This window comes from Paramormyrops kingsleyae, chromosome 22 (genome assembly GCF_048594095.1).
Source record: "Paramormyrops kingsleyae isolate MSU_618 chromosome 22, PKINGS_0.4, whole genome shotgun sequence".
Lineage (NCBI taxonomy): Eukaryota > Metazoa > Chordata > Actinopteri > Osteoglossiformes > Mormyridae > Paramormyrops > Paramormyrops kingsleyae.
In genome coordinates, this window is record NC_132818.1 from 157,852 (window position 1) to 211,009 (window position 53,158).

General features: G+C 41.5%; 1 protein-coding gene, 2 long non-coding RNA genes and 1 other non-coding gene across 4 annotated transcripts; 3 read left to right on the forward strand and 1 right to left on the reverse strand.

Annotated features, from left to right (window-relative positions):
- The first annotated feature begins 14,696 nt into the window (after nucleotides 1-14,696).
- trnak-uuu (transfer RNA lysine (anticodon UUU)) lies at nucleotides 14,697-14,769 on the forward strand. Its single transcript has one exon. It is a non-coding gene; the product is annotated as a tRNA-Lys (tRNA).
- A 5,817-nt stretch (nucleotides 14,770-20,586) lies between these two features.
- Nucleotides 20,587-21,732, forward strand: LOC140581647 (uncharacterized). Its single transcript, XR_011984766.1, has 2 exons — nucleotides 20,587-21,130; nucleotides 21,624-21,732. It is a non-coding gene; the product is annotated as an uncharacterized lncRNA (long non-coding RNA).
- An 832-nt stretch (nucleotides 21,733-22,564) lies between these two features.
- On the reverse strand, nucleotides 22,565-27,422 carry LOC140581648 (uncharacterized). The gene is made up of 3 exons (XR_011984767.1): nucleotides 27,106-27,422; nucleotides 23,854-23,912; nucleotides 22,565-23,770 (listed from the first exon to the last, which is right to left on the reverse strand). It is a non-coding gene; the product is annotated as an uncharacterized lncRNA (long non-coding RNA).
- A 20,223-nt stretch (nucleotides 27,423-47,645) lies between these two features.
- Nucleotides 47,646-51,184, forward strand: LOC140581627 (uncharacterized). The gene is made up of 2 exons (XM_072704927.1): nucleotides 47,646-48,016; nucleotides 49,730-51,184. Exons 1-2 carry the CDS (start codon nucleotides 47,905-47,907, stop codon nucleotides 50,623-50,625), a joined length of 1,008 nt encoding a protein of 335 aa, XP_072561028.1. The 5' UTR covers nucleotides 47,646-47,904; the 3' UTR covers nucleotides 50,626-51,184.
- The last annotated feature ends 1,974 nt before the right edge of the window (nucleotides 51,185-53,158 follow it).

Here is a 53,158-nt window from a genome sequence, read left to right on the forward strand (position 1 = left end):
TGTTTCCATACAAGGAATTTGCCTTGGTGGGGCTTTTAAAAGACATAAAAACATACAAGAATTAGCAAAGGTATATAGAGAAAAGTAAAAAACACTAGATTGGCAATTGGGTAATGTAATAATTATATGGTAATTAATTTTAACAGTAGCAGTAATGATGATAATGATACAATTAAACATGTAATTATTTATGTGTATGTATGTACATAGTAATAATTGTACTATAAATATAAAACTATATGAATATAAACTATACATATGATATAATAAATTAAACAGCTCTTAAATAGTGCAATTATTAAGTAGCAGCCAAGTCAACTCTATATGTGTGAGAAAGCAATATGTATACAGAGTTAGCAGTATCTGTGCATAATGTGCAAGAGTGCAGAATATAATTGTAGAGGAAGTTTATCAGTAGTTCACCAGTAATTCCGGTCGATATTACACTGCAGGTAATGGTTAATTGAACGTCCATTCAGAGACTGGTTTGGTTAATGAGAGAGACTGTCTGAGGGAAGAAGCTCTTGGCGTGTCTTGTGGTCCTGGTTCTGATTGCCCTGAGTTTTCTCCTGGAGGGTAAGGTTTGAAAGATGTGGTGAGCTGGGTGAGATGGGTCCTCAATGATTTTGTATGCTCGTTTCCTGGTTCTGGTGATGTACAGTGTCTGGAGGGTAGGCAGGTTACAGCCAATGATTCGCTCTGCTGAGTGGATGATGCGTTGCAGTCTGGCCTTGTCTCGTTCAGTGACTGATCCAAACCAGACTGTGATGGAGGACGTGAGGATGGACTCAATGATTGCAGCGTAATACTGGACCATCGTAGACTGAGAGAGATGGTGCATTTTTAACTGCTTCAGAAAGTAAATCCTCTGCTGGGCTCTCTTTGTGATGGAGGTGATGTTGAGCTGCCATTTCAGGTCGTGGGAAATTGTAGGCCCTAGGAATTTAAAAGATTCAACAGTGCTGACAGTTGAGCCTTGTATGGTTATGGGTGGGACACTAAGTGGGGGATTTCAAAAGATTTTCGTCTAGTAGCTGGGTGGCATTTTTCTTTTTGTAGTTGGTTAATGTCTGCATTCCTTTCCAGACTGTAGATGGCTTCTTTGTTGAAAACTGGTTTTCCAGCTTTTTAACATACTCCACCTTGGCAGCTTTGATTGCCTTTTCAATTCAATTAAATTTTATTTATATAGCGCTTTTAGCAATAGTCATTGTCACAAAGCACTTTACATATAACCAGCCCGAACCCCACCAAGCAAGCCTGAGGCGACAGTGGCAAGGAAAAACTCCCTCTAGCAGGAAGAAACCTTGAGAGGAACCTAGACTCGGAAGGGGACCCCATCCTCCTCTGGGTGTCTGGGGAGCATGAAACTGTATTTACATTGACATTAATTTCAGTCATTATAGTTTTAAAAGTCCCAGTTGGTTCCATGTAATTATCTCCAAGGAGTCCAGGTGAGGGTTCAAGCGGTGTAGTGTCGGCTTGGGATCAGCTCGGAATAGAGAAGATGGAGAAGAGTTATTGCCCTATACCTAACCTAACCTCCGGCAGTACTAAAGTAAGTATAGCAGCCTGGCTAAAAGAGCGACCTGGAAGGAAGCACAGACATGAGGGTTTCCAGGGGTTTTGGCGTCAAGCCAAACTACCGTCAACAGCTTAAGTCATCGGCGAGAGTGGCAGGACGACAGCACCAATCCCCCCTTTCACCTTTAATCTCAAATGACCATGAACCTCCAGATTTCCCATTCACCTTAGCAAAGGGGATTTTACTATCCAAAAGACTGACAAAAGAGGTATGTCTTAAGCCTTGACTTAAAAGCAGAGATTGTGTCTGAGTTCCGAACACTAATAGGAAGTTTATTCCATAACTGTGGTGCTTTATCAGCAAATGCTCTTCCCCCAAAAGTAACGTTCTTTATTCGGGTATGAATAGAAGACCTGCTTCTTGCGATTGAAGCGTACGATTCGGAATGTAGTTGCAAATGAGGTCACTCACATACTGCAGCGCAAGACCATTTACAGCTTTATAAGTTGAGTAGTATTTTGTAGTCAACACGAAATCTAACTGGCAGCTAGTGTAGTGAAGATAAAATTGGGATAATATGATCATATTTTTAAGTTTTGGTGAGGACTCTGGCTGCTGCATTCTGGACTAGCTGGAGTTTATTTAATGACCTATTTGGACAGCCAGAGAATAAGACATTACATTAATCAAGCCTGGAGGTAATAAACGCATGAAGCACTTTCTCTGCATCTTGAAAGCATAGCGTGTTTCTTAATTTGGCAATATTACGCAGTTTGCGCTTAGCAATTTTGAACAGGTTTTTGTCACCACTCCTGTAGGCTTCATCTTTTGTCTTAAGAAGCTGCCTGAGTTCAGCTGTAAATCATGGTTTGTCATTGTTATACCTGACAACAGACTTTTTGGGAATGCAAGAGTCCTTGCAGAAGCTTATATATGATGTTACAGTGTCTGTGTATTCATTCAAGCTGCTAGTAGCAGTTTGGAAAACATTCCAGTCTGTCGAGTCAAAGCATGATTTTAATTGCTCTACAGTTCCACATGTCCATTGTTTTCAGATTTTGTCTGTATGCTGGAATTAGATTAATCGTTGCATGGTCAGAGTTTCCTAGTGCAGCACGAGGGATGGAGCAATATGCATTTTTGGTTGTGGTGTAGCGATGGTCGAGAGTTCTTTTTTCCCTTGTGGCACATGTGATGTGTTTGTATTTGGGAAGTTCTAGGCTCAGATTTGCTTTGTTGAAGTCACCCATAATAATCAGTGTAGAGTTTGGGTTCCTCTGTTCAATACTGATTATTTGTTCAGCAAGCTTTTTCTGAGCATCACACAGACAGGCATGAGGTGGAATATAAACACATACCAGAATAAAATATGTAAATTCACGGAGGAAGTAGAATGGCTTGCAGTTAATGAATAAAGTTTCCAGGTCCGGGGAGCATAATTTCAGCAGAACTGTAACATTTTGCCAGTTTCATGCCACCACATTACTCAGGGAGCGAGATGACATTGTGCTGTTTCCCAACAAAAACAGTATCATAAATGGTATTTAAGTGATGCGTTTTAGAAATGTACGGCTGCACGACGCTCGTTACAGACACAGGTATGCACTTTAAGTGCACTAATGCTAATTAGCTATTTTATTTCTTTTACTGTATATTCATTTTATACATATAACTGGTCCTCTTTCACATAATCATAGTGATCAATGAAACACCTACACACACACACAGTCGGGTAAACATATCCTTATGGGGACCGCTCATTCATTTCTATGGGAAAAATGCTAATGCTAACTTAAGCCCTACCCAGCCCTAACCATAAGCATAAGTAGCCAAACAAAATACAAGAGTTTTTGCATTTTTAGTTTTTTCATTGCAGTCACGGATTTTTATAAAATAGAGTTTTCCCTTATGGGGACCAGGACCAGCTACACCTGTACTATTACACAGGCTACATGTGAAGAATGCGAGACAAAAAAGAAGAGCATTTAGACAGCCAGAGAATTTTAACTGCCAGTTTAATTATGATTATTACAGAACTTATTACATTGTACAGTGAAATAAATCCATCCATCCATCATCCATCCATCTAGCAAACAGGCTGGTAGCCTCTCCCCAGCAGCATATGGCACAAGGTTGGTGCTCACCCTGGACGGGAGGCCAACTCAAATGTAATAATACTGAAAATAGGACAGTGGTGTAAACAGGAGAGATGATTATTTATTAATTTGTTTGTAATTTGATTAATGAATCACTTAATTCACGTTCCACAGCCACTTGTCCCATGTAGGATACAGGTCTCCGGAACATAAACCTAAAAATAATGGGCGCAATGCAAGGAGGAACCAAGGAGGGGGTGGCAAACCCATCGTATGGCAGGGAATAACCCAGATGGGGGCACCAGCCCTTTCGGAGTGCAGGGAATAAACAGGGGGCGGTGCCAACCCATCACAGGGCAGGGAAAAAGCCAGGAGGGGGTGCCAACCTATCACAGGGCAGGGAAAAAGCCAGGAGGGGGGTGCCAACCTATCACAGGGCAGAGAATCTCCCAGGAGGGGCGGCAGTCCATCACAAGGCATGGCAGTTCATTAGATCACAAAAACCTGCTTTGTCAGTCAGACTGAAAAAGGCATTCCTTAAACTCATTTAAAAATAATGAAAAATATTAGAGTAGCTGGTTGGATATAGAACAACAAATTAGGGTTGTGACCATCTCTCAGGGATCCACCCATCTATTTTCTAACCTCTCATCCTGGTGAGGGCTGTGGGGCCTGGAGCCTATCCCAAATAGGACAGGGCACAGGGATAGAGTACATCCTGGACAGGATGCCAGTCATACAGAGGACACATAGACACACACTTCTCCTAGTGACACCATTTAGCCCCCCCTGGTTGGGTTAATTCATCATTCATCTATTTGCACTGAAGCATTAATTATTCACATCCCGATTTAAATTAAATACAGTTCTAGTATTTAAACTAATATCGAAGTAGCCATTTGGCAGAATAGCATCCAGACCTGTTATAATCTTATATACCTGGATCATGTCTCCCCGTTTGTGGCAATTTCTCTTGAAATGAAATCAGTTACAGATTTTCATCCATATAACGTTTGACATTATGTGAAGTGATAATAAGTTACAACAAATACCAGTTATCATGTTCAGAAGGTCAAGCGCACTCACTCTTCCCTTTGTCGGCATTAACTGGATAACTTTTGCCAAGTGATAGATTTTATTGACTGGGGGAGGGGGGTGACGCTAGAATTAATACCATACCGGAGAACGCTCGGTATGCCATATGCCCCGTATATGTATATCCTGTAGCTGCAGTGAGTATATTAGCATTATTGTTAATAAGTGTACTGCCGCAATAAGTATGTATATATGTGACACAGTGACAGTAAAACTTTCTGGGCATCTACATTGATAATACTTAGATGATAGTACTGTTTTGTTATTAAATACAATGATTAGATTGAACCGGCTTATGCATTTGCTCTTTAAGAGGTTTTTACTGTTGTCTGGTGTGCTGTGAATAAAGAGAAATAATTTAATACTACATACAGCAGCATTTCTAAACTCATTCCTCAGCCCACCTGACAGCTCCACATTTTTGCTCTGTCCCAGATCCCTGCATGCATGAACCAAACAGTTACCTGGAACTGCTGTGCTGAGAGCTTGGACAGAGCAAGACTGTGGGCCTTTGCAGTGGGGTCCAAGGACTGGGCTGAGGAACCCTGACATAGAGGAGACTCCAGTAGGAGCCATGAAAAATCAAGAGATTACAGAGGAAGGCAAAATGCTTCCATTAACATGGCAAATAAGCTGCAAGTAACCTTTAGGGAGGGGCACTGGGACCAGTGTTGTCATCTTACTTTAAAAAAGTAATTAGTTACAGTTACAAATTACTTCTGCCAAAAAGTAATTGAGTTAGTAACTCCGTTACCACACTGTAAAAGTAATTAGTTACTCAGCAACATAACTGACATTATTTTTTATGTTCTACAGCGCTATTATGTTCTATAACATCTTTAACGTCAATGATGTTTACAATAACTGATTGAAGAATAAAAACAGTATATTAGAACGTTTGGTATTTATTTGAACTTAGCTTGCAGCCTGCCATATGATATGCCTAGAAATACAAAACATATAAAAAATAAAAATTGAAAATAAAATTCAAGTGCAAAATTAAGACACACAAATGTAAACTTGGGTAAAAAGAAACAAAGGAAAATCTAGCCTTTAAGTACTGCAGTTGTAACTTGTTGTAATATACAATAACTGTATATTAGGCCTACTGCACAATAAACGGAACACTATCCTACTCTTAAATATTCCGAAAAGTAACCAAATTAAATATTGAAAATAAATAATGTTAACACACTTTGCATTTAAGACCCGAAAAATCAAGCGATGCTTGTTTTAACGGAGTGTCTCCGTCTCCTTCGCTGGAGCTCACGCTAGCTGCATTTGGGCTTGGGGTTTGGTTAGCAGCAGCAACAAGTTTCGTGTTAGCATGTGTAGATGTAAGGTGCTTCATAAGGTTAGAGTTGCTTGAGGTAGACGTGGATAATATCTTTTTTCCTGGGCATAGCGTGCATGATACATATACATTATTGCCTTTAATTTTGACGAGGGAGAAGTAGTGCCGGTACTTCCAGTTTGGGAACGCTACCTTTGAATTTCCTTGGCTCGTCGCCATTGTCGCTGTCCAGTGTGTTCAGAGGTAGTGGAAGTCAGAGTGTCAGTGAGCGTGCAGTGAGACACCATGAACATGGCATCCACCCACCCAGCCAATCATCATCGCATTTGCAACGGCGTCATCATTATCTCTCGTCAGGCAGCTGATAAAGCCAAAGCTTGACATCTCACGCGTCATTCAACCAAATTTTAGTAACGTGCTACTTAACATTCTCAGTAACGATAACGGCATGGCAAGTATGGGAAAAATAATTAATTAGATTACTCCGTTACTGAAAAAATAACGCCGTTAGTAACGCCATTATACTTAAACACCGTTACTCCCAGCACTGACTGGGACTTAGTTAGAACTGTATTCAGTAAGAAGCTGTTCTCTAGCAGTCAGTTTCTGTAACATGACATGGTGCCTTTTGATGCCCCCTATGCAGAACAGACCCTGTGCTTCCATTACAAACAAAAAGACCGCATGACCCTCCTAAACACACAAGTCACATTAACTTAACCAGGGGAAATAAGCAAAAAACTTGACAAAGACTAGACTATGAAAAGGGAAGGTAAACATTACACTTACACAAACTTCTGCTAAAGCAAGTGGACAAACCCCTTTTAACTGAATCAAGTTACTTCAAAAATTAATAATCCAAAAATAAATCAATATAAATGAAGAAAAACAAAATCTTGCTTTGAACTAATACTGCAGCCATGACATTCTTTTCTTCACAACGCACACTCGGTACATACTGGTTAAAAACCATTTACTATCCTTCATGTACCAGTCTATGACAGAGCACCCCAACCTGGGCCGCCCATCCAACATGGCAGGTTTCTGCCCCTTGGCCCCAGAGACTAACAGACCAACCTCTGGAAACAGGGAAGCAGGGGGACTTGGGCCGCTGACTGGATGGATGGTTCCAGAATGAATTGAAGCAGAAGGTAGATTCCACAGCAGAGGACCGACGAACGTAAACTAAAACCAGGAAACCTGAAGTGGCAAGAACACAAACCAGGACACACATATAAAACCCAAGGGAACGCATCAGTGGCGCCGCCCACCAGCTTGTGAAAGATGGCTACCTGGAACCATGAATCCCTTAAAAACCTTAGGGATGACAACTTTGCCACACAGGACTGATCCCTTCTAAAGACCTCAAGTTTCGATGCAAAGTCTCCAAAATGTTTTGAAACATTAGTCATGTGACTGCTGTGGTATTGTTCCATGCAGGGAAAACAACTTGTGAAAAACCCTGGAAAATTTCAGTGCATGTTGGTTGTTTGTGGCACTGTTGGGCTGAGGGGGTAATTGAGTGATTATTAACCGTTGAAATCCAGTTGTATTATTTAAACAGGTTAGTAGTTAGACAGTGTGCTTTGCATAAGGATAAGGATGTTTTATTGTTACTCCAAAACATGTTCAACATGAAGGGAACGAAAATCCAAATAATAATACATTGAATAAAATAAGGTAAAAAAAAAAGTAAATAAAAATGAAATGGAATAATGACATTAAGATAAATATTAGGTAAATATAATGATATAAAGTGAGCAGGTGTGAGTGTAGTAGAGATTATTGAGGTCTGTGCATAATAAAGTATATGTTGCACTGGCTGAGGAAGCAGCAACATGTACAATAACGTGTAGCACAGAGGTTAACTATTGCAGCAATGCCCTGACATGTAACACTGGTGATGAATAGCAGTGTTAGATATAGATATAGTGAGGTACATATAATTATAGTAGATGTAGGATAAAGGGCTGGATTAGATTTAGTTAGAAACATTCAGGGCAAATCTAGATTACACATACACCCATAGATTACATATAAATATAAATTTGGGGGCAGTATGTGGCTCAGTGTCCCTGTGATCAGAAAATTGCCCATTTAAGCCCAGCTTGGGCACATCTGTGGGTCCTTGAGCAAGGCCCTTTACTCCCAGCTCCCTGGGTGCCACTATGACTGGCTGCCCTTCGCGGCCAGCTTGCTCTGAGCAAGTTGGGGGAGGTAAAACGAGAATTTCTTCATGGGGATCAATAATAAATATCAATTCTTATCCTGTGGTCTGAGCATTCGGTCAATTCAAGTACAGAGAGTGGTAATGTAGAAGATGCTGCTTGCATTTCCCGCCCAGCAAGGCCTGCTGCTGCTCCACAGCTATGTATGTTCAGCACTGACCTTTTTCCATTCAGTGGTTGTTAAAATGACTTTGTGTAGCCTAGTAATGGTGTAGTGCAATATTCTTTGGTTTGTAATATAAGGGATTAAATAATATCTTCCAAGTGAGACACAGGCCCTCCACATTTTCAGTGAAAGGAGACCAGAGAGCATCAAAGCTCTTCCTACATTTGCATCTGCTGTATCTCAGATTTTCTAGCTAGCAGAGAGGAGGAGGCTATGGCTCTGGCCTGTGGGACCATGTATTGTTTTTCTCTGGGAAGAGTTGTGAACGTCGGGCAAGAGACGACTCAGATACAGCCGCTTTGGGACAGACGTGGACTTTAAGGAAACACAGACTACACATGGGACAGCAGTGACTGAGCTGGGGATCACAGTGAGGGCAGACATATTTATACACAGCAGACTAATCAGCCACGAAACAGGTGTACAGGGTTAGGGTGGAGAACAATAATGGGATACAGGAGAATTAGGAGGGTTACAAAGGGCCAGCAGCGACCTCTGCTGGCTCGAGTGGGAGGAGACATGAAAAAACAAGAGATTACAGATCATGACAGGAGCAGACCAAGCACAGCAACAGTGGGGTCATACTCAATTATTACACCACATATATGAGAAAACGTTATGAAAATCTGTTCCCAAGAATTATTTAAATATCGGCATGACCGAAGCATACGACTGGTTGTATCTAGACTACACTGGCACTGACAGCACAGTGTAACAAATTACCAGCATATCTGGTGGTTCAGAATAAAGAAAAATTAAAGAAACAAGGTTGTTAATTGACTAATTTATAATAATCAAATCACTTAATAATTATGTAATACATAATATGTCACGATGGGAAGAGGGACAATCCAAGAGCAGCTTTGTGGGTTTTATTGCTGAACCAAAAGACATAAATAGAAACCAAAAGGACGAGGAGAGTGCAAACAGGAGGGAGGGAGGGAGGGAGGAATAACCAGGAGGGGTCGGGGAGAACCTACTAACAAGGGGGGCACAGAGGGGTCCTCCTCCTTTTTGGGTAAAACTAATTTAATTGCTTGTGACATGGTACGAGGCAACTTCTTTGTTGAGAGAATTTCTTTAAAGAGCAAGACAACCAAAGGTGTTAATCTAGCAGGAGAATTTGTAGATCCCTTTGTAGAATTCAATGCGAAGACCATCTGGGACAGGCGCCCTGCTGCTCTGCATTGTTTACTTTGCATGTAAAAGTTTGCAGTCAATAATTTTTATATCTCTCATTTCTCTAATTGTCTCATGTTTTATTAGATTTAAACATGGACACAAACCACAGCAAACTGCACTTACAGCCTTCATCCTGCTCTTCAGTCTCTGAGGTGCTGCATCTAAATGGGGACTCGTCAAAAAGCCAAGTGGAGCTGTCATGAATGAAGGCCTTGTTGAAGCTTTCCCCTGCCTGACAGCAGGTTAGACTCTCGTTTGACTAAAGTGTTTTTAATTTCCACAGAACTTTGCAGGCTCATCTAGGATGGAGAATTTCTGCTGTTGAGCGCATTAGAAGAGATTCTCAGAGGGAGATATGAGTTCTAGGTGCCTGCTGGGTCCAAATTCAAGACAGAGTTAGGACCGACTGCAAAAATGCTGCACTGTCTCCCAGATTGGGGGAAAAATTTGCATTTTAAAGGTAGAAGAAAATTTCATTTCTAATAGATGGAATCTGATTTACCTTAGATTTGTTTGGTCAGCAGTCGTATGGATAAATTTCAGCACTACAGACAGTCTGTGGGCTGGGGGGAGGGGCAGGTTGGCAGGTGGGGGCACATGGAATGCTCCTGGGGGTGTGGTGGGGTGTCCTTACTTGAATTACTGGAGCCGAGGCTAAGAAAGGCACTAAACTGCACAAACAGTCTAATATACTAAATTTTACATGAAAAGGGGCTTGTTGGCGCTATGTTTCTTAGCAGACTGACTAATACAGCCAACTGGACCCGTCTACGTCTTCTGAAACATCCATGCAAAGTTTCCTGCCTGTTTCTGAAAGCTTTCAGCATTTTTCTTTTGCTCCAGTTCTTTGTACTTCTCGAGAAGACAGGTTTCAGTATCTTCAACTTTGCAATCTGGAAGACTGTTACCCTCCAGCTACCTGTTTTGAGTCAAAATGGCCCCATTTGTGTTAGTTTGCATCATTAATTACAGCATAAATCGATACATTCCAGATTAATTTTTCAGGTAATTTCAACAAAAGCCTGTAATATAATTTTCGACCACCATGTGATGCCACAAGCCGAAAACCACTAAGACGTCAGTATGAGACTTAGCAGAGCTGAAAATAGGAAAATATGTTGTTTTTCTTAAATATATCACAGTGCAATTGTTTTAAAAATAAATCAATGACTTTGGGGGCCTGGGAGTTTGCCTATCCAGTCTACATGTGTTTTGTGGATTTGGAAAAGGCTTACGACCGGGTTCCCCGAGGTGCTCTGTGGGGGGTGCTTCGAGAGTATGGGGTCCGGGGTCCGCTGTTGTGGGCGATCCGGTCCCTGTACGAACGGAGCAGAAGCTTGGTCCGCATTGCCGGCAATAAGTCGGACGTGTTCCCGGTGCGTGTTGGGCTCCGCCAGGGCTGCCCTTTGTCATCGGTCCTGTTTATAATATTTATGGACAGGATTTCTAGGCACAGCCAAGGTGTCGAGGGTGTCCAGTTTGGTGACCTCAGGATTGCCTCGCTGCTTTTTGCAGACGATGTCGTCCTGTTGGCTTCATCAGCTGGGGATCTCCAGCATGCACTGGGGCGGTTCGCAGTCGAGTGCGAAGCGGCAGGGATGAGGATTAGCACCTCCAAGTCCGAGACCATGGTTCTCAGCCGGAAACGGGTGGTTTGCCCTCTTCGGGTTGGGGAAGACGTACTGCCTCAAGTGGAGGAGTTTAAGTATCTTGGGGTCTTGTTCACGAGTGAGGGTAGGCGAGATCGGGAGCTGGATAGGCGAATCGGAGCGGCGTCTGCAGTTCTGCAGGCGCTTAACCGGTCCGTCGTGGCTAAGAAAGAACTGAGCCAAAAAGCCAAGCTCTAGATCTATTGGTCCATCTTTGTTCCTACCCTCACCTATGGTCATGAGCTATGGGTAATGACCGAAAGAACGAGATCGCGAATACAAGCGGCCGAAATGAGGTTTCTCCGCAGGGTGTCTGGGCTCTCCCATAGGGATAGGGTGAGAAGTTCGGATATCCGGGAGGGCCTCAGAGTAGAACCGCTGCTTCTTCACGTCGAAAGGAGCCAGTTGAGGTGGTTTGGACATCTGGTGCGGATGCCTCCTGGGCGGCTACCCGGACAGGTTTTCCGTGCATGTCCTACAGGGAGGAGGCCCCGGGGCAGGCCCAGGACTCGCTGGAGGGATTATATCTCTCGGCTGGCCTGGGAACGCCTCGGTGTCCCCCCTGAGGAGCTGATGGAGGTAGCTGGGGAGAGGGAGGTCTGGGTGCCTCTCCTGAAGCTGCTGCCCCTGCGACCCGAACCTCGGACAAGCGGCAGATGATGGATGGATGGATGGATGGATGGACTTTGCATGAAAATTGTGTTTTGTCAAATAAAAAACCTGAAGTATTTGAACTTGAACCGATACTGAGCAAAATATTACCTCTTACTTATATGAAGGTACGCATTATCTATGATGTAGAATAAAAGACACAACTAAACAATCAATTTCTTTATTTTAACAAGATAAATGTTAAAGTAAGAAAACAAGATAATAAAAGAATTCAAATTACATAACAGCAAAATCAGATTGTAATCTGGTAAAACTACAAACATCAGTAAATCAAACCACAATCAAATAACACCAAAATCCAAATATGAATAACACTGAACAATAACCAATCAAAAACATTGTAAATGCTCTGCACAAATGTTACAGAATGCAAGAAATGTATATGTGTGTGGTTTGCTAACATAACATATACAAGTAGCACAATGCGTAGTCGTCTTGCAGTCCTTTGTCCAGCTACAGTAATGGCATCTCTGCCTTTTCTCAGGTCGGGGCTTTTGTTCCATTGCCTGCGCAGCCAAACTGCCACCAGGACTGGAGGGCCTGTACCAGGGACCTTGGGAGGCAGCAAGATAAGAGATGAGTTAACAAGAAACATCTGGTGATCCTGTACGGGGACTTCATTCGCAGAAACCATACAAAAATATATGCTGATTTGTAAGTTGGGGCTTTTCTCCTCTATATGTGGGGAACCCCTGTTGAAACAGATGCAAAAAACAAGAAACTTCTCATAACTTTAGGTGTGAACTGCTTCTTTCTGAGAAAATTAGACTTAGGAAACAGGGAGCATCAGCGACAAGTCAATGCAGCAGTAAACGTTCCACTGAGAATTAATATTTACGGCAGTAAACTGACTGACATCTCATACAGCCATATTGCAAACAAATACACACATGATGAGGATACAACATGAAACGGTCTGGGGGAGGGGGAAACATTTCCACATGTAGGGGGTTGGAGGCATTTAATTATTTACAGAAAATTCCGTGTAGCCAGTGTAGGAACCTGAGGTCAGTTTAACATAGATCACTGTCCGTGGTGCTGAAATCTCTACTTAATGGGCTGGTGCTGAACGAATAGGACGGCTGGCCAACATATCTCACTGTGTGATTCCACTGACTGGCACCTTCTAATGTATGTGATTTTTAACAATGAGGAAAATCATTTTTAAAAAGTTATTACAGGAAACCATATTTACATGCCTGTAGCTTTCATCTCACATGACAGGAAACCCAAAAACTATTACTTTTGGTGAGAAATACATTCATGTTATATCACTTCCTCATTTTAAATCACAAAACACACCTGATTTAGTCTCTGCTTATTTTTATATCACTGTATTTGTTTTAGGGGTGCACCGATCGATCGGCGCACCGATCGATCGGCCTCGATCACGTTAATTTGAGGGGATCAGAAATCGACCATATTCCCATGAGATCCACCGATCTTAGTTATATGCTTTTAACTCTTTGGGGTCGAGTATGTCGTCGACGACATCGCGTACTTTTCGCGTCTATTTCAGTTTATAAATATCTCGCTGAAATCTTAATGTATAATCATGAAAAAAACGCTGGCTAAATCCGTAATCTGTCTTCTTTTCAAAACGTCCATTGTCGGAAGTATTAAAGTTTTTTTAATTAGGTTAAATCGGCAAAAAAGTAAACCATGTCATCTTACTTTGTTTTACCTGCATCGGGGGCGTGTAGTACCGCTCTCACCCGAAGATCGCTATTCACATTCTAAATAGCCGCATTAGCGCGTATTCAAATCGCATTCGCATGGTAATTTGATTAACAGCGCAACGGTGAAACGCGATCCAGATACATCCCCTTCAGCGCCATAAAAGGGGGTTGGGGACGTGGCCAGGTGACAATGGCTCATTCATACACATGAAAGTTGCTACATATTCAATGAAAGGAGCCAGAAATAGTTACATGAGTTAGGTTTTTCTTATTTATTTATCCAAATTAATGTTGCATCTACACCATTTAGTCATCTTCATGTAGCCAAGACTTTGGTGATCAGATATCTGGGATCAAAACAAACTGCCAGCATTGCTTACTATGTACTTTTATAATGTTTCTGCAAGTGTTCCAAACTGCATTTTGCAATGTCTATACTTTGATGTCAAATTTCAAACTTAACAAAAATCTGACATATTTACAATATATATTAAAATAAAGATGAGTGTAATGGCAAAACAAATATATAAGAAATAATTTATTTGCCATGAATTAAGTGTGATGAAATGTGTGATCATGCCCCAGTCAGTGAAAGTGTGTTTCCTACCCCTAGGCCCCAGAGGGTTAAATCAGCCTTTTCTCCCATTCCCGAGAGAGGTGCAGTGCAGGCTGCCTCCCTCCCTATTTTTTGGACAAGTGTGTCATAACAGCTATATATATATATTTTTTTTTACAAAATTAGAGAAATTAAAGTCTGGAAGAAAAAATATGATTTTGTAGTTCAAACAGCAATGCTCATTTATATGTTCATTTATATTTGAGGACACTACCTCATGTTTTGTGAGTATTCATATCAATTTACTCAATAAAAATGGAAACATTGAAGTAACTGTCTTTTAGTTATGAAAGAAACAAGATCGGCAAAAAAAAATCGAGATCGGCAGGTAAGGTTGCCTAAGGATCGGTGATCGTTGATCGGCCAGAAAACTGCAATCGGTGCACCCCTAATTTGTTTTTAAGTCATTCACAGAACCTGCACCAAGTTACGCAACGTGCCCATATTAGGTGAACACAAGGACCTGATTATGGGGTTTTCATTTCTAGCCAAGAGCCCGGATAGCTCAGTCGGTAGAGCATCAGACTTTTAATCTGAGGGTCCAGGGTTCAAGTCCCTGTTCGGGCGGCAGTCCCTTTATGCACCTGTAGAGCACGGTGGCCTGTACGTCGTCACTCCGAAAGGCTGAGTGGCTGAAACATGGATTGTCTGTGGGTCCCCGAGGACTGGAGTTGGAAACAGTGGTATACAGTATAAAGTGCAGGACGATGATAGTGAGGGAGAGACCCAGCAGATTGGACCTGGCATATGCGTGGTGCACCTGTGGCATTCGGGTACCGGGTACCTGTCCAAGATGGTGATGGCCATAGAGAACGGCAAAACACCTCGGGATAAACCATCGCTTTTAAAGGTGAATGTGTACTCGTGTACCAGTTATGTCAATCCCTGAATATAATCTTCAGAATAACACTAAAAAGATGTAATCTGCAGAAGACAATGTACTGTAGAGAATGTACCACTGAGAGAGAGAAAGAGAATGCAGACCAATCACTGCTGCACGATGTGATCATACAAGCATGTATCCCCACCCTAATTAGCTCTGAAGCTCATGTCCCAATTAACTCTGCAGCTTATCACTCAGTTGTAGGCTATAAAATATAATTAGTTCAGTAGCTAAATAGTGAGTAGCCAACCAAAACAGCCAAGGCTTATTACTACAGTGTTTTTGAAGAGGACACCTGGGTTCTTAGTGTATTACCATATATAAAAAAAAATTATTGTATTCTTTTGCCACGGTTATGTTTTCCAGAGAGAGAGAATGATTGGCAGCCTCTTCACTCAGGGGCGGGGAATACCCAGAGCTGTAGACCAATGCTGAGCGATTATGTCACAGGAAGTTGCACGAGCAAAGTGGTGGGAGAAAAGCAGAAGAAACAGAGGCGAATAGACAAAGACCTCAAAATGAAGAAATAAAAGTTTGTGTTGTGCGGTTGGTTGCCAAAATATAAATTCAAAAGCAACAGCCTTCATTTTAATAGAATAAATTTAAACATTTCTTTAGCTATACTATATAAAATGAATTTCACTATAGTTCCTCATTCTACCAGCAGAGAGTAGCAGAGACCCACCCTACCTTTACACTAGACACGGTAGTTAGCATGTCGCATTAGCAGGCTACGGTGGTTTAATAACATTTTTCCATTACCCATGGCATTAAGGAGACCAGTGGGACTCCTCTTGTAGTCTTGTAGTTTCCTGCCCCCTCCTCCTCCACCGCCTCCTCCTCCACCTGCTAGTATCCAGGGCCCCAAGCAGAAGACGAGTCATCGTCAGGGAAGTGGCGCAGGACCCACCAAAGGCCCCAACATGATGGATGTCCTGGAGGAGCTGCCCCTCATTAAACTGCGCCCGGTGCTGAGGTTGCCAGGTGGGACGCCAGTGCCAAGGAGGGGAATGACGCAGGGGACGCCCAATGGCCTCGGACGACACTGCTTCCACCATAGCAGAGGCTCTGAAGAAGTTCAGACACCAATACCAGGAGGACTCTGATGAGTAGGAGAAGTGGTCCTCTGAGCCCTCCCCTTTCGGAAGCCTTGCTAATGTCGCTTATAATGAATATTACATTGTGCACTTATTATTTATATGAATATAAATAATTTTTCACTTGCTATTGTAAATACTTATATAACCTTAAACTTTTATACTCAAACTTTATATACTTATATCCTTTTTATACTTTTTTTTATACAATTTGTATACTTATATACTTTATACACTTAAACTTTTTATACTTAAACTTTATATACTTATACTTTGTGTACTGATTCTATATACTTATTAATAAACAATATATTTATATCACTATTATTTTTAAAAGAGTTGCTGATTTTGTAATACTGTGTAATTCTCCACATGCTAATCACTGCCCCACATCGAATTGGCACTTTGATCTGCCACATATCACTTCACTACCCTCTGTAGAATGTTGCATCGTATGTTGTTAGATATCTCGTAGTAGTAAGTACTTCATTATTAGAAAAGATCTATTTCTGCAATGAGTATTGCAGTATTTATTTAAATTTAAAATGCTTAAACCAATTTCTAACAAACACATCTATTCATGAGTGATTTAAACAGCAAGGATGAAAATGATTCGGATCGGGTCGGAGAGCACACGCAGAGCTCTTGCCAAAATAGGGCTTGTGAACTTTTGTGGTAGTCAGAATTAACCCAAACACCTCACTCTCACTCTATCATACTTGAATCAAACTCCAGACCTCGCAAGTAATGAACAAAGTTTTCTTCTTTATTCAGCAATCCAGCATGGTGTTCCAGCCACACTCGGGTACAATGCGCAATGCACCCCGCACCCAGAAATCAGCAGGTTGATATACTATAACACAAATTCCCCTATATGGACTTCTAAGTCCTGGTTGGTTACCAAACATCTGCAAACCAGGTTTCGAACATACAACAAACATAATACGCCATCTCTATTGGTCTACTTCAAGGATGTTCAGCTTCCAATCCTCGTTAGTCCTAGGCCTCCTATGAGTCCCACACATACGCCTGTCTATCCAGCCTAGGAAGGAGGTAAAAAAACCCTAAACATTAGGGAAATTCCACTCCCAACTCAGCAAAAAGGTGCAACCCCCCTTCGAGGTCCATGGCTGGCATGGCTCACAACGCTATCAGTAAGGGAAACCCCAACCCTACATTACCTAAATAAAGACTACAACCCTTATGGGTACATAACTTGCTCATGTGTTCAAATGCTACCATACAACAAACTGCGTCTAGCATAGTATAGCAACTATATTTCAAGGCTTCCTGCAGGCCCCCTTTCTCCCCCCGGCTAGGTTCCCTTCAGCCAAGTTCTCCAAGGTCTGTGGCCTGCAAAGCTGGCTCCGTGCAGGTGGCTGCGAGGCAAGGACACACGGCACCATCCCCAAAACAACAAAACCTGAGACACAACAACAATCCCACAATGCCTCCCAACCCTGGCCTACCAATCACTTTAAATTTCCCTTCCACACTCTGAACTAATGTTAAACATATACTACATAATCCAGAAAAGGAGCGGTCACTAAAATTAAACAGCTCGCAGATCTTCACACTGCAAGAAATGCAAAGATGGAGAAAGCGAAGAACGGTGAGAGGACACCACTGTTTATGGTGTCCTCGTAGACCCTTGTGAAATGCCAGCAAACACATGGACAAGGGATCCCGATGCGCTACCTTGGCTTTCTTATGGGGACACAGTCAACCACCTAGCTTCTGTCATTAGTGCGTACACTTTTAAAGAGTTTAAAAACTACAAATCTCTTGAAGCGAACGAACAGTTCACAGCCGGCTGGGCACATTGTCATCGTCAAGGATTTTAGGCAAGTTTATTTATATAGCACAATTCAGACACAAGGCAATTCAAAGTGCTTTACAAAGACAAGGATACATTCACATTAAAACTTCAAAATCACATTTCAAAGATAAGTGAAAAAGAAATAATAATGAAAATAAATAATTTTATTAATCAATTACAATAAACACATAGATAATAATAATAAAAAGCCAAAACAAATAAATAGGTAACTGAAAAGACGTCACATTTTAATGACAGAATATGACTAAACTGATTTAAATTTATTGAAAAGCAGCAGCAAACAGAAATGTGTTGTTCAGGGTTTCAGAGCCCAATACAAGCACTACAGTACATAAGCACTTCCCAAATACAGACAGCACATCACATGTGCCACAAGGGGAAAAATAACTCTAGACCACTGCTACACCACGATCAAAAATGCATATTGCTCCATCCCTCGTGCTGCACTAGGAAACTCTGACCATGCAACAATTCATCTAATTCCAGCATACAGACAAAATCTGAAAACTGCTAAACCTGTTGTTACTAGAGTGAAACACTGGACATGTGGAGCTGTAGAGCAATTAAAATCATGCTTTGACTCGACAGACTGGAATGTTTTCAAAACTGCTACTAACAGCTTGGATGAATACACGGACACTGTAACATGGCACATAAGGTTCTGCGAGGACTCTCGCATTCCCAAAAAGTCTGTTGTCAGCTATAATAACTACGAACCATGGTTTACAACTGAACTCAGGCAGCTTCCTAAAACAAAAGATGAAGCCTACAGGAGTGGTGACAAAAACCTGTTCAAAACTGCCAAGCACAAGCTTGAAAAGGCAATCAAAGCTGGTGGATTTTGATAAAAAAGAACTGGAAAATCAGTGGACACTGGACTCTATTTTGGCATTTCTTGCTCCGACACTTGGAGTGCCCTGAGACATATGTTAGGATTCTGTTTGTGAACTTTAGCTTTGCATTTAATACTATTCTACTAATGCGGACTGAACTCTCACAACTGTCCGTGCCTGATCCAAAATAACATGTTATAACCACGATGGCCCAGTTTTACGCTGCAATCATTGAGTCCATCCTCACCTCCTCCATCACAGCCTGGTTTGGATCAGCCACTGAACGAGACAAGGCCAGACTACAACAGATCATCCACTCAGCAGAGTGAATAATCGGCAGTAACCTGCCCACCCTCCAGACACTGTACATCACCAGAACCAGGAAACGGGCATACAAAATCTTTGAGGACCCATCTCACCCTGCTCACCACATCTTTCAAGCCTTATCCTCCAGGAGAAGACTCATGGCAATCAGAACCAAGACCATAAGACACGCCAAGAGCTTCTTCCCTCAGGCAGTCTCTCTCATTAACCAAACCAGTCTCTGAATGGACGTTCAATTAATCGTCAGCTGCAGTGAAATATCCACCAGCATAACCAGTGAACAACTGATAAACTTCCTCTATGATTATATTCTGCACTCTTACACATTATGCACACATACTGCAAACTCTGTATACATATTGCACTCTTGCACATATAGTTGACTTGGCTGCTACTTAATAACGGCACCATTTAAGAGCCCTTTAAATTATTATACCATTTATATAGTTTATATTCATACTACAATTATTACTATGTACACACATATATAAATATCATAATACCATCATTACTGCCATTAATAAAATTAATTATCATATAATTATCATATTACCCAATTGCCAATCTAATGGTTATTACCTTTCTGCATACAGTATGTCAGGTGTTTTTTATAAGGTGCGTGAAGTTGTGGCTGTTAGGGGCCCTGTAATACCCATTTTGTTAGGGCGCGCCTACTGTCGGCTAGAGAAAATTAAAACTGTTTCGCAGGCCAACCCTTGAGTGCCCGCCTGTGCCTGTGCCCGTGGCTTTGCGGCGCTTGTGGGGGTGTTAGTTTTACTCCTGTAGTTAAGGCTGAATTTTTATACCAATTTAACAAATACAGCTAAAGCTTTTTATACCTTTAAACATTAACAAAAACAGTTAATGTCTTCAGTAGCTGAACCCCATTCCCCCCCTGTGACCATTAGCTGTCTGGCATATCTAAACAAGTGAAACAATGCTAGACCCAATGTTTTTCACCCTAAAAACATAACATGCTTGAATTCTTTATGCTATAATTTCACCCTAAAAACATACTGGCTACGCTTTTACTGACATAAAATAGCGCATTTGCTATTGTTTTTACCATTTAAAAACGCAATACGCTCTTTTATCCAGTGTTGCCAACTTTAGGGAGTTTTTAGACCTCTCTGGCGACTCGTTTTCAAAAAAGCGACTAGCGACAAATCTAGTGACTTTTTCTAGTGTTATCGGAGACTTTTGGAGACTCTGACGTGGAAGCACATATCGTTCTTAGGCCCAATCCCAATTCTATTTTCTACCCCTTTGCCTACCCCTCACCCCTTCCCCTTGCCCCTTGAAATGAAGTGGAAAGGGGTAGGGTTAAAAAAATTCCCCTAAGAAATGGGACACCACTACTACACTGTTATACGTCATCATCCATTGTCACTACTTCCTAACGTTACGTCAGAGGACAGGCGCCGATGTTTATCACAAATTCCAAGATGTCGCCGTCAGCATCGTAGCATGTAAAGATTACTCACTCCCAAAGTTTTTCTGCGCCATATTTGGACTTTAAAAACAGATGTTCGTTTTCACCTCGAAAACGTATGAGCTAGGGGTGGAGCCGAACCCGAATACGGTATTCGGAAAGGCACAAATAATGTGTTTTTTACGAATACTTATTTCGAACAAATACTTTAAAAAATATTTGTATTCGGGAACAAGAAAAACTTTATATCAAAAAGCTGCGTTTCCTCTTGAGACCGCAGTGCATGCCCGGATGAGTGAGTGAGTTCAGGAGTCGGGGGTAAAAGAGGTGACTGACACAGGCTGCTCCAACAGCAACAGAGAAGGCTCGGCTGAGCGAAAAAAGACTTAACTATCACTATTTTTGTTGAATAGATTTTTGTACCTTAACTGGGTTCCGGAGGCAGTTTATAACTTTCGGGAAGCGGAGTTTGATCGGGAGATTATTCCATTACGCTGCATTATTGACGTCTGCAGTCAGGTGCTCTCATGTTCGCTCTGTTTACGTACTGTAGCTCTGTTAGCTCGGTAATTTAGACAATAGGCTGTTGACAGAGTAACGTTAACGTTTGGTTAAAACAATAGTTGTGTAGTTGTGTCGAATTGTATGCACTTGTAGGAGTTATATGGTACGTTTAAGTTACTCTGTCTACTGCATATCCATAATTATTATAATGGATATAATTAGAGAATACTTACACTATAACGTAAATTAGAAATGCAACGCAAAAAACTGAATTTTTAGGGTGAGGGTAAAATGCGGATTCCGCCGAACGTAAACAAAAGGAGGAGCTCAGCATTGCGGTGCAACTGCGCAGCCAGTACAATACGGATGTCCGAAATCGTATTGTTCTTAATGTTAACATTAATTTCATTGTTAATTTGTTAAACATGTGAAAATGTTCTATATGTTATCTGTTGAGCGTTCTCTGGTCGAGGATAATCTGCATTTTTTCCTTCTCTTTTCCCGTCAGATAGATATGTGGATGTCCATGGCTACCAACGTCACTGTTCATGGATGCCTGTTCCTGACGAATAAAATAAATCATAATAAATCAATAAATAAATATGTCTTTCACCAAACATGTCATTATTTTATTGTAATTCTGTATTTCTGTAGATCTCACATCCAAGCACTATTGAACTGTTTTGGTGTTATCTGATTAAATTTTCGCATATAAGTACAGCTATACTGTACAGCTTGAAAGCACTCCTGTGAAATATCTACCTAGAAACGTGGTTGCCACTCTACAAGCCATTTTATGAGAATTAATACACGAAATAAATAAAAGAAAAGGGATATTGCAAATCATCTCTTATATTGAAACATGGAAGTGGCACATAGAAATCCTGCGCTGGGACATGTGATATATTGCCGGAAAGCTCGCAATGTGTACTATACGGAAATGCATGAAAGTTCCCAGCGCAGGATTTCTAAATGTGCATTTCGCCCTGTACACTGTAACCATGTAGACACCACCATCCATAATCTTAAACTAAAAGTCCACGGAAGTGGCACATAGAAATCCTGCTATGGGACATGTGATATATTGCCGGAAAGCTCGCAATTTGTACTATACGAAAATGCATGGAACTTCCCGGACAGGATTTCTAAATGTGCGCTTCGCCCTGTACACTGTAACCATGTGGACACCGCCATCTATAATCTTAAACTAAAAGTCCACGGAAGTGGCACATAGAAATCCTGCGCTGGGAACTTTCATGCATTTCCGTATAGTAGAAATTGCGAGCTTTCCGGCAATATATCACATGTCCCAGCGCAGGATTTCTAAATGTGCATTTCGCCCTGTACACTGTAACCATGTAGACACCGCCATCCATAATCTTAAACTAAAAGTCCACGGAAGTGGAACATAGAAATCCTGCGATGGGACATGTGATATATTGCCGGAAAGCTCGCAATTTGTACTATACGAAAATGCATGGAACTTCCCGGACAGGATTTCTAAATGTGCGCTTCGCCCTGTACACTGTAACCATGTGGACGCTGCCATCTATAATCTTAAACTAAAAGTCCACGGAAGTGGCACATAGAAATCCTGCGCTGGGACATGTGATATATTGCCGGAAAGCCAGGCAGACACCTATGTGAGGAGGGTTCCTGGAGAGGAGTTCAAGCCTGAGTGCCTCAACCTCACTGTGAAGCATCCTTTGAAGGTCATGGTCTGGGGCTGCATGGCTGCCAGTGGCGTCGGACGTCTGCACATCGTTGACGGCATGGTCAGTGGGACCAAGTACATCACAGTACTGCAAAAGTGTATGGTGCCGTCAGTGCAGAAACTGTTTAAAGGCCGGTTCCTGTTCCAAGATGACAATGCACCGTGCCATTGCTCCAAACAGGTAATCAACTGGAAGCGTCAGAACAACATCGATCAATTGAGTGGCTTGCCCAATCTCCCGATCTGAATCCGATTGAGAACTTGTGGCACAAGGTGGCTTTGGAGATATCCAAGAGACATCCAAAATCAAAACATGAGTTGATTGAGTCACTCATTGCAGCCTGGAATCATGTTATCAGCCATGATCACCTCATCAAACTGGTTCACTCAATGCCAACACGGTGCAGGCAGGTGATGAAGAACAAAGTGTGGCCCACCAGATACTGAGCCATCACTGAGACGCAAAAAGTCCTTTTTCAAGGCCACCTACACGAACATGAAGAAAGCTTGACACATGTCTGTTCTACTATATATGAAGTATACTCATTTATTTTGCACCTTTGGCCAGAGAAGTACATTACGCATATTACTCAATAAGACAGTTGACATGGGAGCTTTAACAAACAAACTCAGAAAAGTAAATCCAAGCTAGAATAAAAACTTGATTTTCATTACTGTGTCCCCTGTAACACTGTTTTCAAATAAATATATTGGCTCAACGAAGGAGTCAAAAGTAAAAGGTCAAAAGTTGGAAAAAATTCTAAATTAACAAGCGGTTGCAGACTTTTGCGTACTACTGTAGTGTGGCTGTATTTTTATAAAGAAGACTCCTCTTCACAAACTGTGCAATACCATTTAACATTTGTTATGTGTTTGAATTGGCTCTTGGTCATGCCAGTACAGACACGGTGTTGCCACCTCTGGCATCCATCACAGAGTATCTACAGTGGGATTAAAAACATACAGTATAGGACAAGTAGCCATATTTTCACATCTATCAAATGACTACAGTAATTTTCCTCACCCAGTCACCATCTTTATTTTGAAACTGTCCACACCATTGGCAGGCCTCCTCAAGAGATACTGTAAGGAAATAAGCATAAACTTACTGGTGAGCAGGCATTCATCATTATACTTATCACCCAGTTTGCCAATCATGTTCACACACCCTTCTGACTGACTTTGCCTGAGTCACTTGCCCTTTATTGTGCTGTTGTGTTTTTTTTCCACTGTAACACAATTCAGTCTTCAAATGACTTCACAAACACTGTTTTTTGCATTATCTGAAATTAGTTGTACTCTTGGCATAGCAATCTGACTTTTCCGGCTCAGATTCTATGAAAACATAGCTATAAGGCCATTCTGTCAAAAGGGGCTGACAGACATTCGCTATAGTCATGTTAATGTAATATAATATAATATAATATAATACAAAATTCTTTAAAACCTGTTAAGTCTAAAACTGTAAGAGTAGGTGTACTTGTTTACAAAACAAAAAACAAAAGTTCTCTTACATAACTTTTGTAGTATTTGAAGGATTTTATACTCCCATTTTAAGCACAACTGTACAATTGATTAACCCTGCCCATAACAGCATTTTACCCCTAACTGTGCAGTATCTGTACAAACTGGACACATCTGGTTTGACCGCCCCAAAGAGCTTTTGTAAGTTAAAGTTTACCTTGCCTTATGTTTCTGTTACAGTTTTTCTGAATTGCTAAAAGACTAAACCTGATTCTTGGAACAAAACTTCCAATTGCCAAAACTCATTTATTGAATCAATCACTCTTTTGGTGAAACTTTAAACACAATTTGCAGATTTGAGCAAAACTCTAAACACATTCCCATTAATCAAAACACATTTTGCACTGTGGTGAACTTTGATGCAAAATTGAAAACACAGGCTGCAGAAGTTCAGCACAGCCACCATACAGTAGTCATCATTTAAACACAATGACTCAAAACTGTTCAGACATGTTTCTAAACATGAGAAGAAGTCAAAGAGTGACTAGAACATACAATATGTGCTAGATGAGAGTGCAAGTGCCACTGGTGAGTTGAAGTTTGATGTCAACGTACAGATGGGTCACACAGAGGACTCTTCCTGCATCACCCAGCAAGGTGTCCCTATTGCTCACTACCGACAGTTACCGTACTTATGACCAGAGACCCACACAACAATTACGTTTCAAACTAAATTTTCAGACAACTTCACATTATATGTGATCGTAGAGCTAAATTATTCCTTATTAGTTATGAAAGATTATTTAATTTCTTACTTACACGGTGACTATACCCTTATTAGACTGCATTTTCCACCATCGCTGATGTATTTACCCGGGACTAAGCTTCTAACTACAGCTCAAGAACTGTAGTTCGAACTACGCAACGTTACAACAGTGTTGCTCCACTATGGTCTTGGGAAATGCATCCCAGAATGGAAAGGTTAAAGAGGAGCTTTTTCCTCCAGGTCATAATGCTCCTAAATCAGGACAATACTCAATGCCACTAGGTGCTGCTTCACACTGTCCAAATCATTGGCACATACCTCAGGCCTCTTGCACATTGCACAGCAAAATACCTCTTACCTATCACTTATGTATAGATTATGTACAGCTGAACATTTCATATATTTTTTATCATATTATTTTTCTTATTTTTTTCTATATTTTGTTACTCTCTTATCATGCACAGCTGCTCAGAGTGACCAGGGTTACATTCCACTACATGTTGTGTGTGTACAACTGTGTACATGACGAATAAACCTTTTGAATCTTCAATCTTAAATTTTTGTAAAGTACAAATTCTGACCTTCCTGGCAATATATCACATGTTCTGGGGCCTCATTTCTACATGCCACTTCTGTGGACTTATAGATTATGCAGGGCAGCTTCCCTATTGTTACAGTGTATAGGACAAAATGGATAATTACAAATGCTGCCCTAAACTCTTTTAAATGTTTTCGTAAAATACAAATTTAGCCTTTTCCACTACTATATGCCAAGCCTGGGGGACTGATTTCTACATGCTACTTCCATGTTTAAATGTAACAGATCTGCTTTGCAATTTTCTTTTTCTTTCTTGCATTAATTCTGATACAATGACTTGTACAGTGCCAACCAATGTGACGTTTCTATAATTGTGTAGATATTTCACATGAGTGTTTGCAAGGTGTACAGTAGCCTTACTTATATGAGAAAATGAAACCAGACAACACGAAGATATAGTTCGATAGTGTTTCGATATGAGATCTACAAAAATACTTCAGAATACACTTTATTGGTGAAAGAAACATTTTTATTTATTGATTTATTACGATTTATTTTACTCATCCAGAACAGGCACCCACAAACTGTGACGTTCATGGTAGCTGGACGTCCAAATGCAAATTATACACGACTAGAGAACGCTCAACAAATTATATATTTTCAATTATTTTTTTTCAAAAAAACCAACAATGAAATAGTTGTTAAACATTAACAACAATAAGGATTTCGGACAATCGTATTGTACTCTGTAATATGGATGACAAAATTGCACTGGCTGAACGCGCAGCTGCTGCGCCTTCCTGAGCTCCTCGAATACCCCAGTGTTTACATCCAGCGTATACTCCACCCCTGCCGCCGACGGCAGATCACGCTCCACGTAACGTCAGCTGCAGACACACCTCGAACGCACCCCGTGATTAGGTAACGTCCTATGGGTTTCTTTCTATGCCACGTGATCTGTCTACGCGGCGTGCGTCTTTTGCGACACGTCTGTTTATAAACACGGAATCCGCTGTTTGTAAACAGTCCGCATTTTACCCTCACCCGAATTTTTACGCCTATTTTGAATTTTACTCGAATACAAATACTTTTCCCCCCTCAACAAATACAAATACAGATACAAATACCGGCTGCTTTGCACACCCCTAGTATGAGCCTTCGGGTTTCCTCAGCTGTCCCTATACAGAATATAATTTACAAAAATGTTGTCATGTTGCAATAAGTACGAATAGTGTAAGCACCGTTCATTTACATGTACACATATGGCCGTAAGCAAAACAAAACAACGCGTTACCACATGCAGTCAGTTACCGGGTAACGTTATATGACATAAAAATATATTTCCTAATATTGTGCAATCAGTGCTATCCGCAAGCAAACTTTAGCGATTTTTTTTCAAACGTTTCTTTACAGAACATCACCGTAAACACAAACACAAGATTGATGGTAATATACATGTAATGAAAAAATGTCATAAAAATCCTTATTAATGGCAAAAATTACTTAACATTTATGGGTCTGCTTGCTCCAGTGGGCAGCCATGTTGTAAATTTCTCTTAGCCCTTCGTTTGAAGTGAGGTCCCGAAAAATCTTCGTTTCGAGGGCTATCTAGCCCTTCCCCTTACCCCTCCAATCAAAAGAGAATTGAGACACCCCTGCCCCTACACGTGAACGCGCCAAACGGAGGGGTAGGAGAAAGTGTAGGGGTAAAATTGGGATTGGGCCTTACTCTCCTCACCGAGAAGCGCGTCCCGTCCCGTCCCCAGGCGGACAGTCCTCACGCAGCAGCCCCGCCCAGCTGCAGTCAGAGCAAGAAATGTTCACTTTTCCGCGTCCAGACTGCAAATGAATTGCGCATGCGCGAAAGCACCACTGGTTGTTCCTGCTCTGGCTTATTGCCAAAAACTGCGCCAAGTATGACAGTTTTTAAGAATAAGTAATTGCACCAGAGTGTCTCTTTGGGGTTACTTTTGCCGGTCCCAAGCCCGGATATAGGAAGAGGTTTGGAATTATGATATAAAAAAACAAGAATCGACAGAAGAAAGTTCATTTGTAGTTCTAAACGTATTCAGGGTGTTTTTTAAACCACTTTTTGTCTCTCCAACGACATTATTCCTCTCTCCTACAGCGTCCATTATAATTACATGCATATTATGCAAATTAGGCGATGGCGTCATTTAGCGACTTCTAGCGACATTTGGGACAACCAATAGCGACATTCCTTGCTGAGGAGTTGGCAACAGTGCTTTCATCTCTAGCTAGAAAAGATTGACGAGCCCAGAGCACGGTTAAAATTACGCTGGTAAAAGTTTTATTATCCTCAAAACGCATTTAAACCAGTACATTAATAAACACCTGTAATGTGTTTTATTCTTTTAAAGACTAATGACCCCCGTTTTGATGGCACGTACTGTACCGTACATGCTACGGCTACTGGCGGACATGTTGCTTCATCACGCGCCCCCCCAGAAAACATCGCTCACGACATAATAGAGGGCTTGCGGCCATTCGTCGCCTGACATGTCTAAACATATTGGCATATTAACATTTGGTTAAAATGACACGTTAACAACTATTTCTTATTTTTTACCATTTAAAACCGCTAGACCCTCTTTCGTCTCTAGCTAGAAAAGATCGATGCGCCCAGAGCACCGTTACAAGCACGCTGATAAAAGCTATTACCCTTAAAACGCATTTAAAATGATTCGTCAATAAACACCAGTAATGTATTTTATTCTTTATTTATTCTTTGGTGCAATATATTTTTACCTTGTAGGTCGTAGGACAGGCCATCTGCCTAGCGATTAATTCTAAATGCAGCTTACTAGTTCCTATTAAAAATAATTAAATAATAATGCCCACTTTATTTTAAATAATAAAAACAATATCCTAAATTCTTGACTGTTGGTGACCTGGGCTATAAGAAAAACACACTTCTGTTGCTATAGTCACGCGCGTGTGAGATAACATGCTTGAATTCTTTATTTATTATCATTGGTCAAATGCTTTATAACACATTTATACGTATTTTAAAATAAGAATTCCACCAACGTTTTTTAAATGCTTTTGATGTATGTTGATACATGCCGTTCACTAGCTTCTACAGCAATTAAATACAACAGTGCTTGTCTGGGCGATCCCCCACGCTACCACCGACCGACCGAGCAAGACAGTGGGGTGAGGCCTGTACACTCTGCCATAATCATGTTGCCAGAATGTTACCCTGAGTCCAATGCTTACCCTGTCTCGCCAGCTCGCGCTGTGCCCATGTCATCACAGTTAGTGCCAGCAGTTTGTTCAAAAACGTATCTAATTTCTTCTTGATAGATTTGAGAGGCAGGAGATCGGCTACCCATAGTGCATAAGAACATAAGAACATAAGTGCACTGCTTCCGCTGTCTCGCTTGCGAGCCATCCATGTTGGGTTTGGCAGAGGGGCCCATCGCTGGATCGAACGCAATTCTTGCGGTGTCTTGTCTTATGAAATCTACAAAGCTTTGTCGGTTAACTTCCATATCGAATCTTGAAGCAAAAGTTTTTACACAATGTCTCTCGTGCATGCTGGGACATATGCAAATAGGCCAGACAGCGCTTGAATCGTCGGCGCCACATTTTGTTAAAATACATTAGTTCAGCCCTAAACCTTATTGTCTATTCTATTCACATAGGTTATATCAAAGAGTGTATTAAAACAGTTCATTTATGTTAAAGAGAATGATTTCTATTTTAAAACGTTAGTTGACAGTGACTATTTTCAGTACGACAGTGTGGTACGCTGGGACATATGCAAATAAGCCAGACAGCGCTTGGCTCTTCGATGCCACATTATGTTAAAACACGTGAATTCAGCCCTAAAACTTATTGTCTAGGTTGTTCACATACATTGTATGACACATAAATATTGTACTAAAAACAGCACATTCATGTTAAAGAGAATTATTTCTAGTTTTAAACGTTAGTAGACAGTAACTATTTTCAGTACGACAGTGTGGCATGCTGGGACATATGCAAATAGGCCAGACAGCGCTTGGCTCTTCCACCCTTCATTTTGTTAAGACACATGAATTCAGCCCTTAAAATGATTGTCTAGGCTATTCACATACATTGTATTAAACATTGTATTAGAAACAGTACATTCGTGTTGAAGAGAATTATTTCTAGTTTAAAACATTGGTAGACTGCGGCTATTTTCAGTACGACAGTGCGGCATGCTGGGGCATATGCAAATAGCCAACCCGCTTCTGGGTTAATGCCATACGCTCATTTTAACAAGGATTACCCACGTTATTCCTTGATTCTTGTTGTCGAAATGCTTAGGGTGCTTTACTTTATTATTCACATTGGCAGAAAAGTGCTTCATTACTTAAAAACGTTATGGTTATAAGGGGTCTATTTGAAATAACAGACGCACCGTTACCTAATTATACCTAATTAGGTATACCTAATTATCAGTGATGGCCAAAATGACACTTCGTGAAACATCTGCTGTATTTTCTGACCCCACTAGATGGTGCTCTCTGTTCAAAGCATGTCCCAAAGCAAACCAAGACCACTGTCTAGTGGGCTCAGAAGTACCACAAGCTGGTTTACGAGCCGTCCTTTTCGGCATCACTACTAATTAACTTCATTCCATCTGTGTACTGTGTACTAATACTACAAAATAACATCAGTGATGATTTATGCTGTTTTATAATTAATTAATAATACTGATAACTGGTGCTGTTAACACATACCCATCATGCACCACTGTGATTCAGGACACACTTCCTTGCATGGCAGGTTTCATTAGCAGCAAACATTAGCACAGAGGAGCAAAAGTCTTCCACGGCACATAGCTCCCCCTGTAGGCCTGTCACAGAAATGCAAACATTACAATTACGAATTCAGCAGATCTTTTTTTCCAAAGCAATATACAAATTACAAAGCAGGGTCAGACAGTCCCTGGAGCAATTGGGAATGAAGGGCCTTGTACAAGGGCCCAACAGTGAGATCACTCTGCCAAGCAACGGATTTGAACCTGTGACCTTCCAGTCACAGGCACAGTGTCCTCACTGTCCCAATCCTTTTGTCATCATTCACATCATTCATGCCAGGGAATGTCACTTTCAGGTCAATATGAACACCTCCCTTACTGGCATTGTTAGATGTGGTAATAGCCTCATTTATCATGTATAAAGGTCTGGCAACAGAACCAAGAAGAAATATTTCATCTCATCATGAAACAGGCCTTGGAGATCCCAACAGCTTGTAGCCTCTGGATTAATGTCAGGCACATATAGAGATGATTTAGTACTAGAGATTATCTTGGTGTTCAGCCCCATCTTCACCTCATGTCTACTGTTCTGTTGAGCTGAAGAAATGTTACAGTCAAGTGGAGAAAATGAACGATGTGATCTGGAAGAAGAAGGAAGGAGGAAAGCACTTTGCTTATAGTCCCAGTCATGGTTACTCTCCCACAGTCACGATCACCGTCCCACAATCACGGGTCCTCTCCCAGCCACAGATACAGTTACAGTTTCATGGTAACAGTCCCTGTCACATTTCCAGTCACTGTTACACTCAGATTGTCACGGTTCCAAGCACAGGGTCATGAATCCATCCTCAGTTACAGATACAGCCCCTGTCACAGTTCCAGTCCCATGGTCACAGTTCCTGTCCCAGTCATAATCCCAGTCACAGATCCAGTTCCAGCCCCATGGTAACACTCCCTGTCACATTTCCAATTCCACGGTCACAGTTCTGACTTAAGTTATAGTACAACAATCTCACAGTCATAATTACAATTTCATGGTCACGGTTCCAGAACCAATTATGGTTCTACAGTTCCCCTCACGGTTCCAGTCTCCCAGCTGCCAGTGCAACTCAAAAAAGACATCAGTGGTCAGTAATGAAATATTAAATATGTATAGAGAACCTTCAAGGCTGAACACCCAAACTTCCTGCTTCAAAATGAGCACTGAACAAACATCAATGAGCTGCTATGTTTGGCAAGACTCAAGTTTAATAATGTTACTGCCCTAATTAGGTACTCTGTACCATGTGACCAGTTCACAGGGCTATGCATGGTGACGTAGGTTCCAGGTGACACGGAATCCGGAGACTCATAAAAGTTTTCCAGCTGCATTTCTTCAGTCCGTTCGAGCCGTGCAGTTGTTGGAACATGGAAAGACAAAGTCACATGCATGTCTGACCACATCTCCATCATAGGTATCTGAACAGCAAAACTGAGGCAAGCCTCTTCATCCATTTCCTTCACACTGTCCTAGACAAGTCCCCTTAAAAGTGCTAAACTACTAAATAAGTGAGTGAACTAAAAGCAGAGCAGACTCAGCCCCACCTAAGGTTACCTTTATCATAATCTGCTGTTTGGACTGGAGGCAGTGGGACGTTGTGACGCAGGTCTGAATCTACACTCAGTGAATCTCAGAGAGAAAAAATAAGACAAGAGAAGATAAAGTATGACGGATATTTGGTAACACTTGACAGGACACACATAATACTGTACTATGCTATTACTTATGTATTAATTAACCACAAACTTAGTTACATACTAAACTCATGTTAACTCATCATTAATGAATCGTGACACCTGTTTTATCTCAAGCAGTTATTGTATTTGTTACTTAAAAGTGACCAAACTTAATGAAGTATTACAATGTGTGGAGTTTAAGTCAAGGGAGGTGATGTTACACTTATATAATTCCTTGGTAAGACCCCACCTAGAATACTGTGTGCAGGTTTGGTCACCATACCTCAAGAAGGACATTGCTGCCTTAGAAAAGGTGCAACGAAGAGCTACGAGAATGATTCCTGGTCTTAGAGGAATGTCTTACGAGGAGAGGTTAGCGGAACTGAATCTGTTCAGCCTTGAGCAAAGGAGACTAAGGGGGGATATGATTCAGGTCTATAAGATTCTAACGGGTCTGGATGCCGTTCAGCCAAATGACTATTTCAATATTAGTCTAAATACTAGAACTCGTGGCCATAAGTGGAAATTAGCGGGAGAACATTTTAAAACAAATTTGAGGAAGCACTTCTTTACACAGCGTGTAGTCAGAGTATGGAATAGTCTTCCTGCTATTGTAGTGGAAGCTAAAACCATGGGTTCCTTTAAATCAGAGCTAGATAAGATTTTAACAACTCTGAGCTATTAGCTAAGTTCTCCCCAAACGAGCTTGATGGGCCGAATGGCCTCCTCTCGTTTGTAAATTTCTTATGTTCTTATGTTCTTATGTAATTTTTTCCAATCATTATAACACGTGTCTCAATACCATGTCCACTATTATGACGAGAAATTACAGAACATTTTAACCATTATAAGGCGAATTTCTGTTTCTTTACCAGTTATATCAGCCCCTGTTAATAACCTTAAAACATTTACATCAGTCTTGTTCACGTGTGGAATAATGTCTGGCTTAGCAAAGTAGGCTTATATTTACTGAAGAGTACAATTTGAAAACTGAATTCGGTGTAGAAAACATTTGACCACTAATATAAAGTACATAACATTATTTATGTTGTAATGCAAGTTATGCTAATAAATAATTATTAAATAATTTTAATTAGACACGCAAAAACATAGAAGAACTGCATCTAACTGAGTACCTGTTGAATTTTCTCTGGGAATACCTTCTTGCTTAATCGGCATCACTGTACATGCGTGGAGGTCCTGGAAGCTGTATTAGTGTAGCTGGGGATCATTGAGAAGATTTCTGTTTTTTTTTTTTCCATTTGTATATGTGAGGAGGTCCTGGAAGCTGTATTAATGTAGCTGGGGATCATTGAGAAGATTTGTCTGTTTTTTTTTCTTTTTCATTTGTACATGCGTGGAGGTCCTGGAAGCTGTATTAGTGTAGCTGGGGATCATTGAGAAGATTTCTCTGTTTTTTTTTCTATTTGTAAATGCGTGGAGGTCCTGGAAGCTGTATAATGTAGCTGAGGATCATTGAGAAGATTTCTCAGTTTTTTTTTTTTTTGTATTTGCGTGGAGGTCCTGGAAACTGTATTAGTGTAGCTGGGGATCATTGAGAAGATTTCTCTGTTTCTTTTTCATTTGTATATGCATGGAGGTCCCGGAAGCTACCTGCTGCGTTGAATTTGCTGTTTCATAATATTGTATCAGGTCGGTCTGCTAACTAGAGGGAAGGGGCAGGAAGCCATGAGGTGGACACCATTGACCCAAAAAAGACGCACCCTGTCAGGTTGGAGTCAGTCTATACCCCGGAGCCCACCCCTACCACTGCAACAACATCACAGTTGAGATCTAGTTGTGACCAGAAGGTGGATACCTAGATCGAGTTTCCCTGTCAGTAGTAGCAAGTGTTGGTCATCCATTACATAATGTTGGTGTAGTAGGTTTGATGAACAAGTTCACACTGTAGGAGAGTGTCTTGCATGAATACAGGAATTATGCACCCAACTCAAGATACCCAACCAGAGATCATTTGATATTGTCTCTCCAAAATCCATCTCCCAGAGGGTCTTAATGGTGTTTGAGGTTTGAGAGCACAGAACATGAACTTTGTTATAGATATCAGAGACTAGACCTTTCAAAGAGATAGCTGGAATCAAAAAATAATCAAGAGGTGTGTCATTCGGCAAGGTAGGGCACCTAGGAAATTGGGCATGCACAAAACTTCGGCCTTGCAGGCATCTAAAGAAACACTGTTTGGGAAGGGAATATTTATCTGAGAGTTGTTGAAAAGAAGCAAAGACACTGTCAATATAAAGATCTTGTAACTCACTGACAACTAATCTAAACCTGAAAGAAAAAGCATTGTCTGCGAGCAGGAGTGGAAAAGTGTGATTCTCCACTAGAGGCACGTGACTGGAATATGACTGCATGTCTGAAGTGGCGTTTAAACTGTGCCCAGGTCTTCAGTGAAGTGCTACATTCCCTGTGCACACAGGAGAGCCTCTAAAGAGACTGGATGGGCAGAATTTCTCTCCATGTTTAGGCATTTCGGTAAATAATCGGGGGCCTCAGCCCTAAGGTAGAGTTGTAAAATTTGAATATTACAAGCCCAATAATACAATCTAAACATGGGCAAGGGTAGTCCTCTGGGTTTTTGGCTTTTGTAAATGGTGTTTACCCATGCAGTCTTGCCGGTTTTCTTATTCCAAACAAATTCCAAGACCAAATTGTCAGCTTTACGAAAAATGGCCTGAGGAAGACACACTGGGATGTTTTGAAACAAGCAAGAGAGAAGTGGCAGAACATTCATTTTAATGGCATTAATCCGACCTGTTAGAGAAAGATTCAAAATAAACAAATGTTCACAATCGTCCTGGATCCTAGACAACAGTGGGAGGAAGTTAGCCTTGAGGTGATCATAAAATTTATTTGTAATGGTTTTGCCAAGATAAGTGAAGCTGTTATTAGCAACTGTAGGAATTATTAGCTCAGGTAATTTTTAATATTCTCCACCAATATGTTTGAAATAAATTAAAGTTTAATTAATTATTATTTAATGCTGATTATTAACCAATCGTTATGCCGAATGGTCGGCTCCTCCAAACTCAATTGCGGTATCCCTGTGAGTCTGTTAATGTGAGACTTAAATGGGATTCACTAATTACCAGTATCGCTTAGTAACCTGGGTTAGAAGGCTCGTCCAGTGAGCTGCATCACCAGGTAATGTAAACGATTGGTAGCGAAGTTCCCCTCACGGCCGATGAGAGAGAGTCTCGCGATGTTTCAGGCGAGTTTGAGGTTCAGAGCGTGTAGCAAGATCGCACAGAGGCAGGAACTTAGTGTGAGTACTCAATGACGGAGGCTGAAGTTGTGTAAAAGACATGCATTTATTCCTAGCTAACACTACAACTAACATAAGACAGACATTACACCTAACACAAACAACAAACACGAAATAACGGAATAAAACAAACGATGTAATTATGAAAATGCAATGACCGGATTTTAAATGAGTAACCTTAAATGGGAAATACTGTTCTGCAAAGCAAGCATAGTTTGTGGAAACACGACCCTAAAGTCTTATTGCAGGTTAAACAGAACAGCTTAAGTTGTTAGAATGAAAGGAAGTTGGTTTACTTGGTTGAAGAGTGGGGGGGGGGTCTTGGCAGTTGATGGCAGAGCTGCTGAGCTGATGGCACTCAGGAAGGCGCGGCGTTTGGAGCAGTGGAGTGGAGTCCCTTTAGATTCTCTCTCCTGGTGAAGCTTTGTCTTGGGTGCTGTTCTCTGTTCAGCTGGGCCTTCACCGGAGGGCTTCTTGTGGGCTTCTCTGCTCCCGGGCTGATGTTCTCCTTCGGGCTGATGGTTATTCTCTGCGCACCTTTGTTCTGAGGTGCTAGATTTTTATGGTCTAAAGTTCATGAATAGGGATGACCAGGAATTCGACTCCTGGCCCAATGGCTGGCCATCCATTTGGCGGGCTTTCGGAAGGGGGTCTGTATCAGTCCTTTTGGGATTTATGGCCCGACTGATTCTCCCTTTACTGATGATTTTCATTAAGCTGTTATAACTTTTGATACATCCACTTTTATGGTAATCACTGATTGTGGTTATTAACAATCAGTTTGACACCAAACATGCCATACCAGCTTCACAGGTACATACCTCATATCATCTGTATTAATTGATTAAACAATTAATTATTGTATCTATGTGACTGACTCACATCAGTATAGGATACAGGGGTTTTGGGTTGCACCTCAACAGATGTTACACTTTGTGCAGATATTACATCAAATATTCATATTACAAACAGCACATCTTATCCATAGATAGGCGTGGCCGTTAGTTTGTGGTAATATCAATATAAGTTGCACATCTGGAAACAACATATTTTCTCCAGAATGGATAAGATACACCTTAATTCAGTTCTCTTAACATAGCATGTTAGAACAAAGAAACTTGGTGACGGTCCACCAAGATCAGATAAGGACCACAAAGGAATGTTGGAAGAGAAGGGGGGGTTTTTAACAAAGACTCTCTAAAAGTTAGGACACATTGGTTACACTCACTTTCCAGATTCTTCTGGTATACCATAAGAACATATATACAATGGTAGCTATACCTATCTATTTATTTAAATTTATATGTGTTCAAGTGCAAAAGGGTAAAATAGGTGATACTCCGTGAACATGGTTATAAGGGTGGCACACAAAACACTAAGATTGTCTAAGGACACATACAAACATAACCTATCTGTATATTGATACTAGTAGTCGTGAGTAAATCAATATACAGGGTATACAAAAGCCAAACTTAAATGAAATTTCCTTTAGGGTGTTCGTCTGTTGGGTGAGTGAAATGTAAGGCAGAGTGTATGGAGAGGGGGTTGTGTGCCAAGTCGAGGGACCCCTGTCCATTAGGTCCACTCTGCTTGTCTGTAGGTCCCTAAATCTTTGGGCAATAAAAGTTGGAGTGCTGGCCTCCATGGTTATCTGTGTGTGTGTGTTTATGTGTGTAACCCCCCTTTGGTGCCTCTCCTACCAGGCTCTGCCTTGTCTCAGGCCACGTGGAATTCAGGCCCTGTGATATGTGCATGTGTGATCCTACACAACTTTAAAGGGGAATTTATATAAGGGGTGTCATTTAGCAGCTGTGTTAATGCAAAAGATCTCACTTTCACACAAGTTCAGTTTATATCCAGATACCTGGGCAAATGCCTGAAGAATGGACAGGGCAGCTGGGATTGAAACCTCAATATAGGACAGATATAGCAGCAGGTCATCTGCATAAAAGGAGACCAATACACCTGCACAATTCCTACAAATGCCAACTAGCTCAAAGTACAACAGATAGGAGTTACATGGCAATAGCAAACAATAAAGACCTTAAGAGACAACCCCTTCGAGTTGAGCAGGAAAGATGAAAAAAAAAATCAGATTGAATGTTATTTGTCTTATTATTTGTCAAGGAATAGAGTATAGTTTAATCCAGGGTATAAAGTTTTTACCAAATCTAAATTTTTGTAAAGAATAGATCATGCAATCCCACTCCACCGTATTAAATGCTTTCTCAGCATCAAGGGACAGCAGAACCTCTGGGGTATCTACTGTGGACAAGTTATATTAAAAACTTGCTAAAGATTGGAAAAGGAGTGTCTATTATGGATAAAACCAGTCTAGTCATGAGAAACAATAGTTTGAAGAACTGACTCCAGATGAAGGGCCAGTGCTTTGGACAGGATCTTAGTCCACATTCAATAAGCCTTTAGGGTGAAAGGAGGTGTAAGATTCAAACCACCACGAATAAGTTTAAAAACTTTACAGAAACCCAAAAACTGGCGGTTTGGAGCTTCCCAATTTCTACAACTACTTTCTTGCTAATAGATTGATATATGTCCTAAAATGGACTACGCAAAATATCTTAGACCAACTGGCTGGATATTGAGCAAACTTTCTGTAATGATATTCAAGTCCAGGACGTACCATTTATCAGTCATATACTTAAACGACATTGCTGTTTTATGAGCATCAACATCAGCACATCGCTGACAGCCTGGTGGGATTTTCTTAGAATGAACCAAACTTCACTGGTCCCATGCAAACTGACACCCATCTGGAACTTCCTGGCTTGGCATAATAAAGGAGTCAAGCGCCTCGAACATATAATCCAAGACAATCGCATGATATAATTTGACAAAAAAGCAGAAACTTATAGCATTGAGAAAAACAAATACTTAGAGAATATCTTCAACTTAAATCAATAATACATAATAGATGGTGCCGTAAGCAATTAGATCTGGAGCTTTCACCTAAAATAGCAAACTTCGTAATAATTCCAACTAAAAAATTACTGTCTAGGATTTACGTGCATCTAGCAGAATCTGATACAACGCTCATCATCAACCCAGACACTAACTTCTGGAGGCAAATTTGCTTGAATACCTTTCAAATGAATCAGAACTCCAACCTGCAGCTATTACAGTACAAAATTTTACACAGAACACACTACACAGGGCAGAGGATGTTCCAGATGGGTATCAGAGATACTGACATATGCCTAACTTGTAAGAAAGACGCACCAGATAATTATCTGCATGCTTTCTGGTATTGCACACCGGTCAACGAATTCTGGCAAAGGATTTGTGAAGACTTATCGACACACCTAGGGCATCCCATCCTACCCTCGCCCTCACTCTGCCTGCTTGGGGACCTCACAGACTCTAATATGGACACGAATAAATCTTGCATGCTTCTCACAGTACTAACCATTGCCAAGAAAACAATCCTCCTGAACTGGAAGTCAAAAGAGAATTTAAACATAAATCTGTTCAAAAACCTACTCTTGGATTATGTTTCCATGGAGAGGATGTCTGCCTGTAAGAAAAATCATTTGATCGATTTTGAAGATAGTTGGACTCCAATAATTAATTTTTTAATGTAATGCCGTCAGGGGTGGTGGGGCCTTGCCGTCGCCGTCCCGGGTTGGGGGCTGGGTTGTTGGGGTCCTCTGGTGTTTCACTTGGCTGAGGGCGCATGGTCAGTGTCTCTGGGTGGCCGCAGGCCTGGCCTGTTGGGGGCGGTGCGGGGGATGGGGGGTTCTGCCCCCCCGGGGTGGGTGGCGTGCTGGGGGGGGATCGGGGGGTGGGGCCTCTGGGTTCTGCCTGGGCCGCTGCGCTGGGGTGCGTGGGTTTGGGGGTGTGGGCTCTATCTGCTGGGGCCGCTGCTCCGGCTCCCGGGTGGGTGGTCGCCCGCATGCTGGGGGGCCTGGTCTGCCCGGGATAGCTGTCTGCCGTTGGCGATTCCGGCGCGGGGCCCTCGGGCGCTGTGGGGTGGTTTGGGGGGGCGGTGGGGGGAGCCTCTGCCTCGCCTGGGGGGGGGCCTGCGGTGGTCGGGGGGCGGGGGTCACCCCACCTGGCTGGATCGGCTCCTCGTTTGCCGGTGGGTCTGGGGTTGTCCCGTCCTTGGCTGCTAGCTGGGGTCTCACCGGGCGTGGTGGGGTGGGTCTCTCCCGGTCTGCGCCTGGGGGGGGGGGGGGTTCCCTGCTGCGGGGCTGCCTGTGGCGCCCCTGAACACCTCGGTTGGCCGTCCCTGCCGGCTGTGCGGGGTCAGGGATGGGGACTAATCGGGGCCAGTCGGGGATCTGGCCCCGGTGCCGGGGGGGGGCCCACTCCTGGCACGCCCTTATTGCTCCCCTTGGCCCAACACCACATTTCACACAACACTAGGGCCTTGAGGGGCGGTGGGGAGGTGCGCCGAGACACTGCCCCGCAATTTTTACTTGCATGTTAGACACCACATGACACTAGGGCTGAGGAGGTGGGTTGAGGCAGGTGGGGTTCTGCCGTCTGCCAGCGGTGGGGTGCCCATGCCTCAACTGCTCGCCCACTTTTTGCACCTTAGTCATATACACAGTCCATATTACATTAGGGCCTTGGGGGTGCGGGGAGGGGGATGGGGGACTGCCATCTGCCAGTGGTGGGGCCCTCATATCCGAACTGCACCCACTAATTTTAATGCATTATAGACATAAACACACAACTCTCTCACACATATACATGCACACTTCACACCAACATGGCTCGGGGAAGGAATGGGGGCTGAGGGCCCCCCCCAACTCTCTGTTTCTGGCCCTGCACGGGTGGGGTGGCCCGCCGGGTGGAAGATCCATCATGGGGGGGTTCGGGTGGCCCTGGCCAGTGTGGGTGGCCTCCTCTCTTGGGCTGCGGGCCCGGTGGTGCTTGGCTCTGCTGCGCCGTGCGCCGGGGAATCTTGGGACTCTCTGGGCCCTGCTAGGCAGATTGGGGGGTTTGGTTTGGGCTGGGCGGGGGGTCTGCCGCTCCCCGGTTGCCGCGGGTCCGCTCCCTGGTGGGGGGGGTCTTCTTTGTATGGGCCCCCCTTGGATCATCCTGCAGTGTTGGGGGGGAGGCGTGCCGGGTCGCTGTGGTGGGCGGCGGTCCGTCCTGCCAGGGGACGGGCTGGGGCCCCTCTGGTGTGTGGGGGTGTGTAGTCTACCACGTGAGTGATGCTCAGGTCACTGATCAACACAAGTTTGTCAGAAACGGACTGACAAGATTTTTTAACATTATGACAAAAAACTATACACACAAATACAAAAAACGATCATGTCCATTCATTATCCCGCGTGTCATTTTACTACAAGCCATAGACACATAGGCTATGTGGCAAACCTAGCTTCAGCCTCTTACCAAGTGAGTGATGCTAGCTAATTGGTGACACAAAATTACTGTCAGTACCGTGCCGACAAGATTTTATCATACAACAACATAAAAACCACACACATTATCAAATAACGGTCATGACAATTCATTATTTAGCGCATAATTACAGGGAACGTATGAGAGATAAAAGTTGGTCAGTTCTCTCTCATCAAACAAGTGAAATGGTTGCGAGTGATAATGTTACTATAAGCGAGCTGTTCTGAAAACACCTGGCGGTATAACTGTAAATTTATCCTGTAGTTCTACATTTATCTCAAACAAAGTGCCTTACCTTTGATAGATGAACATTACGTGTAAATAACTGAAGTGAGAAGCTGGTGACTCGTCCTGCCTCCACAGAAGTTTGTCCCTAGAATAAAAGTTTTCTGAAACTATTTCCCCTCAGTACCCGGAGAGCTGAGCTTTTGGGTCATTTTAGTGCCCCTAGGCAAAATCTGCACAGGTGTACCTCTGTTGCATATATGTGCCCCATCCTTGGATCTGTGTGCTCTCATATTCCCGGCCAAGGTTCAACAAACAAGCCATTTCATGTCATTCTGACATTGACATGTCTTCAAGCCATCATTAGTGGCTCCCTCATCTGGCCTCAGTAGTGGTTGCATCCCAGAGCCACCAGCAGCCTGCTGGTCTTGGTGGCACCCCAGTGTTTGCTTCTAGAGGAGATGCTCAGTGCCATTGATGGTGGGAGTCCCAGATGAGACAAGATGAGCACAGAGCTGTCCAGCCCATTGTTGCCAATGGTCACATTCTATCAGAATGCCCTGACACTAACTTCCAAACATCCCATGGACCCCAGCTATCCCCTGAAGGGAAACTAATTGGATCATTAAAAACACATGAAAACATCTTAATTGCGTTAAGGTATGTAACCGTAGTCACATGACAAAAGATAACTTCGTGACCAGTGTTGGGAGTAACGCGTTACAAAAGTAATATATTACAGTAACGTATTACTTTTTGCTGTAACGCAGTAGTGTAAGGCAGTACTAATCAAATTTCAGTAATATTTTACTCGGTACATATTCAGTAATGCTTGCGTTACAACAAACTTTTCGCCCGCGAGACATTAACAAATCAAAAATCCTGCAAGTAATTTCCTGTTCGTGGTCAGTGAATAGACACGTGTGGTGTCATTCATCAGCTCCCTCTCGCTGGTGGAACTTTGTATTTTGTAACGAGGCATTATTTCAGCCTATGAACTTGAAGTCCAAGGCTATAAGCCCTGCCCGGTTCGTGTTAAGCCCTAGCGCGCATTGGCCAGTGGAAAAGTGGCAAATGGATGAAGATGGCAGATGACGGTACATTCGCGAGATGGACGTATGCACATTACTTCGATTTTGTCAGAGAGAAGGATAAGAAGAATGTTATTGTCAAATGCAACCTTTGTGTAAAAGCCGAGAGAACTATCGACGTCAAGAAATAGCACTAGCAATTAAAAAAAACATCTCGAGCGGTGCCATGCGATCACTCCACTTACTGAGAAGAGAAAGAAAATAGAGGACGAGCGTAATAAGCCAAAACAACAGAAATTAAGTTTCTCTCGGTCTGCCATCATGCCACTTGAACCTCGAGAAGTCAGAAGACTTGTGGCAGAGTACGTCGTCGAAAACATGTTACCATTGTTAACGGTGGAATCTCCTGCTTTCAGAAAGCTGGTTGGCAAGATCCCTGTGACCAGCAGCAATGGCAAGGTAAACTAACGTTTACATGAGACTAGCTAGAATTCTATATAATCTAGTTCAGGGTTGGGATGGGTCTATTTTATATTTAAATACCTTTGAAAAAATTTAATGAATTTAGTATTTAAATGTGTTTTAAACTTAAGTATTACAAAGTAAAGTATTTTTGTATTTTCAAACTAAAATTCATTTTAAAATACAAAATACTATTTTGTAATAGTATTTTGTATTTAAATGTATTTAATCTTAGTATTTTTTAATTTATTTTTGTATAGCCTAGTTAATACAAGAAATCACCAGTCTAATAAAGAGGTTGATTGGCAAAAAGTATTTTGTATTTTGAAAATACAAAAACACTAAGATTAAATGTATTTTCCTGTTTCCTGTTTTGAAATAGTGCCCAGTCATGTTCCTGGAGATTTGCCTTCCTGCAGAGTTCAGTTCCAACCCTGATCAAACACACCTGTCTGTAATTATCAAGTGCTCCTTCAGATCCTAATTAGCTGATTCAGGTGTGTTTAATCAGGGTTGGAGCTGAACTTTGCAGGAAGGCAGATCTCTAGGATCAGGGTTGGGCACCCCTGATTCTATGTTACTGGGTCAAAATGTATAGTCAAAATGTTATAGCTATCAACAGACCTTAATACAGCAGCATAATGTGAGTGTATGCTCTTGCATCTGATTGGAATGGACAAATGTGTGATTTAGCATGACACGATCATGAACTGGAGTTTTAATATGTGTATTTTACTTGTTTTTCAGCATGTACTGCCATGCAGAACAACGTTCGCCAAAGAACTGGATAGGAACTATACTGCCATGGAAATAGAGCTAAAGAAAACAATTGATGAACAGCAGTACGTGTCAACAACTGCAGACATTTGGACTGCCCACAACAAGAGTTTTTTGGGGGTGACGGTCCACTGGGTCGATTCGGAGACACTGCAACGGAATAAGGCTGCTATCGCTTGTCGTAGGTTCAGAGGTAGGCACACATATGATGCAGTTGCATCTGAACGCGAGGATATTTTTTCCCAGTATGGATTAACTGCTGAAAAGGTGACAGCATGTGTGACAGACAATGGCAGCAACTTTGTTAAAGTGTTTAAGGAATACCAACAAGTCGAATCTGCGGAGGATAAAGAGGAGGTGGAGGAGGAGGATGGGGAAGAGGCCTTCACAGACCTCCAAAGCGTTCTCACTGAAGGATATGATGAGGATGCCCAGCAAGGGATGTGTGTGCTGCCTGCACATTACAGATGTGCAGCTCACACACTTAACCTCATTGCCACCAATGAGATTGCTAAATGGTTGGCATCAAACCAAGAATCCAGGGCCGTTTACCGCAGTTCCACAGCTAAGTGTTCAGCACTATGGACCAAAGCTAGCCGGTCCACAGTTGCTTCGGAGTGCCTAGAAAAGATCAGTGAAAGGAAGTTGATTGTGCCCTCGGTAACCCGGTGGAACTCATTCTATGATGCCTATGTTCGGATCATAGAAATGCAACTGACTGACATTAACAATCTATGCACGCAGCTTCAGGTCAAATGTATGCATGACAGGGAATACCAGTTTCTGAAGGAATACTGCTCCATTCTGAAGCCTTTCAGCATTGCACTGGACATCCTGCAGGGTGAGGAAACTTGTTTTTATGGGACACTTCAACCAACGCTTGAAGTTCTTATGGCCAAAACTTTAGCAATGCAAAATGGACTTTCACAAATGACCACTGGGTTGCCTGAAATAATTGTGGGAGCGATTAAAACTCGCTTTGCCACAACAATTGACTCCAAGGAAGCCCTACTGGCCACCGTCTCGCTGCCCAAGTTTAAACTGCGCTGGGTAAAAGAGGAAACCAGGAGAGATCACATCAAGTACCTCCTCACCACTGAGTGCCGCTCTCTAACAGTAGTAGAGATTGATGCTCGTCAACCTGCTGTAGTCACCTCCCGTGAGGATGACTTCTTTTCATTTGATGAACAGCCCAATGCCATGGCTGATGCACCTATGTCAGTGGAAACGGAGGTAACATCTTATTTAAATTCTGATCCAGTAATGGAAAGCCTGCATGAGTTTCCAAGAATCAAAAAAATTGCGCTACGCTATAATGCACCAACACTGTCCAGTGCACCGGTCGAAAGACTTTTCAGTCTTGGGAGTCTGGTACTCACCCCAAGATGCAACCGTCTTGGTGATGGACGCTTTCAGCACCTTATTCTGATGCGCTTCAACAGATATTTCAGTCAAGGGGGTATAATGGAATAGGCTAGCCCCCACCATAGCCGTAAACACAGCCTTGATTTGCACATTACCTGTGTTTTATTTTTGGCAGGAAACACAAGATTTTTATATTAAATTTTCCTGTAGGCCATGTCTGACTTTTTTTTAAGTTTGATTATTGAGCCATATTTGCTGTGAGGCCTTGTAGGCCCAAATACCTTAATTTCAGTTTTGTATTTCTATTTCTTTTATTTTCATTTTTTTTATTTTATGACTTCCCTTTTTACTGAACTTTTTTTTTACTTAAATGACTAAGCCATAATTCCTGTTAGGCCTTGTAGGCCCAAGCACTTTAATTTCATTTTTGTATTCTTGAAAAGTGTGTTTAGTTCTATAGTTTCATAGAGTCATGTCTTGTTCTTGTAGCCTATGTGGATTGATTTAGTCTTTTTAGAGGCATATAGGTCTCTATTTGATCTGTTTTCTTTTTAAGAAGTTAGGCTGTGTTTAGCCTATATGTTCATTTCTATGGACTGAAATGAATGAGGTTGAGGGGTTGGTCCTCTAATTGCACTTTTATACTGAGAAAGCAGAAGCTATGTTCATCATGCTCACTTTGTGCATGACAGTTTTGTGTTGTAAACAACTTGAATTCAAAGTGAATAAAATAATGGCAACGCAAAAAAAAATCTGCATCTTAAGTTTACATATAGTCCTGTTGTGTCTAATACGAATATACCCAAGCTATTTACAGATATTGCCAGATAATCACTTTACCTCTACCATAATTTCAACAGACTCATTTGTGTGATTCTGGCTGTCATCCTGTCTTGCATGGTCTTAAGTCTTCACTTTGCCAATTATAAACTATATTGTTAGTACCCTGGATAGGCCACAGTCATTATGCTACATCATATCGCCCTCTATAGGATGTAAAATGCCCTGCAGAACAATTGTCATTTTAGAATGTTATACTTCTATAATTATGTTGGTGAAAGTAACTCAAAAGTAATACAGGAGTGATGTAACGTATTACATTTCTGAGACAGTAATATTGTAAGGTAAGGGATTACTTTTAAATGACAGTAACAAGTAATCTGTAATGTATTACAGTTTGGAAGTAACTTGCACAACACTGTTCGTGACTTAGCAAACTGCATGTCCTTCATCTCATCTGTATGGCCCATAGAGCTGTGTATCGGAGAGTCTGGCAACACGTCACGTTTCAAGATACAGGAATTGCATTTCAATATGCTGCTATATTTTGCAATTTTTAAATCTGATGTTAGGAAAACTTGTCATACTATAAAAAGCACACCACGTACAAATGGAAGAAATCTGAGTAAAAATGTTAACTTTTTTAACGCAACCATAATAGAGGGCTCGATTTGCATTTATCACAGTCCCTGTAACAATCTAACGTCATATATAGCACCACAACTATTTCGGATTTCAGCCAACGATGGTAGTTACTAGTCTGCAGTGTTGTGCAGGTTACCGAAAATGACTAGTTATCAATTACTGCATATAAAAGTAATTATAATAAGGGTGGGACTGGACCGTGTGTCCGCGAGGAGTTTCCACGTGTGGTGCACAGGTGCACTTTAACATCGCGCCGACATCGGGGTAATATGGGATCAAATGTTCGGTGGTGATGTTTCTGCAGCACAGAGATGTTTGCTGATGGATTTTCAAGCACCGCGGAGACATAGTGCCAATGCATGTGTGCTCTCTGGGTAGTTATATTATTTTAGTGTTGCTGCTGTGACAGTGCCAGAGAATACAACTGTCTAATTGTATCTATCAGCGGCTGCGTACCTATAACATATCACCCATTCATTGCGCCACGGTAAGGTAGGATGGCGTTACATCATAAACAGGAAATTAGGGGAACATGCTGCCTTTATCCATTAATATTTTCACGCAAGACAAAGGTAAGAGTCCGTTGAAATTTCAGTACTTTGCGTTTTTTTTATTTGAAATGGTAATTAGTCACATTACGATCCTTACAGACAAAAGTAGTGGAATTACAGTAACGCGTTACTACCAACATTGCTAGGTATACCTATAGGTTTGCTAATGCTAAGGTTAGTAGTGCAGCCTTATGCTACTTCCTCTCGCAAGATAAGACAGCTTTACTGTGCAAATACAATGAGATGTCTTTGGAGCAAGCCTGTCGGCGCCATATGAAGAACAAAACTACAAGTAAAATACAATATGAAATAAAAGAAATATACACCAACAGTAAAGAAGAACAAAGACGAATAAAATTCTAGTACTGGAAGCAAAGAAACCAGTAAAACATAGTCAGAGGAACATTGGAGAGCTCGGAACAGTTCCTCCATCATTGTTCACAATTTTTCAGTTGACGTTGCTACAGTGGAAGAGTGAAATGGCTGAAGATTAATTACAGCACTGCTGTCTAACTGTCCGGGGGTCAGACAGAGCAGAAATTAAACCACTGCGGGAACCTTTCCATGAAAACTATTAATTAAAATCGATACCTGTACGAAAAACACAACATCGCAATAAGTGTATCGACATATCCCTAGATTCTTAGGAATATTAGCACTACACGAAAATTTCCAACTTTGCTAAATATTCAGAAAAATCAAAATCAAATCAAAACCACAAGTGAGATAAGAACGTCTCCCGGCCGGTCAGTCCCCTCCATCAAATCTTCCGCTAATTGAATGGGTCGCTTATAATTTTCGCTATGAATTCTGGGAGTCTGTGGAAGGACGCGACCGCAGCTCTCGCGTTACTTGCTACCAGGAAGGAATTGTATTCAAATACTATAATAGCGACCTAATTTTAACAAACGATCAAATTTTATTTATACATAAATATCAATTATACAGACACGAACTGTATTGTGTCATTCTACATCTTATTTTGATAATATATCGGTATTGCGTAAACATTCGATATACAGCCCAGCCACAATTGGTTTCTTTGTCACCCGGAAATTTAGCAACTGTGTTGTGAGCGGATCTGCAGCGCTTTTCACTTTTTAAACGTGTCTTCTAAATTTGCGGTGCTTCTATTATTTTTCCGCGCTTTTGTTAATGTATATCGTGTGTGTTGTCATTTGTTTAAAGTGTTTGACGACTTTGCAGCGCGCTGACACTAATTGGCCACAGTACCATAGCAACCGCATCATAACAATTGTAGTTGCACTTAGAGTTAATTTGATTTGAACATTCAAAGCAGCTCAGATTTGCAGCTTCCCAGCGAGAGACAAGACGTGATAGAGATGTCTGCCCTGAACGCCACTGTGTGCCTCTGGAGAATCGACTGGCTCCTGCCTAATGGGGCAGTCAGTGTACGGATTGCTCCGGAAGACATCCCCGGTTCAGTTAGCCATGGTAAGGACGGCAAAGTGATGCCCAGAATAGCTCGAAGAATGAAAGTCAGAATAGGGTTGGCTGGTCTTGTTGAATCTTGCAGTCTGTGATAACTATCTTATTTTGGAACAACATGTCTTAGGATACTAAATAATAAAATGGTTGACTTTTAGCCAAACGGTGATTTGTTACCATGAAGCAGTAAAAATACGGGGCTCTTTTCGGCATGTCTGCTCTATTGTATAATGAAATCAGTAAAATCTGTCGCTGTGATGTGTTTAAACATCAGGGTCATTCCATGTCAAATCATCAGACTTTCGGACCTCATCGTCACGGATTTTAACGAAACTTGGCATGCCGATTTGGGCACATGAGTAACTCATGAAACTGAAATTGGGCGTGTCTTGGATCAATATTGCGGAAGATTTAAGCGAAGAAAGTTTTAACTTGGGCTGCAGTGGTTAGCACTGTCGCCTCACAGCAAGAAGGTTCTGGGTTCGATCCCCGGGTCACCCAGGGTGTCTTTCTGTGTGGAGTTTACATGTTCTGCCCGTGCATGCGTGGGTTTGCTCCGATTCTCTCCCATAGTCCAAAGACATGCAGGTTAGGTCAACTGGCTACTCTAAATTGCCCATAGGTATGAATCCGAGTATTTTTGTCTGTGTTGGCCCTGTGGTGGACTGGCGACCAACCCATGGTGTACCCCACCTCTCCCCTGAAGATGCTGGGATTGGCCCCAGCTTCCCCGTGACCCAGATGGATAAAGCGGTATGGATAATGGATGGATGAAGTTTTGATTTTTTTTTTCCTTTTTTTGACTGGCTATACTTACCATAATATAAGCTGCACAGAAATGGTCCTCATATTGTTTTAAAGCTATTGTCCAGCTCTATAGATTGAACAAATAATATGCCATGCCCATATGAATAATTACCATGTAATAACTGATTAAAGTATTAAAAATTCAATAACAACAAAAAACCTGTATTTCAAAATTGATCATTTTTAAAATAAATCTAGCTCATAATGTCATGAATATCTCCAGAAAATTTGGTTTTTAAGTTGCTGAGATATCATTACTTATGTGAAATGTGTATCAAAACCACAGTTCCTTACAATGCTGTTAGCAGTAGCAGAATAGCAGTTAGTGATCGAGGCATGGTACAGGGTTATTATTTTTCATGACAACTTCAATTAATACCAGAACTAGCTGTGGAAATATAATTTAAATTAAAACATTTCAAATTACTATCAAAATTGAATAAAAAGACAATATTGCCAAAGTAACTGGAAAAAAAGAGAATTAATGGCACAGTCAGAATAGTTTATTTTCCTCTTGAGTTTACACCTTTGACTAGACACTGGCCTACTGAAAAGGGCCTTCCTTTGACAAAAAACCTGAACAAAACAAAAATAAACTAGATTGGCTTTTATGCTACTAGGGCAAGGAAAGTATTTCAACATTGGTGTAATAATGCATAAGTTACATCCGTTTCCAGTGTTGTTTTTCGCTGTTGTTCTGCATATCAGGGAATCTGTGCACTAACTGGTGTGTTTTTATAGGTCAAGTTCCCCTGTTGAAACGCAGGCGGCCCAATTCAAGACCAGCGCATAAGTCTCCCAAGCCTCCGTTTCCTGTATCCAATAAGGTGTATGTGATGTAGTTTTGTTGTAGAGTGACATAAGGATTCACTTTAATTAAATGTGCTGTCCCCTGTCTTTTTAATCCCAAAGGACGAACCAGTACCAGTAGAGGAGGCCGTCGGGCGAAATGCTGCACCGGGCCACCGGCATCCGACCCCCTGACCACGTCGAGAGGCCTGTCAGGACGACGGAGGAGAAGACAGAAGGGGCCATTTACGAAAAACCTGCGGAAGCTGCTATGCTGCAGTAGCACAGTGTCAGGTAACCCCTTTGATTCCACCCATGTAGGTGACAACATCCCGTGTGAGGATCTCAGGCAGTGTGACAACGAGGTTGCTGCTATTCTGCATGGAGCCCCGTCAGTGACACAGCCTGAGCCCTGCTCACCAGCCCTTTCATCCACTTCCTTTTTATTTCCATCACCAGTTCCATCCTCTTTTGTATCATCTCCATCTCCCTCTCTATCTCTATCTCTTTTTATGGACTCTCCTCCTTCCTCTCCTCTCATAGCCTCACCTGTAAGCCCAGCTCCATCTTCAGCTCCAGCCCCGGTTCATCCCACCCCCCTGCGTCCCGTTCCAGCGCAGGCTACAGCCCCCTCATCTCAGCTGGTCACAGGTCCGACACCCCCATTTATGTCCCCTGCTGACGTCATAGAAAAAATGGAACGATTTAATACGTTATATAATTACTACCTAAACAACTACTGCCACATGACCTATGAGGCCAATTGCTTTGCCTATTACTGGTGTCAGCAGTGGTGGAACGAATTTGTGAGCACAGTTAACATTTGCAAACAATGGAGGAATAGAAGCTCAGAGGCTCCCTATTCCTACGGCGATAATGAGGGTGGTCCTATGAGGCATAGCACTGATGAAGATGAGCTAATCTTTCCCAGTGATATGCTGGACCAGCTGAGTGCCATCCCCGGGGTCCTGGAGATGGCTGTGGAGCTGGGCTACCTATCTGATGGGCTACCTATCTAATCTGATGGATTGGTTAAGATAAGTTTAAAATATGATTGTAAGATGTATGTAATGTGTTATTGTATATAATCTTGTTTGTTGTTTCTGTTCAATGTTGTTCATTAAGTGCTCTTGGGCACTTGCCAGGCTGGCATTGTAAATAAGAATTTGTTCTAAATGCTTTGCCTGGTAAAATAAAGGTTTAAATAAATAAAATAAAAGATAACACAGGATAAGACAAGATTAAGATAGTATAGGTTAAAATAAGACTGTATAACATAAAATGACAGGATAAGATTAAGATAAAGTTAAAATAAGGTTGTGTAACATAGGATAAGACAAGATTAAGATAAGATAAGATTATGCAACATAAAATAACATAGGATAACATTAAGATAAAGTTAAGGTTGTATAACATGAAATTACATAGGATAAGATAAAGTTAAGATAAGGTTGTATAACAGGATAGGATGAAATTAAGTTAGGATAGTTCAAAATAAGGTCAATATAAGCTTATATAACATAATATGTAATATGTATATAATATTTCTGTTAAATAAATTAATTATTTTGCCTTCAATTTTTTGTCTGTGTTTATTTAAAACATTTAAACAAACTGACACAAAATACGTTGGGTTAAAACAATAAGACAATGACTTAAACTCATGTACATGTAGAGATTTGCAGTGGACACTTGCTATTGAATTACAGGCATCTTCAATTACAGGCTTCTCAAGTGTAATGCAAAGAAACAGAGAGGGGCAATTCATTAAATGCTGCAAGCACAGTGCAGGGAACATTTTTATGTTTTAAACACAAATTGCATGACCATTTTGCTGCTAATAGAGGCCTTTAAGCTTAAAGGTGCCATAGAACACATTTGTTTTCTTCAAATTGTTCTCTGGTGAATATATTAAATATTTAGATTTGGAATAGACTGACACTTATGAAACATAGATTGTGCACAAATACATGCGTAGGACAGCAAACGTGTTAAACAGATAAACGACACTGAAAACCGATGACGAACTATGAATTGGCGTTAATTGTCACATTAGATGTGTGAGCTGGCAGCCCTGTTACTTTGAAGATAGATCTAAGCCTGGTGATGAAGGTTCTTAAAATGACAGAAAATAAATAAATACATATTTTGTGTTAATTTAAAAAAATATTTTAAATACATAAAATGTCACGATCGCGGGGAATGACAAGGCAGGAAGACGAGAATCCACAAGTGCACGGGTTTATTTCCAAGACACGGGGCAGACGGCGACTAAACATCAATGACAGAACTGGGGAATACCGACTCAGACATGGACTAAATACACCAGACAGGTTGAACTTAACAAGCCACAGGTGATTACAATCGGTGAATCACACGAGGTAACCAGGTGGGCGTGGCACACATGAGGATCGGACGGAGCTGGGCATGACATAAAACACCATCTCTCAAAGTATTTTCTCACAATTTTTTCCATCCGGGAAAATGCAAATCACAAAATACTGAAAAGTAGTTAAATATATATTTTGAATACATTTAATTGGATTACTACCCATCTGTTCACAAAAGTGGGTTCATTCTCTGAGGGTGCTTCTATTTCAATGTCTGGGCGTGCAGACAATAGCACCGACAACATTAGGAGATCCAGACATTGCTTCAAATTACACTGTAATGTGGCCCCTACATCCACACTCGGGAAACTTTATATACTGTCTTGACAGTCGGCTCTTACCAGCCACGACTTATGGAATAAAGGAGCTCAAAATTGGCTGAGATGTCCCTGGTCTGTCAGCACGTTCCTGTTGGTATGTTCCAGGGCCAATTCATCACACCGTTCCATCAGAATTGTTCTTGCTACACTAAAACAGCTTATAAGGTGCAAATCGTCACTGGGAAAATAATCATTGTGATCTCTAAACCCTCCCTGCCTTTGTATTTATCCACAGGGAATGTCCTCTAACAAAGGTAAGTATGACATACTTACACATGGGCTTTTTATACCTATTAGCACATGTGCTGCGGCTGACTTACACAAACCTCTAACTTTATACACAATACATTTTTTGGTATATATACAGTGCCTACAAAAAAGTCTTAATCCCCTGGATGTTTTCCCTTTCACTGCTGTAAGTCATGAAATCATGGTCAGAACGTTTTGGTTCTTTTGAGAAGAATTGACAAGAAAACTCTTTAATTACTCTTTAAGGTCAAAGTGAAAAGAAACTTCTATAAAGTAATGTCAGTTAATGAATATTATACAATGAAAAATGTGGAGAAATGTGTTGGTACCCTTCCAAAAAAATAAAAATAAAACAGAACTATCTTTGAAATAACTTGAAACTGACAAAAGTTTAATGGCATGCCTTATTGTTTATTCCATGTTTAACACAAATCAGACTTTGCTTTGATTTTTGATTCAGCTGAATACTTCATATAATTAAACAAGTGAAAATGGCACAGAGGTAAAAGATGGTAGCCTTAATTTAGTGTTTTGTGGCACCACCTTTTGCAGTAATCACTGCCAACCAGCGATCTCTGTACTTCACCATGAGA

Bases quoted from the DNA above. Each gene is read 5' to 3' on its own strand.
- LOC140581627 (XM_072704927.1), top strand. From the start codon at position 47,905: ATGTCTGCCCTGAACGCCACTGTGTGCCTCTGGAGAATCGACTGGCTC. The intron at 48,017-49,729 runs GTAAGGACGGCA...TTAATCCCAAAG, and splicing joins CCCCGGTTCAGTTAGCCATG to GACGAACCAGTACCAGTAGA.